Here is a 60,948-nt window from a genome sequence, read left to right as displayed (position 1 = left end):
ATTCACACATGTATTACGATATCCGGATAATACAAATATAGCTTGCATAATAGACAATTATCATGAACAAAGAAATATAATAATCATTTTATTATTGCCTCTAGGGCATATTTCCAACAGTCTCCCACTTGCACTAGAGTCAATTATCTAGTTACATTGTGATGAATCGAACACCCATGGAATTCTGGTGTTGATCATGTTTTGCTCTAGGGAGAGGTTTAGTCAACGAATCTGCTACATTCAGGTCTGTATGTACTTTACAAATCTCTATGTCTCCATTTTCAACACTTTCATGAATGGAGTTGAAGCGACGCTTGATATGCCTGGTCTTCCTGTGAAACCTGGGCTCCTTGGCAAGGGCAATAGCTCCAGTGTTGTCACAGAAGAGAGTCATCGGGCCTGACGCATTGGGTATGGCTCCTAGGTCGGTAATGAACTCCTTCACCCAGACTGCTTCGTGTGCTGCCTCCGAGGCTGCCATGTACTCCGCTTCACATGTAGATCCCGCCACAACGCTTTGCTTGCAACTGCACCAGCTTACTGCCTTACCATTCAAAATATACACGTATCCGGTTTGTGACTTAGAGTCATCCAGATCTGTGTCGAAGCTAGCGTCGACGTAACCCTTTACGACGAGCTCTTCGTCACCTCCATAAACGAGAAACATGTCCTTAGTCCTTTTCAGGTACTTCAGGATATTCTTGACCGTTGTCCAGTGTTCCTTGCCGGGATTACTTTGGTATCTTCCTACCAAACTTACGGCAAGGTTTACATCAGGTCTGGTACACAGCATGGCATACATAATAGAACATGTGGCTGAGGCATAGGGGATGACACTCATCTCTTCTATATCTTCTGCCGTGGTCGGACATTGAGCTGAGCTCAATTTCACACCTTGCAACACAGGCAAGAACCCCTTCTTAGACTGATCCATATTGAACTTCTTCAATATCTTATCAAGGTATGTGCTTTGTGAAAGACCTATGAGGCATCTTGATCTGTCTCTATAGATCTTGATGCCTAATATATAAGCAGCTTCTCCAAGGTCCTTCATTGAAAAACTCTTATTCAAGTAGGCCTTAATGCTGTCCAAAAGCTCTATATCATTTCCCATCAAAAGTATGTCATCTACATATAATATGAGAAATGCTACAGAGCTCCCACTACTTTCTTGTAAACGCAGGCTTCTCCATAAGTCTGCATAAACCCAAACGCTTTGATCATCTCATCAAAGCGAATGTTCCAACTCCGAGATACTTGCACCAGCTCATAAATCGAGTGTTGGAGCTTGCACACCTTGTCAGCATTCTTAGGATCGACAAAACCTTCCGGCTGCATCATATACAGTTCTTCCTTAAGATAACCATTAAGGAATGCCGTTTTGACATCCATTTGCCATATCTCATAATCATAGTATGCGGCAATTGCTAACATGATTTGGACGGACTTCAGCTTTGCTACGGGAGAGAATGTCTCATTGTAGTCAACCCCTTGAACTTGTCGATAACCCTTAGCGACAAGCCTAGCTTTATAGATGGTCACATTACCATCCGCGTCTGTCTTCTTCTTAAAGATCCATTTATTTTCTATGGCTCACCGATCATCGGGCAAGTTAGTCAAAGTCCATACTTCGTTTTCATACATGGATCCTATCTCGGATTTCATGGCTTCCAGCCATTTGTCGGAATCCGGGCCCGCCATCGCTTCTTCATAGTTCGAAGGTTCACCGTTGTCTAACAACATGATTTCCAAGACAGGGTTGTCGTACTACTCTGGTGCGGAACGTGTCCTTGTGGACCTTCGAAGTTCAGTAGGAGCTTGATCAGAAGTATCTTGATCATCATCATTAACTTCCTCTCTAATTGGTGCAGGCACCACAGGAACATTTTCCTAAGTTGCGCCACTTTCCGGTTCAAGAGGTAATACTTCATCAAGTTCTACTTTCCTCCCACTTACTTCTTTCAAGAGAAACTCCTTCTCTAGAAAGGATCCATTCTTGGCAACAAAGATCTTGCCTTCGGATCTGAGGTAGAAGGTATACCCAATAGTTTCTTTAGGGTATCCTATGAAGACGCATTTTTCCGACTTGGGTTCGAGCTTTTCAGGTTGAAGTTTCTTGACATAAGCATCACATCCCCAAACTTTTAGAAACGACAGCTTAGGTTTCTTCCCAAACCATAATTCATACGGTGTCGTCTCAACGGATTTCGACGGAGCCCTATTGAAAGTGAATGCGGCAGTCTCTAAAGCATAGCCCCAAAATGATAGCGGTAAATCGGTAAGAGACATCATAGATCACACCATATCTAATAGAGTGCGATTACGACGTTCGGACACACCATTACGCTGAGGTATTCCAGGCGGCGTGAGTTGTGAAACTATTCCACATTTTCTTAAGTGTGTGCCAAATTCGTGACTCAAGTATTCTCCACCACGATGTGATCGCAGGAACTTGATTTTCCTGTCACGTTGATTCTCAACCTCACTCTGAAATTCCTTGAACCTTTCAAAGGTCTCAGACTTGTGTTTCATTAAGTAGACATACCCATATCTACTCAAGTCATCAGTGAGGGTGAGAACATAACAATAGCCACCGCGAGCCTCAACACTCATTGGACCGCACACATCAGTATGTATGATTTCCAATAAGTTGGTTGCTCGCTCCATTGTTCCTGAGAATGGAGTCTTGGTCATTTTACCCATGAGGCATGGTTCGCACGTGTCAAATGATTCGTAATCAAGAGACTCTAAAAGTCCATCTGCATGGAGCTTCTTCATGCGTTTGACACCTATGTGACTAAGCCGGCAATGCCACAAGTATGTGGGACTATCTTTATCAACCTTACATCTTTTGGCATTCACACTATGAATATGTGTAGCATTACGCTCGAGATTCATTAAGAATAAACCATTCACCATTGGAGCATGACCATAAAACATATCTCTCATATAAATAGAACAACCATTATTCTCGGATTTAAATGAGTAGCCATCTCGTATTAAACGAGATCCTGATACAATGTTCATGCTCAAACTTGGCACTAAATAACAATTATTGAGGTTCAAAACTAATCTCGTAGGTAAATGTAGAGGTAGTGTGCCGACGGCGATCACATCGACCTTGGAAGACGCGCATTGTCACCTCGTCCTTTGCCAGTCTCCGTTTATTCCGCAGCTCCTGCTTTGAGTTACAAATGTGAGCAACTGCACCGGTATCAAATACCCAGGAGCTACTACGAGTACTGGTAAGGTACACATCAATTACATGTATATCACATATACCTTTCGTTTTGCCGGACTTCTTGTCCGCTAAGTATTTGGGGCAGTTCCGCTTCCAGTGACCACTTTCCTTGCAGTAAAAGCACTCAGTCTCGGGTTTGGGTCCATTCTTTGGCTTCTTCCCGGCAGCTTGCTTACTGGGCGCGGCAACTCCCTTGCCGTCCTTCTTGAAGTTCTTTTTACCCTTGCCTTTCTTGAACTTGGTGGTTTTATTGACTATCAACACTTGATGTTCCTTTTTTACTTCTACCTCTGCTGATTTCAGCATTGAAAATACCTCAGGAATGGTCTTTTCCATCCCCTGCATATTGAAGTTCATCACAAAACTCTTGTAGCTCGGTGGAAGCGACTGAAGGATTCTGTCAATGACCGCGTCATCTGGGAGATTAACTCCCAGCTGAGTTAAGCGGTTATGTAATCCAGACATAGTGAGTATGTGCTCACTGACAGAACTATTTTCCTCCATCTTACAGCTGAAGGACTTGTCGGAGACTTCATATCTCTCGACCCGGGCATGAGCTTGGAAAACCATTTTCAGCTCTTCGAACATCTCATATGCTCCGTGTCGCTCAAAACGCTTTTGGAGCCCCGGTTCTAAGCTGTAAAGCATGCCGCACTGAACGAGGGAGTAATCATCAGCACGTGTCTGCCAAGCGTTCATAACGTCTTGGTTCTGTGGGACGGGTGTGTCGCCTAGCGGAGCTTCTAGGATATAATCTTTCTTGGCAGCTATGAGGATGATCCTCAGGTTTTGGACCCAGTCCGTATAGTTGCTTCCATCGTCTTTCAGCTTGGTTTTCTCTAGGAACGCGTTGAAGTTGAGGACAACGTTGGCCATTTGATCTACAAGACATATTGTCAAGATTTTTAGACTAAGTTCATGATAATTAAGTTCATCTAATCAAATTATATAATGAACTCCCACTTAGATAGACATCCCTCCAGTCATCTAAGTATAACATGATCCGAGTTAACTAGGCCGTGTCCGATCATCACTGAGACGGACTAGTCAACATCGGTGAACATCTTCATGTTGATCGTATCTTCTATACGACTCATGCTCGACCTTTCGGTCTTCGTGTTCCGAGGCCATGTTTGTACATGCTAGGCTCGTCAAGTCAACCTAAGTGTTTGCATGTGTAAATCTGTCTTACACCCGTTGTATATGAACGTTGGAATCTATCACACCCGATCATCACGTGGTGCTTCAAAACAACGAACTGTCGCAACGGTGCACAGTTAGGGGGAACACTTTCTTGAAATTATTATGAGGGATCATCTTATTTACTACCGTCGTTCTAAGTAAACAAGATGCAAAAACATGATAAACATCACATGCAATCAAATAATAATAGTGACATGATATGGCCAATATCACATAGCTCCTTTGATCTCCATCTTGGGGCTCCATGATCATCTTGTCACCGGCATGACACCATGATCTCCATCATCATGATCTCCATCATCGTGTCTCCATGAAGTTGCTCGCCAACTATTACTTCTACTACTATGGCTAACACGTTTAGCAATAAAGTAAAGTAATTTACATGGCATTTCTCAATGACACGCAGGTCATACAAAAATAAAGACAACTCCTATGGCTCCTGCCAGTTGTCATACTCATCAACATGCAAGTCGTGATTCCTATTACAATAGCATGAACATCTCATACATCACATATATATCATTCATCATTCATCACAACTTTGGCAATATCACATCACAAAGCACTTGCTGCAAAAATAAGTTAGACGTCCTCTAATTGTTGTTGCAAGTTTTACGTGGCTGCAATAGGGTTCTAGCAAGAACTTTTTCTTACCTACGTAAAAGCCACAACGTGATTTGTCAACTTCTATTTATCCTTCATAAGGACCCTTTTCATCGAATCCGCTCCAACTAAAGTGGAAGAGACAGACACCCGCTAGCCACCTTATGCAACTAGTGCCTGTCAGTCGGTGGAACCAGTCTCACGTAAGCGTACGTGTAAGGTCGGTCCGGGCCGCTTCATCCCACAATACCGCTGAAGCAAAATAAGACTAGTAGCGGCAAGAAAGTTGACAACATCTACGCCCATAACAAATTGTGTTCTACTCGTGCAAAGAGAACTACGCATAGACCTAGCTCATGATGCCACTGTTGGGGAATGTTGCAGAAAACAAAAATTTTCCTACGGTTTCACCAAGATCCATCTATGAGTTCATCTAGCAACGAGTGATCGGATGCATCTACATACCTTTGTAGATCGCGAGCGGAAGCGTTCAAAGAACGGGGATGAGGGAGTCGTACTCGACGTGATCCAAATCACCGGAGATCCTAGCGCCGAACGGACGGCACCTTCGCGTTCAACACACGTACGGTCAGCGTGACGTCTCCTCCTTATTGATCCAGCAAGGGGAAAGGAGAGGTTGATGAAGATCCAGCAACACGACGGCGTGGTGGTGGATGCAGCAGTACTCCGGCAGGGCTTCGCCAAGCTCTATGGAGGAGGAAGAGGTGTTGGAGAGGGAGAGGGAGGCACCAAAGGCATGGGTACGGCTGCCCTCCCTCCCCCCCTCTATATATAGGGTCCCCAGGGGGGGGGCCCTGGAGATCCAATCTCACAAGGGGCGGCGGCCAAGGGGGGTGGAGTGCCCCCCAAGGCAAGTGGGGCGCCCCCCACCCTAGGGTTCCCAACCCTAGGCGCAGGGGGAAGGCCCAAGGGGGGGCGCACCAGCCCACTAGGGGCTGGTTCCCCTCCCACTTCAGCCCATGGGGCCCTCCGGGATAGGTGGCCCCACCCGGTGGACCCCCGGGACCCTTTCGGTGGTCCCGGTACAATACCGGTGACCCCGAAACTTGTCCCGATGGCCAAAATAGCACTTCCTATATATAATTCTTTACCTCCGGACCATTCCAGAACTCCTCGTGACGTCTGGGATCTCATCCGGGACTCCGAACAACTTTCGGGTTACTGCATATACATATCTCTACAACCCTAGCATCACCGAACCTTAAGTGTGTAGACCCTACGGGTTCGGGAGACATGTAGACATAACCGAGATGGCTCTCCGGTCAATAACCAACAGCGGGATCTGGATACCCATGTTGGCTCCCACATGCTCCTCGATGATCTCATCGAATGAACCACGATGTCGAGGATCCACGCAACCCCGTATACAATTCCCTTTGTCAATCGGTACGTTACTTGCCCGAGATTCGATCGTCGGTATCCCAATACCTCGTTCAATCTCGTTACCGGTAAGTCACTTTACTCGTACCGTAATGCATGATCCCGTGACCAGACACTTGGTCACTTTGAGCTCATTATGATGATGCATTACTGAGTGGGCCCAGAGATACCTCTCCGTCATACGGAGTGACAAATCCCAGTCTTGATTCGTGTCAACCCAACAGACACTTTCGGAGATACCCATAGTATACCTTTATAGTCACCCAGTTACGTTGTGACGTTTGGTACACCCAAAGCACTCCTACGGTATCCGGGAGTTACACGATCTCATGGTCTAAGGAAAAGATACTTGACATTGGAAAAACTCTAGCAAACGAACTATATGATCTTGTGCTATGTTTAGGATTGGGTCTTGTCCATCACATCATTCTCCTAATGATGTGATCCCGTTATCAATGACATCCCCATGTCCATAGCCAGGAAACCATGACTATTTGTTGATCAACGAGCTAGTCAACTAGAGGTTCGCTAGGGACACATTGTGGTCTATGTATTCACACATGTATTACGATTTCCGGATAATACAATTATAGCATGAATAATAGACAATTATCATGAACAAAGAAATATAATAATCATTTTATTATTGCCTCTAGGGCATATTTCCAACACTCCATAGCGTGTTTCAGGTTACCCCGGGGTCTTTGCGAGAATATTACGTCCATAATCCGCCAGTTCTGGTGGGGAAGCAAAGCAGGGAAGCGCAAGCCCAGCTGGGTTGCATGGGATATCATGGTGCGGCCGAAATATCTTGGGGGGCTCGGGTTCAGGGATATGGAAATTTTTAATCTTGCCTTACTAGCAAGACAGGCGTGGAGGCTGCTAAGCGATCCAACATCATTAAGTGCACGTATCTTAAAGGCTGCATATTACCCAGATGGCACGATCCTTGAGGCTGAATTAGGGAGCCGACCATCGCAGATTTGGCGCGCAGTTTTGGATGGGCGAGATGTCATGCGGCAGGGCATAATAAGGAGAATTGGCAATGGCACTTCAACGAAGATATGGAGACATAACTGGCTCCCTCGCAAAGGTATGCTCAGGCCGATTACCTCTTTGGTGATGAACCCTCCTATAATGGTTTCTGAGCTAATCAATACAGCAACAGCATCGTGGAACGAGGAGTTCATCCGCCAGGTGTTCTTACCAATAGATGCGGAGGTTATCCTTTCCATCCCGCTATGCACAAGATCTATTGATGATTTTTGGGCATGGAGTGCGGAGACGAGGGGGCCGTTTTCAATAAAGTCGGCGTACAGAATGATTTTGCATACAAAAATCACGAGAGAAAACTGGTTATATGAGAGAAAACTGGTTATATGAGGTGAGGAGCAACAAGCAAGTGAATGGACGAAGCTCTGGAAGATAGAGGTTCCATCCAAAATCAAGATGTTCTTGTGGCGTTTTGCGAGATGCTCCACACCCACGGCGGATCTCCTTCAGCATCGAAATATGGCCACATCTGGGCATGTAAATTGTGCGGGGCTGCCGACTCTTGGAGACACGCACTCTTAAACTGTTCTATGGCCAGAAGTGTTTGTGCCTTGGCGGAGGAGGATATGGTGGAAAAAATGATCCAGTGTGATAGTGACAACGCCAAAGACTGGTTTTTCAAGATGATAGACACGCTGTCTTATGAACAGCTAATTCAAATGTCAATCACTCTTTGGGCCGTGTGGGGAGCAAGGAGGAAAGCAGTTTATGAAGATATCTTCCGGAGTCCCATGTCGACTCATCTTTTTATCCAGTCTTATTGGAATGACCTTCAAATCACAAGGAAACCGAATCTGCATCACATTCCATTGAGACAGCCCCGGCCGAGACAGTGGATACCGCCACAAGAGAACACAATGAAGCTCAACGTTGATGCTGCGGTGGCACCACAGAGGGGAATAGGAGCAGTGGGTGCAGTTTGTAGAGATAGGGGCGGCAATTTCCAGGGTGCCTCGGTGATAGTTTTCAGAGGTATAATCGACCCAACTATGCTGGAGGCGCTAGCGGTGAGGGAAGCGTTGGCACTGGCGGAAGATTTGAACGTTTCTGCTATACAGGTGGCCTCAGACTATTGGTGGCGATAGATGATATCAAGAAAAATAGTGGAACAGAATATGGAGCAATCGTGCTAGAGATTAAGGAGTATGCTAAGTCTTTTGTTCTATGTAATTTTGTTCATGAGTTTAGGAGCTCGAATTTCGAAGCTCACAATCTAGCGAGACATGCACTTCGACGGGGACTTGGCCGTCATGTTTGGTTAGGCCACCCTGAGGACCTCCATTTCGTCCCTGTAATCATGGTGACGTCTTAATAAAGTTTTGCTGATTGCCTAAAAAAAATGTATTCACTGCCTTTACGTTTTGGCTCTCGTCAACCACGCACACATATTTAGTCCGACAGGAGCGGGGCTAGAAGGCCACATTGTCTCCGGGCCAACTCGTCGGCCGAACGACCTTCCCTTGCGCCGCAGCCGCCTCCTCCACGTCCGTCCTACTTGCTTATTTGCCCAGGGTTAAAGGATTGATATTGCCCTGCGGGTTCGTTCTTCTGCCCGATGTCCAATTGGGCTTCGGGTGTTTCTTTAGCATGCCGGAGTAGCTCTGAAGAGTTCATCGTTTTTGTGTTAGTTTCAGAAAAGAAAAAGAAAAATCACCACTGGTCGCTGGCGGAAAGGGAGGGAGGGTCAGGTTGGGCCCTGGCCCAGTCCATATTTTGGTATATGTTCCGAAAACAACAGTATATATCGATCCTGACCCTGACCCTCCCTCCCCCACGACCCCCTCCTCCTCCCGATCCGATCGTTCCCGCCCATCGCCGCCGCCTCCCGATCCGATCGTTCCCGCCCATCGCCGCCGCCTCCCGATCAGTACGTGGCGATGGAGCTGCTAACGCTTGAGTTTGTAATCAACTGAAAACGGTCCAATTTATAATTCTGGCTATGCAGGTTGCGACGATGGGGCTGCTAACGCGTGAGTGTGTGAATGAACTGAGGACAGCCCACGACCGCGTTGCTGGAGGGTTGGATAATCTTGAACGGTTTCTGCAAACAGTACGTCTTACATATATGGAGTACATCTCACAGATAGAGGTCCGGCTTTTGCACCCTATGCTTAGTTTGTTTCTTGTTTCAGATTAACAAGCTCGTGGAACAATCTCGAATGGCTTCAGAGTTGATCACCGCGGCCGAAAACACAGTTAGGGAACACACCAGTCAGAAAGAGCAGCTTCAGCAGAAGATGCAAGACGAAGCTGTCCTGAAGGAGCAGCTGCAGAAGATGATAGAGGAGAAAGCTGCCTTGAAGGAGCAGATGCAGACTCAGATGCAAGAGATTGCGTCGTTGAAGGAGCAGATACATAAGGACCAAGAAAATGCCATCTTGAAGGATCAAGTAAAATCTTTGAAGGAGGAGATGCAGAAGAAGGACCAAGTAAAATCTTTGAAGGAGCAGATGCAGAAGCACCAAGAAAATGCCATCTTGAAGGAAAGTAAAAAAACAACCTTTTTTAAGAGAAAAATGCCATCAAGAAAATGCAAGAAAATGCCATCTTGAATGAGCTGAGGTGTTTAACCAGTAACAATGATGGCCCAATAATGTAATTTGAGCCCATAAAATAATTTTCAAGTATACTTTCAATAGGTGTCATGGTTTCAAAGATGATGGTGAGCTCTTGAACATGGCTTTCAAGAAATTGCCCTCGCTAAGTATATAGGCAATTTAGAAAAAAACAGTTCTTTCAATTTTTAGTGCATACGACCGATGCATCAAAGCATCATTCTCATCCTTATTTCCAAATGACATCCACGGCTGTATGCTTCTGCATGTTTTGGTACTGAATCAAACGTGAAGGCTTGATTCTAAGCATGCAAACGGTTCGATCTATATTTTCAAGATAAATCTCACCCAGACAGAGATGTTCATTCTTTAGTGCTGCCAAGTGAACAGGGGAGAGGTCTAGCGAGACGTTCAAAAAAAAAAAGGTCTAGCGAGAGGATCAGACGACGATGTGAAAAAAAAAACTCCTGGCATTGTTAAATAAGTAACTCACCATACTAAAGAAAACACATTTTCCAGAGAAAGATACGTTTAGTGTGTTTGTTCATTTATTTCGGTCTATCTGTAGTCCATATTAAAATATACAAAACATGTTACATTTGTGGACGAAGGAGCATTCGAGAATTATGAAGCGAAACAATAGACATTAAAATGAAATACGATATGACACAAAACGACCAACAAAAAATACATTACATCGAAAATTACATTGTCCTTCCTTCCACTATACGTCGTCCACCGGAACTTGAGAATAAACTTAACTGACATCAGGAGAAGGAGACACCTGCAAACGCCTCGTTATATTAGGATTTGAAGACCTCAATAATCACTGGCGGCAGAAACAAGATGTAGCAACTGTTGAAGAAATATCAGTTAGGGCACTACCCAATGCAGCGCAGGCTTGCAATACTTCAACATCTGTCTAGAATGTTGGAGAAACCGGGCCGTGCCACAAAACAACTAGAAAGAATATGCAAGCCAGTTGCTCCGACTGAAGAGAGCCAGTATATTTGACAACATCCACTTGCATATGCCTCTCGTAGGCGTCGATCCTATTCCAACGTGGCATCGCAAACACCACCTCGCAGAAGGAAAATAAGAACCTACTAGACCTACAAAAATTGAAAGGGGTGGATTTCCACTCCTCTAATTGTCAATAAACCGTCGAGCGAAAGAGATGAGTGGGGCTGGGACAGCGATATTGAGGAGACCTTGATGACAGTTAGGGTTGAGGAATGAGTGTTGCAAAAGGGAAAAAAAACTTTGTAGGTTTCGTTAGAGAAATTTGCAACGACCATATGCACGCCGACACGACGAGGAAAGAAGAAACCACGAGGCGCGCGCGCACAGAGAGAGAGAGAGATGGTACTGCTAAAAATCCTCTGTAACTAAATATAAGATGAACTACAAAAACCGGAAATCCAATTCGGCTGTTGGGAGCATATGCTCCTGCCTGTTAAAAATGTTTTTTTGCAAATGTCAAATTTTTAAAAAAATAAATGTGTCCGTTGTCACACCAAAATGCTACCTGCAAGTTTTTTGAAGGAAAGCTTAAGTATTTTGATAAATGAAAAAAAATAAAGTTGAACGACAAATGTTACCTTCAAATGTTACACTTATTTTTGTCTTTTTCACCGACGAAGCACCATCATCCCGTTTCGCATGAAAATTGTCAAGCACGCTTGTTACCTAACAAGAACATCTAAAAAATCAGAATTTTAAAATTTTATTTGCTATTTATTTTGAATTTATTGTTCATTAGGAAGCATTTGCACCCCAGAGCCAAAGATGTCTTATATTTAGTTACAAAGATAGTAGACTATTATATATTTAGTTACAAAAGCAGTCGAACACTTTTATATTTCTTTACAGAGGGGGTATTATGTAGGGCCAGTTCTTCGGGCAACTTAAGAAATAAGTCGCCTCCTCCCCAGCTGTGTCTCTTATTCATTGAGGCTTCTAAACTAGTGATGGATAACTAATTTAGAAGTCTCAACGAATTTAGAGGACGGCTTATTTTTTAGGGAAAAGCTTACCTTCAACCGGCGGATCGCGCGGTCCGTCCGTCAGATCGTCAACTGATCAGACGGCCGAGAGCAACCCCACTCCCACCTCTGTGTACACACCGTTTCTGCAACTGAGCAGTTGTTTCGGAAAGGAGAATTTGCAACTTCCTGGCCCTTTTTTGCAGCGGCGGTGACTTGCGGCTGGAGGGCTATGGAGGCGAGGAATCTCGTCGGATCCGACGAGGATGGGGCGCGGGCAGGAGGCAGGGACGTCCGGGAGCCGCGAGGGGTGGCGACACATGCGGCTAGGAAGGCGACGATGGCAAGGATTCCAGCCGGATCTTGTCGGATTCGACGAGGATGAGCCGCGGGTCGGAGGTGGGGACGCCCGGGAGCGGCGGGGGCTCGTCTCGTCGAGGTCCGGTGGGGTTGACGGCGAGCATCATAGCAAGGACCTGCAACGGCAGCGGCTCACGGTGCTCCTTCAGCAGAGCATGTTTTCTGAACAAAGCTGTGTTTCTGAAACAATGCTCTTGTTGCAAAGAGGAACCATACACAGAGATACTTTTGACAACGTCATCAATGTTTGTGAAACAAAGCTCTTTTTGCAATCGTCACTGATGTTCCTGAAACCAAGCTCTTTGTTGCAATAGTCACCGATGTTTCTGAAACAACACTCTTGTTGCGAAATGAGATAGTATGTTGAGCATCTTATATCGGACGGCTCGCGAGACGGTGGATCTTTTAAAAAGATCCGCCGGCCGACGCGTAGCACTTCCCTATTTTTTAAGCTGAAGAGAGACAACTTATTTTTAAAGCCACCCAAAAGAATTAGCCCTTATTGCTCTAAAACGTTCTGCATTTGTTTATAGTGGGAGTACCTAAAAGGGGATAATTTGTAATCTCCACACCGTGTATAGAGACAAATCTCATATAACTTTTCAAGTTTGATTTTTTTTTGAAGGTCATCGGGGAGGGAGAGAACTCCCCCACCTGAATTGTATTCAAATTTCCTATAAGGCTTCGCAGCCTTTTGTGGGATGGGTTCAAGCGAACCGGAATTACAGGGGGGCACAGGAGGAGAAGAGATAAAGCGAAAACAGCACACGCCACAACAAATAGACAAGGGAGAACAAAGAGGGAAAACACGCCCCGACACAACACAGAGCACCACCAGTGAGATCGAACTTCATTGGCCAGCCGAGACCAAGCCAAGGCACTGCACCATCGACGCAATCGGAGGCATCATGCAACCAAGACTACACGACGCCACGACACCACCTGCGTCGGGGGTGCATTCGAACGGTCACGCGAGGATGAGACGACGCCACGGCGCCTGTGTACCGCAGGCAAAGTCGGCATCGCCAAGCAGACAAACCCATGACACTGTACCGTCGACGCACTCGAAGGCAGCACGCAACCAAGACTGCACAACGCCACGACACCACCTGCGTCGGGGGTGCAGTCGAACGATCACGAGGGGCCGAGATGACGCCACGACACCTGTGTGCCACCGGCGAAGTCGCTTGACATCGCCAAGCAGAGACGCACCAAAGAGCGCAGGAGCAAGAACACAAGAAGAACACCGCCAAAGAGGGGCTCCAACCATCGTCGACCGCAAACCGGCCGCACCACCACCACCATCTGTTGGAAATATGCCCTAGAGGCAATAATAAAAGCATTATTATTATATTTCCTTGTTCATGATAATTGTCTTTATTCATGCTATAATTGTGTTATCCGGAAATCGTAATACATGTGTGAATAATAGACACCAACATGTCCCTAGTAAGCCTCTAGTTGACTAGCTCGTTGATCAACAGATAGTCATGGTTTCCTGACTATGGACATTGGATGTCATTGATAACGAGATCACATCATTAGGAGAATGATGTGATGGACAAGACCCAATCCTAAACATAGCATAAGATCGTATAGTTCGTTTGCTAGAGTTTTTCCAATGTCAAGCATCTTTTCCTTAGACCATGAGATCGTGTAACTCCCGGATACCGTAGGAGTGCTTTGGGTGTACCAAACGTCACAACGTAACTGGGTGACTATAAAGGTATACTACGGGAATCTTCGAAAGTGTCTGTTGGGTTGACACGGATCAAGACTGGGATTTGTCACTCCATATGACGGAGAGGTATCACTGGGCCCACTCGGTAATACATCATCATTATGAGCTCAAAGTGACCAAGTGTCTGGTCACGGGATCATGCATTACGGTACGAGTAAAGTGCCTTGTCGGTAACGAGATTGAACAAGGTATTGGGATACCGACGATCGAATCTCGGGCAAGTAGCATACCGATTGATAAAGGGAATTGTATACGGGGTTGCTTGAATCCTCGACATCATGGTTCATCCGATGAGATCATCGAGGAGCATGTGGGAGCCAACATGGCTATCCAGATCCCGCTGTTGGTTATTGACCGGAGAGCGATCTCGGTCATGTCTACATGTCTCCCGAACCCGTAGGGTCTACACACTTAAGGTTCGGTGACACTAGGGTTGTAGGGATATGTATATGCAGTAACCTGAATGTTGTTCGGAGTCCCGGATGAGATCCCGGACGTTAGGAGGAGTTCTGGAATGGTCCGGAGGTAAAGAATTATATATAGGAAGTGCTATTTCGGCCGTCGGGACAAGTTTCGGGGTCACCGGTATTGTACCGGGACCACCGGAAGGGTCCCGGGGGTCCACCGGGTGGGGCCACCTGCCCTGGGGGCCACATGGGCTATAGGGGTGTGCGCCTTGGCCTATATGGGCCAAGGGCACCAGCCCTAAGAGGCCCATGCGCCAGGAGATCAAGAAAGGAAGAGTCCTAAAGGGGGAAGGCACCTCCTAGGTGCCTTAGGGAGGAGGGATTCCTCCCTTGGCCGCCGCCCCCCTAGGAGATTGCATCTCCTAGGGCCGCCGCCCCCCCCCTAGGCTCCCTATATATAGTGAGGGAAGGAGGGCCTCTCACACCACGCCTTTGGTGCCTCCCTCTCCCTCTCCAACACATCCTCCTCCTCCATAGAGCTTGGCGAAGCCCTGCCGGAGTACTGCAGCTCCATCACCACCATGCCGTCGTGCTGCTACTGGAGCCATCTTCCTCAACCTCTTCTCCCCCTTGCTGGATCAAGAAGGAGGAGACGTTACACTGACCGTACGTGTGTTGAACGCGAAGGTGCCGTCCGTTCGGCGCTAGGATCTCCGGTGATTTGGATCACGTCGAGTACGCCTTCCTCATCCCCGTTCTTTGAACGCTTCCGCGTGTGATCTACAAAGGTATGTAGATGCAATCCGATCACTCGTTGCTAGATGAACTCCTAGATGGATCTTGGTGAAACCGTAGGAAATTTTTTGTTTTCTGCAACGTTCCCCAACAGTGGCATCATGAGCTAGGTCTATGCGTAGTTCTCTTGCACAAGTAGAACACAATTTGTTGTGGGCGTTGATGTTGTCAACTTTCTTGCCGCTACTAGTCTTATCTTGCTTCAACGGTATTGTGGGATGAAGCGGCCCGGACCAACCTTACACGTACGCTTACGTGAGACCGGTTCCACCGACTGACATGCACTAGTTGCATAAGGTGGCTGGCGGGTGTCTGTCTCTCCCACTTTAGTTGGAGCGGATTCGATGAAAATGGTCCTTATGAAGGGTAAATAGAAGTTGAAGAATCACGTTGTGGCTTTAACGTAGGTAAGAAAACGTTCTTGCTAGAACCCTATTTCAGCCACGTAAAACTTGCAACAACAATTAGAGGACGTCTAACTTGTTTTTGCAGCAAGTGCTTTGTGATATGATATGGCCAAAGTTGTGATGAATGATGAATGATGAATGATATATATATGTGATGTATGAGATGTTCATGCTATTGTAATAGGAATCACGACTTGCATGTCGATGAGTATGACAACCGGCAGGAGCCATAGGAGTTGTCTTTATTTTTTTGTATGACCTGCGTGTCATTGAGAAACGCCATGTAAATTACTTTACTTTATTGCTAAACCTGTTAGCCATAGTAGTAGAAGTAATAGTTTGCGAGCAACTTCATGGAGACACGATGATGGAGATCATGATGATGGAGATCATGGTGTCATGCTGGTGACAAGATGATCATGGAGCCCCAAGATGGAGATCAAAGGAGCTATGTGATATTGGCCATATCATGTCACTATTATTATTTGATTGCATGTGATGTTTATCATGTTTTTGCATCTTGTTTTCTTAGAACGACGGTAGTAAATAAGATGATCCCTCATAATAATTTCAAGAAAGTGTTCCCCCTAACTGTGCACCATTGCGACAGTTCGTTGTTTCGAAGCACCACGTGATGATCGGGTGTGATAGATTCCAAAGTTCACATACAACGGGTGTAAGACAGATTTACACGTGCAAACACTTAGGTTGACTTGACAAGCCTAGCATGTACAGAAATGGCCTCGGAACACAGAAGACCGAAAGGTCGAGCATGAGTCGTATAGAAGATACGATCAACATGAAGATGTTCACCGATGTTGACTAGTCCGTCTCACGTGATGATCGGACACGGCCTAGTTAACTCGGATCATGTTATACTTAGATTACAGGAGGGATGTCTATGTAAGTGGGAGTTCATTGAATAATTTGATTAGATGAACTTAATTATCATGAACTTAGTCTAAAATCTTTACAGTATGTCTTGTAGATCAAATGGCCAACGTAGTCCTCAACTTCAACGTGTTCCTAGAGAAAACCAAGCTGAAAGACGATGGCAGCAACTACACGGACTGGGTCCGGAACCTGAGGATCATCCTCATAGCTGCCAAGAAAGATTATGTCCTACAAGCACCGCTGGGTGACGCACCTGTTCTCCCTGCAGAACAAGACGTTATGAACACTTGGCAGGTACGTACCGATGACTACTCCCTCGTTCAGTGCGGCATGCTTTACAGCTTAGAGTCGGGGCTCCAAAAGCGTTTTGAGAGACACGGAGCATATGAGATGTTCGAAGAGCTGAAAATGGTTTTCCAAGCTCATGCCCGGGTTGAGAGATATGAAGTCTCCGACAAATTCTTCAGCTGTAAGATGGAGGAAAATAGTTCTGTCAGTGAGCACATACTCACAATGTCTGGGTTACATAACCGCTTGACTCAGCTGGGAGTTAATCTCCCGGATGATGCGGTCATTGACAGAATCCTTCAGTCGCTTCCACCGAGCTACAAGAGCTTTGTGATGAACTTCAATATGCAGGGGATGGAAAAGACCATTCCTGAAGTATTTGCAATGCTGAAATCAGCAGAGGTAGAAATCAAAAAGGAACATCAAGTGTTGATGGTGAATAAAACCACTAAGTTCAAGAAAGGCAAGGGTAAGAAAATCTTCAAGAAGGACGGCAAGGGAGTTGCTGCGCCCGGCAAGCAAGATGCCGGGAAGAAGCCAAAGAATGGACCCAAGCCCGAGACTGAGTGCTTTTATTGCAAGGAAAGTGGTCACTGGAAGCGGAACTGCCCCAAATACTTAGCAGACAAGAAGGCCAGCAAAACGAAAGGTATATGTGATATACATGTAATTGATGTGTACCTTACCAGTACTCGTAGTAGCTCCTGGGTATTTGATACCGGTGCAGTTGCTCACATTTGTAACTCAAAGCAGGAGCTGCGGAATAAGCGGAGACTGGCGAAGGACGAGGTGACGATGCGCGTCGGGAATGGTTCCAAGGTCGATGTGATCGCCGTCGGCACGCTACCTCTACATTTACCTACGGGATTAGTTTTGAACCTCAATAATTGTTATTTAGTGCCAAGTTTGAGCATGAACATTTTATCAGGATCTCGTTTAATTCGAGATGGCTACTCATTTAAATCCGAGAATAATGGTTGTTCTATTTATATGAGAGATATGTTTTATGGTCATGCTCCGATGGTGAATGGTTTATTCTTAATGAATCTCGAGCGTAATGCTACACATGTTCATAGTGTGAGTACCAAAAGATGTAAGATTGATAATGATAGTCCCACATACTTGTGGCACTGCCGCCTTGGTCACATAGGTGTCAAACGCATGAAGAAGCTCCATGCAGATGGACTTTTAGAGTCTCTTGATTACGAATCATTTGACACGTGCAAACCATGCCTCATGGGTAAAATGACCAAGACTCCGTTCTCAGGAACAATGGAGCGAGCAACCAACTTATTGGAAATCATACATACTGATGTGTGCGGTCCAATGAGTGTTGAGGCTCGCGGTGGCTATCGTTATGTTCTCACCCTCACTGATGACTTGAGTAGATATGGGTATGTCTACTTAATGAAACACAAGTCTGAGACCTTTGAAAAGTTCAAGGAATTTCAGAGTGAGGTTGAGAATCAACATGACAGGAAAATTAAGTTCCTGCGATCACATCATGGAGGAGAATACTTGAGTCATGAGTTTGGCACACAGTTAAGAAAATGTGGAATAGTTTCACAGCTCACGCCGCCTGAAACACCTCAGCGTAATGGTGTGTCCGAACGTCGTAATCGCACTCTATTAGATATGGTGCGATCTATGATGTCTCTTGCCGATTTACCGCTATCTTTTTGGGGGTATGCTTTAGAGACTGCCGCATTCACTTTAAATAGGGCTCCGTCGAAATCCGTTGAGACGACACCGTATGAATTATGGTTTGGGAAGAAACCTAAGCTGTCGTTTCTGAAAGTTTGGGGATGCGATGCTTATGTCAAGAAACTTCAACCTGAAAAGCTCGAACCCAAGTCGGAAAAATGCGTCTTCATAGGATACCCTAAAGAAACTATTGGGTATACCTTCTACCTCAGATCCGAAGGCAAGATCTTTGTTGCCAAGAATAGATCCTTTCTAGAGAAGGAGTTTCTCTCGAAAGAAGTAAGTGGGAGGAAAGTAGAACTTGATGAAGTATTACCTCTTGAACCGGAAAATGGCGCAACTCAAGAAAATGTTCCTGAGGTGCCTGCACCGACTAGAGAGGAAGTTAATGACGATGTTCATGAAACTTCAGATCAAGTTGCTACTGAACTTCGTAGGTCCACAAGGACACGTTCCGCACCAGAGTGGTACGGCAACCCTGTCTTGGAAATCATGTTGTTAGACAACGGTGAACCTTCGAACTATGAAGAAGCGATGGCGGGCCCGGATTCCGACATATGGCTAGAAGCCATGAAATCTAAGATAGGATCCATGTATGAAAACGAAGTATGGACTTTGACTGACTTGCCTGTTGAGCGGCGAGCCATAGAAAATAAATGGATCTTTAAGAAGAAGACAGACACGGATGGTAATGTGACCGTCTATAAAGCTCGGCTTGTCGCTAAGGGTTATCGACAAGTTCAAGGGGTTGACTACGATGAGACTTTCTCACCGGTAGCGAAGCTAAAGTCCGTCCGAATCATGTTAGCAATTGCCGCATTCTATGATTATGAGATATGGCAAATGGACGTCAAAACGGCATTCCTTAATGGTTTCCTTAAGGAAGAATTGTATATGATGTAGCCGGAAGGTTTTGTCGATCCTAAGAATGCTAACAAGGTGTGCAAGCTCCAACGCTCGATTTATGGGCTGGTGCAAGCATCTCGGAGTTGGAACATTCGCTTTGATGAGATGATCAAAGCGTTTGAGTTTACGCAGACTTATGGAGAAGCCTGTGTTTACAAGAAAGTGAGTGGGAGCTCTGTAGCATTTCTCATATTATATGTAGATGACATACTTTTGATGGGAAATGATATAGAGCTTTTGGACAGCATTAAGGCCTACTTGAATAAGAGTTTTTCAATGAAGGACCTTGGAGAAGCTGCTTATATATTAGGCATCAAGATCTATAGAGACAGATCAAGACGCCTCATAGGTCTTTCACAAAGCACATACCTTGATAAGATATTGAAGAAGTTCAATATGGATCAGTCTAAGAAGGGGTTCTTGCCTGTGTTGCAAGGTGTGAAATTGAGCTCAGCTCAATGTCCGACCACGGCAGAAGATATAGAAGAGATGAGTGTCATCCGCTATGCCTCGGCCATAGGTTCTATTATGTATGCCATGCTGTGTACCAGACCTGATGTAAACCTTGTCGTAAGTTTGGTAGGTAGGTACCAAAGTAATCCCGGCAAGGAACACTGGACAACGGTCAAGAATATCCTGAAGTACCTGAAAAGGACTAAGGAAATGTTTCTCGTCTATGGAGGTGATGAAGAGCTCGTCGTAAAGGGTTACGTCGACGCTAGCTTCGACACAGATCTGGATGACTCAAAGTCACAAACCGGATACGTGTATATTTTGAATGGTGGGGCAGTAAGCTGGTGCAGTTGCAAGCAGAGCGTCGTGGCGGGATCTACATGTGAAGCGGAGTACATGGCAGCCTCGAAGGCAGCACATGAAGCAATTTGGGTGAAGGAGTTCATCACCGACCTAGGAGTCATACCCAATGCGTAGGGGCCAATCAAACTCTTCTGTGACAACACTGGAGCTATTGCACTTGCCAAGGAGCCCAGGTTTCACAAGAAGACCAGGCACATCAAGCGTCGCTTCAACTCCATTCGTGAAAATGTTCAAGATGGAGACATAGATATTTGTAAAGTACATACGGACCTGAATGTAGCAGATCCATTGACTAAACCTCTCCCTAGAGCAAAACATGATCAACACCAGAATTCCATGGGTGTTCGATTCATCACAATGTAACAAGATTATTGACTCTAGTGCAAGTGGGAGACTGTTGGAAATATGCCCTAGAGGCAATAATAAAAGCATTATTATTATATTTCCTTGTTCATGATAATTATCTTTATTCATGCTATAATTGTGTTATCCGGAAATCGTAATACATGTGTGAATAATAGACACCAACATGTCCCTAGTAAGCATCTAGTTGACTAGCTCGTTGATGAACAGATAGTCATGGTTTCCTGACTATGGACATTGGATGTCATTGATAACGAGATCACATCATTAGGAGAATGATGTGATGGACAAGACCCAATCCTAAGCATAGCATAAGATCGTATAGTTCGTTTGCTAGAGTTTTTCCAATGTCAAGCATCTTTTCCTTAGACCATGAGATCGTGTAACTCCCGGATACCGTAGGAGTGCTTTGGGTGTACCAAACGTCACAACATAACTGGGTGACTATAAAGGTATACTACGGGTATCTCCGAAAGTGTCTGTTGGGTTGACACGGATCAAGACTGGGATTTGTCACTCCGTATGACGGAGAGGTATCACTGGGCCCACTCGGTAATACATCATCATTATGAGCTCAAAGTGACCAAGTGTCTGGTCACGGGATCATGCATTACGGTACGAGTAAAGTGACTTGTCGGTAACGAGATTGAACAAGGTATTGGGATACCGACGATCGAATCTCGGGCAAGTAGCATACCGATTGACAAAGCGAATTGTATACGGAGTTGCTTGAATCCTCGACATCGTGGTTCATCCGATGAGATCATCGAGGAGCATGTGGGAGCCAACATGGGTACCCAGATCCCGCTGTTGGTTATTGACCGGAGAGCGATCTCGGTCATGTCTACATGTCTCCCGAACCCGTAGGGTCTACACACTTAAGGTTCGGTGACGCTAGGGTTGTAGGGATATGTATATGCAGTAACCTGAATGTTGTTCGGAGTCCCGGATGAGATCCCGGACGTTAGGAGGAGTTCCGGAATGGTCCGGAGGTAAAGAATTATATATAGGAAGTGCTATTTCGGCCGTCGGGACAAGTTTCGGGGTCACCGGTATTGTACCGGGACCACCGGAAGGGTCCCGGGGGTCCACCGGGTGGGGCCACCTGCCTCGGGGGCCACATGGGCTGTAGGGGTGTGCGCCTTGGCCTATATGGGCCAAGGGCACCAGCCCCAAGAGGCCCATGCGCCAGGAGATCAAGAAAGGAAGAGTCCTAAAGGGGGAAGGCACCTCCTAGGTGCCTTAGGGAGGAGGGATTCCTCCCTTGGCCGCCGCCCCCCTAGGAGATTGCATCTCCTAGGGCCGGCGCCCCCCCCCCCCCCCCTAGGCTCCCTATATATAGTGGGGGAAGGAGGGCCTCTCACACCACGCCTTTGGTGCCTCCCTCTCCCTCTCCAACACATCCTCCTCCTCCATAGAGCTTGGCGAAGCCCTGCCGGAGTACTGCAGCTCCATCACCACCACGTCGTCGTGCTGCTGCTGGAGCCATCTTCCTCAACCTCTTCTCCCCCTTGCTAGATCAAGAAGGAGGAGACGTTACGCTGACCGTACGTGTGTTGAACGCGGAGGTGCCGTCCGTTCGGCGCTAGGATCTCCGGTGATTTGGATCACGTCGAGTACGCCTTCCTCATCCCCGTTCTTTGAACGCTTCCACGCGTGATCTACAAAGGTATGTAGATGCAATCCGATCACTCGTTGCTAGATGAACTCCTAGATGGATCTTGGTGAAACCGTAGGAAAATTTTTGTTTTCTGTAACATTCCCCAACACCATCAGCCACCCACCACCGCCAACCAACCACATAAGCCGTCGGTTACCACCCACAGTCAATGTCTCCAAGACGACGCCTCCAAGGAGGTAGCGATGTACACGACGCCATCGTCGCCCGATCCAGCAAATCAGATCATGGACTTTCGTCCGGAGACCCCAGACTCGAGGGATTTGGGTGAATTGGACTCCTCAGGAACGCGCCTACAGGGAGGAGAACGACACCAAAAAGCATCGCGCGTCACCGGCATCGACCGAGGTCTCTGCAAGGTTTTCACCTGGAGCCAAACACGAATGCCTCGCCTCAAAATCCGAAGACCGGGTCACCTCTGGCCGCCGCAGCAGGCCCTGGGAGGGGAGAGGAGCACCCCCACTGCGCCACGAGAAGAGGGGCCGCAAGAGCCGCCGCCATGAAGCCTGGGACCCCCTCCACCTCCACCCTCACATGAGCTGGACCAGCCGGAGCCGGCAGCAGGCACCACCGGCGCAGAAGCGCGGGATGGCGGGAGGTAGGCCGTAGGACACGGTCGCTCGCCCAGATCTAGAGCCACGCAAACCCGCCAACTCTGGGCCAGATGTACGTGCGCCCGCACCAACCCAGGGCGAGCCCGGCTCCACCGCACGGGCCGCCCAGCAGCCAACACCGGCAAACCCCGAGCCGCCGCAACTCGAGAGCCAGCCTAGCCGGACAACCGCCGCGCACCACCGCGAGATCCAGCAGCCGCCAGCCGCCACGAGCTCCCCGCGCGGATAAAAAGGGTTGGTCCCGCTGCCGCCAGCTGCCAGCGGGCTTTGCCCAGTGACGTGTGCCGGCGGCGGCGAGGGAGGAGCGGGAGGAGGGGGTGGGCTTCGGCGGCGGGGGTCGGGGATCCGCCCGAGTCGCCTCCAGAGGAGACGACGCGGGGGCGAGTGCGCGCCTCCTAGGACCTGGCGTTGGTTTGGTGCAATGCAATGGAACCCCCCAGTTTGATTTAGTAGTATGTACACTAAAATAGCAGTATTTTGATGAATCAAATAACTATTCATCCTGGCTTCCAAAAAAGAAGAGAGAAAAACTACTCATCCTCCTCATCGCCCCAAAAGAATCAGATCTCTTACACAATAACAAAAAAATGAAGAATGGTTGTAAATATCCACAATTCAATTGCATCTTTACGCGCCAGGAGAAGCGGAAGGCAAATGTTTGCTCAGCTGTCCTCGTCGTCGTACCGACGGCTCCGGAGAACCGAGCTCACCGAGCTGTAGCCGAGCACGTGGTGGAGTAGCCCATGGTCGGGGCCCTGCCGTAGCTGCTCGCCGCTCAAACGGCTCCTCGCAGTTGCACGCGTGTTCTGCTCCTCCGCGTCGTCGGCGCCAAAACCAGCTGGCTGCGGCGCGGAGAATATCTTCCTCGGCCGGTCCGTCGTCGAGCCGCCGCCCCTCGCCGGCAGCGTCACCTCGAGCATTTCGTCGCAGCCGCCGCACTGCAGCCTGGCGAATTTGTCTACAGATAGGCCGGCCGGTAGCAGCAGTATCTCCTCGCACTTGTCGCAGAGGACGAACGGCGTGCCGCCCATCACCGGGCGGCAGATTAGGTGCCTCGCCGACGCACCGCGCCGGCTGCTCGATGCCGATGCCGGTGCCGACACCGGTGCCAATGCCGACGCCGACGCCGACATCCACGAAGACAATGACGAGGAGGTGGTGGGCTTGCCGATGCGCCGGCCGCTGTCGGTGGCCGGCAATGCCTGGGCGAGCTGCGACTCGAGGCGGCGCAGGATGCGGGAGTCGCGCCGCGTGACTTTCTGAGGGGCGCTGTTGCTGCCAGGCGCGCTCTTGGGAGGCACACCAGGAGCGAGCCGGGGCGCGTCGACTCTGAGCGGCTCCTCGACGGCGACGATGAGCTTCCGGAGGTTCTCGAGAGCGTGCAGGAGGTTCTGCTGGAACCCCGGGTCAGCCAGCGGCGATCTCGAGGCCACACCAGCGGCCGGTCCATCCCCCACCATGCCCATCGCCGCCTCGAGTTCCTGCGAGTTGAGCGGCGACGCCCGGCGGCCGTAGGACGAGGCCGACCTCGTCCGCGGCACGTCGAACTCGCCGCCTCCGTCCTTGGGCGCGTCGAGGTCAGCGCTCGCCGGCCGCCTGGTCCTCCGGGACGCCGGCCGGAGCTCGCTCACGCGGCTGTGGAGCGGCGACCCGCTTCGCCGAACCTGATCCGCTTCGTCGTGCCGGCCCAGATCGCCGCTCCTTGGACCGGTCCTGATCGCGCTGTAGGGCCGGTACGCGGACGAGGAGGACGCGACCCCGTTGTCCCGGCTGCCCGGCTCGAGGTTTCCGCCATTGGGCGGATCCGTCTCGTCGGAGTAGGTGGACATGGTGTCGAAGGAGAGGATCTCGAGCTGCGCCAGCGAGTACTCGGTGTCGTCCGTGGGCTCCGGGTTCTTGCCTCGGATGGGCGTGCGGCACTTGCTGCAGTAGTAGATGACGGCCTGCGGGTCCTGGTAGATCATGGCGCGGCAGTAGGGGCACCGCCCGAACCGCCGCTTCACCTGCTCGCTCTCCATGGCCCCCGTCGTCTCCGGCCTCCTCTTCTCACGACACGAGCTGCAGGAAACGAGTTGGGTTAGCAATCATAGCATCTGGCATGTCGAATCAGTGGGCAGCTAGGGTTGGAGAGACCACCATCCCCCATATGCATCGAGATTTCTACATGATCGCGTCCTCTGTTATCCAACCTACCCTAGTCGGCAAGAATTCATGAGCAGGACCAAGAACTGATGGAGGGTTTACCTCGATCGATGCCGGTCAAATTCTCAGTCTCAGATTCCTCGTCTCTTCGTCCACCGCTCGCTGATCATTCGCAGCCCGATCTCCCACGGGCGCAGAGCGAAGAAGATAAAATAGCTCTGCGTATTTTCTTTTCTGCAACGCGGATCCCAAAGCAAGCAAGCAACCAGTAGGAGCAGGACGACCGGGCGAGGAAGCGAAGCAGCAGAAAAGTCTCCCTCCAGCTCCCGTGACAGCGAGCGCGGAAGCAGCCAGCGGGGAGAAGAGATGTGAGGATGACAATTCTCGACGAGGCCAAATAAGAGGAAGGCACCACACCACACGTTTAGGAAGGGGCCGGAGCCGGAGGCGGAGCGCGGATCGCTGCTTCCAAACCCCCGCGTTGACGGGCGCGTTAGAGCAACGAGTGAATTCATTCGGTAGGTGCACTGGCGTTGAAAGCGAAGAATAGGGGACCTGGTCCTGCCTGCGAGCGCTCCCCCATCTCCCTGAAGAATTCAGAAGGCGACTTTCCCACTGCCAAGTGCTACTTGGATCCTGGGAGTGGTACAGACCAGGGCATCTAACCACGTGCATCAAACCACCCATAAATGTCCGGACACTTTAAGCCCTTCAACGCCCGTACGTATGTTTGAATTCTTGCGAACTAGAAGCAAATTTGAACGCTAGAAACAAATCTTGAGAAGGTTTGCGGCGTCTGGATAGCCGCCACGTCAGACTCCGACACCCTTGCCCACACAAAAAACTCACCCGGAGTCCCGCTTTTCTCACCCGGTTCCTTCGTCCTTGTTGTATACCGGTGTGATCAGTCGTCGCTGCTGTACTACCCCTCCGCCACCCAGGCCTTACTGGACCTCCGCCTCTCCACCCGGGTGCAAGCCAACTTGCCTACACCTCCCTTCTACCCTTGGTCCGGCCGCCGCGCAGGTACCTCTGCACTTGCACATTGTCGACCATGTCGCAAACCACACTCGACACTGCCAAATGCCATAGCAAAATTTATTGACCTTTTTGTTGTTTACTTTGAAGCAAACACTATGAATTCGGCCTCGGAATACTTCTACGCCAAGTTCATGGATTCATCATCTTCAGATGAGGATGAACATGAGGATGAAACGACGATGAAGCACACAGTTACCTATGATGCCCAACGTGTGGAGGAGCGTGTTCTCGGTTTCAAGGGATCAATCAAGGGGCATTGAGTGCTGAATCGAAAGTTGGCGCATGAGCATATGATGTTGATGGTTGACTACTTTGTCCCCGATGCGCAATTCGAGTCCTTTTTCTGTTGTTGGTTCTGGATGAGCCGAACTGTGTTCAATCGCCTCTGCAATGGTGTTCAGCATATGATGACTTTTTTTATCCTGAAGAAGCATGTCATTGGAAAAAATTGTATTTTTTGGTTACTAGAAGGTAACGACTGCCTTGAGGATGCTTGCCTAAGGCACGATCGTCGATTCGTGGGATGAATACCTCTGGATGTCCGAAACCGCATGTCCCGAAGCCATGGTGGTTTGCTACTGCGGTGGTCAAGGTGTTTGGAGTAGAGTACTTGTAAGAACCAAGACACCGCACGTCTTATGGTACTATCGGAAGCAAGAAGGTGGCCAGGTATGGCCGAACCCCCGAATTCCATGCACTAGCAAGCAATGGACAAGAAGGAGCGAGAAAGGATGTCGAGAGGGCACTTAGAGTGCTCCAAATCTGTTTTGCAGTTGTCCGGGGACTTACAAACACATGGGATTCAGAGACATTATGGGAGGTGATGACAACTTGTGTGATCATGCACAACATGATTGAATGAGGGTGAGGAGTATGCCATGGTTTGAAATTTGAGCAAATGGGTGATCCTATCAAACTTCCCGAGTAGAATTCAGCGACGTTCGAGAAATTTATCTAAATGCATCAAGATTCATAATCAAGCAACTCACGAGTACTTCAGAATGATTTGATTGAGCATTTGTGGACGATTCAAGGAAGGGACTAAAAAATATGTTCGAACAAGTCGAGTTCAAATTTTAACTATTTTATTGCAAAATTCCAAGTTTGAATTATTGTTGCATTGGAATATTTGCTCAGTGTTACTATGACGAAGGTTATCTTACTTATTTTAAGTGTTTCGAATACAGGATAAAAACACAAAAATTTATTGTATAGTGTTGGATGGCCACCCTCATCTGTTGTTCGTGGATATATCTAGATGTGTCTTTAGACATTTAGGTTGTATGTTTTGATGGATATTAGAGATACCTTTTTTCGAGAGAAATTTTCAGTATATTTATCAATCATGATATTAGAGATATCCTTACAAACGCTTTGTGCAGAACGTCTCTCCCAACTGTTGATACTCTAATTGATTCAAGCTAATTACTACTCCCTCTGTCCCATAATAATAGAGCATTTTATCCCAGTCTGGCAGCACGGCTTCATTCAAAGGTCGGGCAGGCTTATTCTCGTCTCGTCAAGACGGTGATCGCAGCCAGACCGGTTCATCATCTCCTGGTGCTTGACCCCCCGCTTGGGTTTTGGAGGACATTAACAAATGGATGTGATCCTTCTTTTGGGCTGGTAAGGATAAGAGTCATGGAAGGCAATGCCTCGTCGCTTGGGAGACGGTATGTAGGCCGATGAGCTTTGGTAGTCTGGGAGTGAAGAATTTGGCAGTGCAAGCACTAGCACTCCGTGTGCATTGGGAATGGCTTAGGAGAACGGACCCGAACATGCCATGGCAAGGCCTTCATCTGATGGTTGATGAGCAAGCGCGCGCAATCTTTGATAGCCTGGTCAAGATCACCGTTGGAGAGGGATCGAAAGTCCTCTTTTGGAAAGATCGTTGGATCCACGAAGTTGCGGTGAAGGACATTGCCCCGATGCTCCTTCAACTAGTCAGCACAAGAGATAAAAACAGGAGAACGGTGTGTGAAGCGCTCCTCGACAATGCCTGGGCGAACGATGTCCATCGTGAGCTCTCGTTCATGGCTCTGCGATGCATCACGCAAATACACAGCCAACTCCACTTACAAGAGACCTTGCATCAGATACACCCGTTCCCCGACGACCGGCTGCATTTGGCGAAGCTGGGCGCCGCTCAAATGCAAGATCTTCATGTGGTTGGCCTGTCAGTACCGGTTGTGGACTTCCGACCGTCGCGCTCGGCATGGCCTTCAAGATGCCCCATCCCCTTGCTACACTTTCCTTCAGGAGGAGGACAATGCGGACCACATCCTCGCACAGTGTGTCTATGCTCGTGAGGTGTGGCACTCCTGTTTCAGTTCATGGAGCATCACCATACACACGCCAGACGCAAACGTTACGTTCTTGCAATGGTGGCTTGACCAAAGGAGACGATTCACAGGGAGGACCAAGAGAAGCGTGGACTCAATCACGTGGGCACTTTGGAAGCAACGCAATGCACGAGTCTTCAACAATAGGTCGAGACATAGATCACCCCTGCAGCTTAGAGATGAAATTCAAGATGAGATTTGAGGATTGGAAGAAGGCCGGTCTCGGCGGTGTCGGAGCTTTAGATCCTTTTACGAGAGAGTAGTCTACGAACTCTAGGGTTTAGGAGTGGTGTGTGTCCCCCGACGACTTGTTCGCATCTCGTTTGGGCTTTTGTATATAAACTTCTGCCTTCTATAAAAATACGGTTGCCATTGGCGTATTTTAAAAAAAACTTAGCTTGAGCTGTTGAAAGGATGACCAGGATTAGCCCTTTCTGGCGTTATTTTACTATATTACGTGTAAGCCGTGGAGCATTTCGGGGTGTCCACCCGTACTTGTTCGCAGCTATGCATTGACGTCAAAGGGAGGACCAGGACCAGGATCATGATCAGGCTGCCGTCCGCGTTAATTAATTCACTAACCAGCGTCGTGAAAAAGGTCAGGCTCGTGTGAGGGTTGAGGCCGCGTCATGCATGCTCTACGCGCTCCCACGGTTCGGACGCGCTCTCTGCTCTAAACTTCCCTACCTACTTGTGGAAACTGAAAATGTATGCATGGTTCATACGGACAAAGCAATGGCACTTCGTATAGTTTACTTGCACTTTCGGACGCGTTCCCACCTGAATATTCGTCCAAAGAGTAAAGTCTGCTACAATATTGGCTAAGGGACTTTGATGTGTTCTTCTACTATGTCTGGGGTGCTTTATACTTCTGATAAACTTTTGTACTACCTCCGTTTCAGTTTATAAGTCCTACACGTATATCTAGGTTGCCAATTTTATCACCTTAATATAAACTATATAACACAAAAATTATACGGTTTGAAAATAGAGCATCTAAAGTTTATATTGGTATATTTTTTATAATATATGACTTGTATTAAGTTGGTCAAATTAACGACCTAGGGGCACGCGCACGTCCTGTAAACTGAGAGAGAGGTAGTAGTAGATCTAAGTTTTTTTATAAAATAAAAACAAAACATCAAAGCCACACTTTCCTAAGTCAATGACATGTGGGGTCCAACGGGCTAGCTCGATTAAACTTGTCTAACTTGTGGTGGGAAAGTGTGGCAAGTTTAGTATGTCAACTGAACACGCCGCCACTACTGCAGAAATGGCTACCAGTGACGGGCAAGGCTCACAGGGCCGTCCGTCACTGACCTCCTGCCACTGCTAACATGGCATCAGTAGCGATCGCGCGCCCTCCAATGGTAAAGGCCTAGCATTGGTGGGATTTACCTAGCGCTCGCCACTAGTAATCCACTAACACTGTTAATGGCACAAACTACCAATGGCGGGCGTCAATATTCACCCACCACTGGCTGGGAAAAGTACTTGTGGCGGTCCTTATTTCCTGCCCACCATTGGTATGAAAAAATATGGACCTCCCGGCGCCGCAGCGGTGGCACTCCATGGTGCGGCCTTGCCCACCTCAGGAAATTGGCACACACGCACGCAACATCTAGGGTGGCAATGCCGCCACACGCTAGATCCACCGTCCCGTGTCGCCTCCGTGCGCCCGTCTGCACTCCATCCACTGCTCGCCGCTCCACTTCCACGACATCGATGCTCCCGTTTTCAAGCAGGTTGCACGTGACCTCGACACTGCTATCGGAGCATCATCTCCCACGTGGAATGGCTTCACCATTGAGCTTGCATACATGGACATGAGCACCATTGCATCTGCACGGATAAAGGCGAATAGAGTTAGCTGATGCAGCATCGGAACGAGACAATCGATGGTGCGGTCTGGTGGGGAAGAGAGAGGAGAGTGAGGCGGCACTGGAGCGTGCTTGGTGCCAGGGGAGATGGCCGGAGCCGGCCGGAATCGACCGGTGAAGATGAAGGCAAAAAGGGGATCGGAGCTTCGATCGAGCAAGAGAGAGAGAGAGAGAGAGAGGTGGATGTAGCCGGTGACCTGTGTGGCTCCTCTCCTCTCCACCATTCAAAAGAAGCGCGGATGGGAGCCACGTCATCAACCGGTGGGAGGGTTGTTTCTACCAATCAGAAGGAAGCATTTTGTCCACACCAGATCGCGAAAGTACTTGTGTACCCGCCACTTGTAACTATATTAGCAATGGCCGGCAAGCCAGTGCACCCGCCACTGCTATCTTTTTGCCTGTTTTTCTACTCTATGGCTTTTCCACGGTTACCACATTTTCGCTATTGCCATTTATTGGGTAAGGCACCACGTGGCAATCGTGGGAAAGTTGCAGAGTGAGTAATTTGGCATTTGGGCGTGAAATATTTTCCACAATCAACACACATCATTACATGTATCATTTCCAAATTTGGTAATTTTTGGGGTCCGTTTGCTATCTTTAAACCATTAAATGCATCTCTAGGCATTTAATGGATATAATCCAAATTTGAACTGCATGTACACTAAATAATAGCAAGGCACGAGCTGAAAAATCTTATTGGTGGTCTTTAGTATATATTTAGTCCTTGTGTAAGAAAAAAATAAGAAGTCTCATACACCATGTGACCGAGATGGTGTATATGTTTAGTATATGTCATACAACATGGTGGTTATTGGCATTTTATTTCGGAAAAATTCAAATGATGCCAGCAAATCATAAAACTTGGCATGGTATCATGATATGACCTATAGAGGCTGTGGTAAAAAATTGAGAATATTTCGTAAAAGTAGTCATGTAGACTACTTACAAACCGGACCATCTCTGAAGAAGAAATTAGGTTTCAAGAGGGAACGAGTCAGGTGCATGTAAATTGAGTGTTGCTTTGTCAGCTGACCTAAAAATTATTTCCGCACTCAATACACGCCATTACATATATCATGTTAAAATTGGGCATTTTCCAGCATCAGTTTGCTATATTTAAGCAACTAAATGCATTTCTAGAAATTTTAAATAGACTGGTTTGCATGCGAACTGATAGCTCCTTTCTCAGTTAGTGTTCAAGCTTTTTCCACACTCAACATACACCATCACATGTGATATGCCAAAATTTAACATTGTTTTCAAGTCTTATCTGCAATATTTAAGCCTTGAAGTGCATGTACCTTCATTAAATACATTAAAAAAAATCTATGTAATGTCCTAAAAATAGCGGATAAACACTCGAAAGGGCCAAACTTTTACATGAAACTGTAAATGATGTACCTTTAATGTAGAATTTTTTTTCGGCCCTTAAGACTAAACCTAAAACACTAAAACCCTTCCATTATAAAAAATGGTAGAAAAAATACCAGTTTCCGGCACAAAAAAAACTCCCGCCACTGGTAGAAAAAAGTTGCAGTGGCGGGCATAAAACTGTGCCTGTCACTGCTACTTGAGTTACTAGTAGCGAGCACGTACTACTGCCTGCAATTGGTATTTTCTGAAAGATTTGCCTCGGGATAGAAAACACCAGTGGCAGACACGTATTGCTGCCCACCACTGGTAACATTTGTCCCAACTCAAATCTGGACACCTGCTACCAGTGTTAGGTGCAATTTGTCGTCCGCCACTAATAATTTTTCAGATTACCAGCGGCAGGCGCTATACTATGCCCGCAACTAATGTAAGTTCACCTATAAGCGAAATTGCATAGGAGCACCTACGGGCTCAACCCCCTGATATCCCACCATTGAATATGCATTGGGATTCACACCACTATATGTATTCATCATTTTTGTTGCATGTATGTTCTGAATTAGAGATGTATAACACTCTATTCTCTACATGCACTGGCCTACTCTACAACACGCTCCTGCTCTAGCCGCCAACATCCAACAACTAAAACTACATTTACTCAAGCAATGGTCACATCATCAGTTAATGCCTTTTCCATTGATTCCATCTATCCCCTTTCATCTTTCTTCAACTCTTTCGTCTCAAAGTTAAAAGCCATTTCACGAAATCAAACATTTCTACGGACAGGGGCACAAGTGAGTCCTTTGGTTTGAACTCCAAGAACAGATTCCAAGTCAAAGTTATCAAAATCCACTTTCTGGCCATTCCTTTGTATGAGTTTCTCTAAACCTTGGTACTTTTGAATATATTTTTTCCGATACTGCCAAGCTACTTAGGGTTATTCATACTTGGAGATTAAACCGAGTTTCAACAGTTCAAAACCACCATTACATTTGTTCCGGAACTGCCGACCTCAAATTCCACTTTGTCCAACCTTCTGTTGGTACTTCTGAGCATACATTTTCAGTGGCACTTCAGAGCTATCTCGAATCAGGATATAAGTTTGGTACATCCGCTTCTTTTCGTCCGGAACTTCTAAGCTACGACTTAGCTCTATTCTGCAGATTTTTTCAGTCTAACAGTTGCTCTGTTTTATGTGGTACTAACAAGAATTTGGTTTTACCGATACTTCTGAGTTGTTCTATCCTCACAAAAAAAATGTGCTACCTTTTTTTGTTTGGAACCATCGCTCATTCTCCCATTGGTACTTTTTGGGTTTCTGAACACTGTAGTGGCCATTCAATTTTTTTTTGAATTGTTCGATAGTTTCGCTAGTTTACTACTGGTGTTTTCGGGCCTTATTTACTTCTTCAATATCAAATTTTGAACTCTATATATATTCTCTTCCATACCCCTTTGCGGCTGAAATCACCACTCACCACCTCCATCTCACTCACAACATTCATCATTGTGAGCCATCACCCACATCCCATTCCACACAGTTCAATCCATCTACCACATAGAGAAAGAGAGATCCAAGGTTCATATGTTAATCGATTTATTTTGTTTGTTCGCTTTAGTGGGTGTTATGAAACCCTGGCTAACTTAACTATTACTCCCTCTGTTCTAAATTACTTGTCTTAGATTTATTCAGATACGGGCATATCTAGCTTAGATGGAGGTAATATTATTCCTTTTTGCCTAACCTCGGCTAAGCAACAGATGATAATAAGCAACATATGGAACAAATACATATGTGTCCATCAAAGTCGATTTGAGCCAGGTTTAACACGTCTGACCACTAAGCTACCAATTTAACATAAAGAAACTGATTCTGACAGCAACACTCGGTGAATAATTAATAAAATGGTTGCATGCATCGTTCAGATGCAGAGGCCGGGGTCATCCTCTTAAAAAACCCTGTGCAATTGGATTCAACAAACACTTGAACTAAGCAATAAAAAAATAGATGATAAATAGCCTCTTGTTCAGAGCAACAAATAAATAGCCTCTTGTTCAGAGCAACAAATAAATAAATCATCATATATTGTCTGACGAATGTTGATATTACGAGAAGTCATCATTAAGAACACATGAATTCCAGCTGAAACGGCAATCATCCATAAATCAGTGAACAAGAGGCCGGGGTCATCCTCTTAAAAAACCCTGTGCAATTGGATTCAACAAACACTTGAACTAAGCAATAAAAAAATAGATGATAAATAGCCTCTTGTTCAGAGCAACAAATAAATAGCCTCTTGTTCAGAGCAACAAATAAATAAATCATCATATATTGTCTGACGAATGTTGATATTACGAGAAGTCATCATTAAGAACACATGAATTCCAGCTGAAACGGCAATCATCCATAAATCAGTGAACAAGAGGCCGGGGTCATCCTCTTAAAAAACCCTGTGCAATTGGATTCAACAAACACTTGAACTAAGCAATAAAAAAATAGATGATAAATAGCCTCTTGTTCAGAGCAACAAATAAATAGCCTCTTGTTCAGAGCAACAAATAAATAAATCATCATATATTGTCTGACGAATGTTGATATTACGAGAAGTCATCATTAAGAACACATGAATTCCAGCTGAAACGGCAATCATCCATAAATCAGTGAACAAGAGGGCGGTAACTTGTTTTTGCTTCTGTTCAAGACGCTGCGTGCTGAGTTACTGAGTAGAGCCGAGAGAGTAGTGGGTTGTGTGTACTTGCTCAAGGCATGTCAAACTTGTAAAGGAAGGAAAAATAGAGGCAAAAATTGCAATTGGCCCATGCAGGTCTCGAACCTGCGACCTTCGCGTTATTAGCACGACGCTCTAACCAGCTGAGCTAATAGGCCAGTTGACGACAAAAAATTCCAATTGGCCTACTTATATCATGTATTTAAGGACATGTAGCGAAACCCAGAATCTTTAGATGCCTTGCCTACTATAAACAAGATTTCAAAATACTGGGATTTTATAAGAGCTGCCTTTAGATGGTGCATAGGAGGAAAAAAAAAGAGGTGTGGGCTCATGTTTGATATTCCTATAGAATGAGAAGTAATAGGAACATCTGAATCTGAATGGTCCAAAAGGCTTAGAAATTCCTACAGTCCAAAGAGGCGCTTAGTAAATCCAGGACTCCCAACGCAGACATGGTTGAGTCGATTTGTAGAATTCGGACAAATCAGGGTCCACTTAAATTTTGACCTTTTTAGAAAATAGAGATCATGCGCATAGATATTGATTAAAAACTTGCACAGGTTTTCACAAAATAAAATACTTCCTTCGTCTCATTATCATATTAATTGACGCTGAAATGGAACGGAGGGAGTATAAACTTTGTGACCTCGGCCAAGAGTGCTACAAAAGTTTTGAAGCTATAACTTTGTGACCTTACCTTTCCCGTCATTTTCATGCGATTCACAAATGGTACTATTGTTTTATGATTTTTTTTTGCTAACTTATATAAAAAGTATGCCCCAGAATCAGGATCTTTCTTAGTATTTTGCTGATGCCTAAGTTCACACTACAGCCAATTCGGAACCAACAATAGAGCAGTAACATGACCAGAGAGGAGACAAAAGCACCCAAAGTGGGCACATAACAAACATTTCCAGCCACGGGCACCATTTAGCGAATGGGAGAACCAACACTAGCATAGTTATCACGAGAAGCATATGTCAATTTCATTATGGACTTTGGCAATGATACGTTGATGTTTTGACTACGACGCGATCCTACATGGATCAGGGAGACACACGCGACCAACAAGTAATCAAAGAAAATAATGGCCCAGAGATAGTTTCTCGGGACAGCAACACAATCTTCTGCATGCAAGCAGTGGATACGAGCATGGGCTTCGGATCATCCCATGGCATACTTCTGCGTCCAGCTGCGGGCTGTCGTCTCGTACTTGGACCGATCCGTCTTGTACATGTGGGCAATCTCAGGGACGAGAGGGTCGTCCGGGTTAGGGTCGGTAAGCAGTGAGCAGATTGAAAGCAGAACCTGGTGAAAATAACATTACTGGGAGTTAGTAGTGCAGCTACATTCTGCATATGCAATGCACCAAATGGTAACTGTATTCTGTTCAAAAAATAAATAAATGGTAACTGTAGATTACTAGACCTCAAGGAGAGGGCTGTCAGATGTTTTTATCCCAACTGTACAGTTTTTATTAGGATGGTTTGCAATGTTTTGAGCCCCAAAAAAGTAACTGAGCTTAATATCTGCTAACAATATGATAGCATCAACATGAGGCAACACCAAATGACTGCATTTGGACAAACAATTAAGACTCCGGCCAAAAGGTCATGACAAGGCACGCAGCAACGTTCTAGAACCAGATGGCAAAACATTTAAAACTTTTTGTAGCGTCCATCAAATCACATCAAACATTTACTCCCTCCGTAAAGAAATATAAGAGCGTTTAGATCACTATAGTTGAGATTATAAATGGTGTAATGAAGCAATGCAGAGAACTGTAGCTCATCAAGAGTGCTAGACTGCTAGGGCATGTAAATAATTCGTTTACTATGTATATACAGCATATCAGCAAAAGGTGTAAAGGACTGAATTGTTGTGAGAGCACCTTAGAGATTGTCAAAGCAGGACTCCATTGCTCCTTCAGAATGTCGAGGCATATGCTTCCATTGCTATTGATGTTCGGATGGAAGACCTTTGTCTTGAACGATACCTGAAAGAAGAGATACTTGAGAACACAAAGGACGAAAAGGGAAGATTAAAAACAACAACAGGTAGACCCACAAAGTTGAACCTATCATAGAATGTGGTGTTAAAAAAAGATAAGATTCAGCAACAGAATTTTTCTTTTAAAATTAAGAGGTGATATAATAACGATTTCTGCAAACAAATGAGGCATAACAAGATACAGTTGATCCTTAATATCAAAATGCAGGGATGAACATAAATCACAGGATCGAACACTGAAACATCAATGGAACATGAAGAGAGGAGACATACTGACAGTTTGACAAGATCCATCTTTCAATAAAGATGACAAAGATGCAAGGAAATTTGTTTGGCTCAATATTGTTCAGCACTAACCTTCGGAGGCTTGAAGGGGTAGTCCGGGGGGAAATGGATATTCACTAAGAAAACACCTCCAGCATAGGGACTATCAGGAGGACCCATAATGGTTGCCTGCCAATGGAACATATCCTCGCCAGAAGGACCTAAATAAATAGAAACCTATAATAAATTAACACAATCATTTGTGCAAGCAAGGGAATAGTAAGCACTAAGCAGCAGCACGACATAATCCTGATTATAGAAGAACTGATGGTCAATTGTAGTGGTTGTTGATGGCTGCTCATCACTTACTAAGTTGAAATATACTTTAAAGCACAGGAAGACTATATGCTACTAGATACCTTAAATAAAAAAATCAATTTAGCTAGTCAACCGCAAAAAGGACACTGACAAGACAGAAGCTGATATATTGATACATTCTCTTTGGGCAAGAACAGCGAATGAAACTGTGTATTATAATCCAATTTCCTGGATAAGTGACTCAGCAAAATGAAATCCATTCAATGAAATAATACATTTTATCAATGGGTCGATGCCATAAATAGTTCCAGTGAAGTTATGGTCACGCTCAGAAATAATTGACAGCAAGGATATTTGTAGACATTGTGCATAATAAATAGCCTGCTAAAGGCTAACCTTGATGGACATAGCCCTGTAATTTCACCAGAGATGGAAGGTGAATTACTGGTGAATTACGATACACAAAGTTGAAAGCTCACATGACCACAGCACATATCAGTGCTAAGATGCAGACAACGTGGCTAACAGTCATAACTGAATCATAGATCTGGCTCGTACCTGCACTGCATGATGTCGGAGGATCTTTCTGCAAGTCCTTGAGTTCCTTCAGGATACGTTTTGAAGCCATGATAAGCTCCTGCTTTGAATTTTATTTACATGTTTATTAGACTGAAGAATAAGTCATTAACTCTAGAGTTTAAACATGTTTTTGTTCACCACATACTGCAATAAGTTGGCAGCATAAAAATAAACAAAAGGTAAAACAATACAGGTTTATTGCCTCGAAGTATTTAGCCTGACACTGAAGTAACTTCACTACTGACACGTATATATTGCTCCAAAGTAACCTAGAACATAAAGCTTCGATCAAGTAATGATTGGGTGGTAACCTTAACATATTCGTTCAATTACACCAACACAACAAGTTATTTCAAAGCTGGCAAAATTAAACAAACTAGCATAAAACTCATCCTGGGACAAATAATTAAAAAAATAATGTGGTTGTCAAATTAGCATTAACAGATAACGACCTTTAGACAACAGGCTGCCAAACTACATTAACAGGCAAGGCATATCCCACCAGATGAATCCCACAGGTTCACAAATCCATCTGGACATACAACAGATCACTGGCTACGCTAGACACGACGCTCTCCACGCACAGGAAAAAAAGTTGTGACGAGTTGCACTTTTCTGAATCGATGGAGCCTTGAGAAAATCTCAGTCGATTGAGACCTAGCAAGACCGTTTAGCCTGCATCACTGCACACACGATAAAAGGGACAACAAAAATACCTCGCCTCGACAGCCCGCAACTAGACGATCCTAACGAATCACATCATGCAACAGATCGAGCCTGACGATCCAACGGATTGAGCAGGCACACATCCAATCGACAGGCCGATGGACGAATCGCCACCGGCGCACAACAAATCTACGCGCATCACAGGCCATACTACAAGAGAGGCCCCGCCAGGCACCAGGCCACGGATCTACCAAAACAAAATATCAATCCAGTCACGGCCAACGGAATTGGGGGAAAATTACGCGAAGGCCGGGACGGAGACAGATCGGGGTCGGACCCCGGGCTTACCGGCGCCGATCTGCCGGAATCGAGGGAGGGGCGGCGAGGGGGAAAGGCGGGAGGGGATCGGGGGCGGAGGTGCTACCTTTTCTTCGCGGCGGCCACGAGAGGTCGGGATGGAGAGAGAGGCCCTCGCTCCTTTTCCGCTCGGGGTCTTTGCTCCCTCTGTTTTTGTTGGGTGCGCGCACCCGATGCACGGCGTTATATTTTCCTTTCCTGAAATAATTACGGGAAGGAAATCTAGCAGGGGACGAGGCGTTCGGAATACGGTTCTCCTGTGTGAAGGCGATGTCGACACAGTGAGGGCAGAACGGGGAATTTCGGTGGTCCAAGTTACGAACGGGTCAAATTATTCAACTGTATGGAACCTTACCGGTGCATCACATAAATATAGTTAGATTCTTCCGCCTCTTTCTTTTTTTCTCCAGTGGTATCACAATTTATGTACTACCACTTCCGTCTCGAATTATTTGTCTGACATTTGTCTAGATACAAATCTATCTGATAATAAAACGTGTTTAGACACATCCACCGATGTATCTAGACAAAACTAAAACAAATTATTTGGGATGGGGCGAATACACTGTGCTACTTACTTTCTTCGTCAGAACTGACTTGTCGCTGAAATTCCATGTTCTGCGACAAGTAATTCCGAACGGAGAAGTACTTACAAAAGTTTTTGTCGCGCAAGAGGCTTCGTCCAAATTTACGCACGTTCTTTTTCCTCTATTCATTATGATTTTCTTCCTCATGATTTATATTTTGTGGGTAATATTATCCGTCCATCGGATGAAAAAACGCGGATCTGGAAGCATTGAAAACTGCCACGTCAAGCGTGCGCACCTGCCGTTGGGAGCGAGCCTCGCACAAACGATTCCATCTCATAGAAGCTTATCCATCCATCTTCCTCGCCACTCCACAGCCCCCCACTACTTTCACGCCCTTCCCATCTCCATCCAACCCAACCATGAACGGCGCACGCGGGATCGTGCAGCTACCGACGACGAGACCAGGATGTCGTGGTTCCGGGAACAGGGCGGCGCACCCTGCAGCCACCAGTTCGTGTCGCACGGCGTGTGGGGAAGCACTATCGGGCCGCGTCAGCCACGCGACCAGGAACACTAGGGGCCACGACGACCGTGCATGAAGGGGAATCTCGTCGTTGTGGACGTTCTGATACGGGACGTCTCGGGAACGATCTTTCACGGTGCCAAAGAACTCACAAGGAGCAGCAACTATCTCTCTCAAATGGCAAGGAGCAAAAGGAAAACTCTCAAATATATTACAACGGATAACTAGCTTGGTTTACAAGGATGCAATTCAAACCATGAAACTTGTGAACCTATGAAGAATCACAAGAGAGAACCACAAGGATCCTATATGAATTGAGGACAGGCCCTCCAATCCACACACACGAGATAACACTCAACGATACTAGTGCTCACAGCACAAACACAACCTCACCGGCTGTCTACGAACATAATCTCAGAAATCTCATCCCCCTTCACATGGAACAACTGGGGAGTACTTATACTAGAAGCACCTACTAGTTAGGCGTGAAAACAACTCAAAATGAAAGGTAAATTCATGAGCCCCAAGCTGTAGCAGGAGCAAACTTGTTGAGCCTCTCGCTGTAATTAATTCCTGGACAACTTGCATGGAAACTTGCACAACTTTTAACTCAAGACCTCAAATGATGCACCATTTTTTTGAATGAAAGCTGACTTAAAAGACCATCTTTTCCAGCCTCTAAAACGTGCTAGACCCTTCTAGAATTAATTAGGTTTAGATGGGAAGTTGCAGCTGGAAATCTTATGTGTCATTTCTCCCAAAATAGGCACTGAAAACTTCCCCACTAAGATAATGGTTTTGCCCATGTTCTTCTTTGGCTGCTCTAATGGTTTAACATTTGTGTTAGCATGAACCTCAAACTTTGATGACATGTTCATGATCTGGTCCACATCACGTCTGTTGTGTCGACGCGCGTGGACGAGCACCGATGCCATGTCGGCCACGCGAGTAGGAACACCAGGGGCCGTAGTGTCTACACATGGAGAGGCACCTCCCTATCGCAGCCACCCGGTTGGTCGACACACGTGGACGAGCCCCTGGTGTTGTTGCTCGTGTTGCCAATGAGCCCAAAATAAAAAAATGAGAGAAAAGAGAGAAGAGGCAATGCTACTATCCTTTTTTCAGACTTGTGCTTCAAAGTAGCACCAAGATCTTCATGATAGAGAGTTTCCTATTTTGTCACTTATACTGGTGAAAATTTTTTATTATAAAACTTGGCTTGTATATTCCAATGATGGGCTTCCTCAAATTTCCCTAGGTCTTCGTGAGCAAGCAAGTTGGATGCACACCCACTATTTTTCTTTTGAGCTTTCATACACTTATAGCTCTAGTGCATCCGTTGCATGGCAATTCATACTCACTCACACTAATATCTATTGATGGGCATCTCCATAGCCAGTTGATACGCCTAGTTGATGTGAGACCATCTTCTTATTTTTATCTTCTCCACAACCACCATATTCTATTCCACCTATAGTGATATATCCATGTCAGACGCTCATATATTGCGTGAAAGTTGAAAAGGTTTGAGAACATCAAAAGTATGAAACAATTGCTTGGCTTGTCATCAGGGTTGTGCATGATTTAATACTTTGTGTGATGAAGATGGAGCATAGCCAGACTATATGATTTTCTAGGGATAACTTTCTTTGGCCATGTTATTTTGAGAAGACATGATTGCTTTGTTAGTATGCTTGAAATATTATTGTTTTTATGTCAATGTTAAACTTTTGTTTTCAATCTTATGGATCTGAATATTCATGCCACAATAAAGAAAAATTACATGGATAAATATGTTTGGTAGCATTCAACATCAAAAATTCTATAGGTAAATACGTCTCCAACGTATCTATAATTTCTGATTGTTTCATACTATTATATTATCTGTTTTGGATGTTTTATATGCATTAATATGCTATTTATATTATTTTGGGACTAACCTATTAACCTAGAGCCTAGTGCCAGTTTCTGTTTCTTCCTTGTTTTTGAGTTTTACAGAAAAGGAATATCAAACGGAGTCCAAACGGAATAAAACTTTTGCGATGATTTTTCTTGGACTAGAAGACACCTACGAGACTTGGAGAGGAGGTCAGAAGACCTACGAGGAGACGGCAAGCCGTAGGGGTGCGCCCCAGGGGGGCACCCCCTGGCTTGTGGTCCCCCTGGAGGCCCTCTAACCCTAATCTTCAGACTATAAATTCAGAAATATTCCCAAACCACCAGAGGCATCCACGAAAAAACTTTTCCATCTCCGCAAGCCTCTGTTCTTGTGAGATCCCATCTTGGGGCCTTTTCCGGCGATCTGCCGGATGGGGATTCGATCACGGAGGGCATCTACATCAACCCTATTGCCCCTCCGATGATGCATGGGTAGTTTACCTCAGACCTATGGGTCCATATCTAGTAGCTAGCTGGCTTCTTCTCTCTCTTTGACCTTCAATACAAAGTTCTCCTTGATGTTCTTGGAGATCTATCTGATGACCATACAGGAGTTACAGAATGAACAGAGACTAGTTAAGGGCGAGGTGACGATGTGTGTTGGAAGTGATTCTAAGGTTGATAAGATCACCATAACACATTCCCTCTACCTTCGAGATTAGTGTTGGACCTAAATAAATGTTATTTGGTGTTTGCGTTGAGCATGAATAGGATTGGATCATATTTATTGCAATACGGTTATTCATCTAAGTCAGAGAATAATTGTTGTTCTGTTTACATGAATAAAACCTTCTATGGTCATACACCCAATATAAATGGTTTATTGAATCTTGATCGTAGTGATACACATATTCATAATATTGATGCCAAAAGATGCAAAGTTGATAATGATAGTGCAACATATTTGTGGCACTACCGTTTAGGTCATATTAGTATAAAGCACATGAAGAAACTCCATGCAGATGGCTTTTGGAATCACTTGAATATGGATCATTTGATACTTGCGAACCATGCCTCATGGGCAAGATGACTAAAACTCCATTCTTCAGAACAATGGAGCGAGCCAATGGCTTATTGGAAATAATACATACCGATGTATGCGATCCAATGAGTGTTGAGGCACGCGGCGGGTATTGTTATTTTCTGACATTCACAGATGATTTGAGCAGATATGGGTATATCTACTTGATGAAACACAAGTATGAAACATTTGAAAAGTTCAAAGAATTTTAGACTGAAGTGGAGAATCATCGTAACAAGAAAATAAAGTTTCTACGATCTGATCACGGAGGCGAATATTTGAGTTACGAGTTTGGACTTCATTTAAAACAATGTGGAATAGTTTCACAACTCACGCCACCTGGAATACCATAGCATAAAGGTGTGTCCGAATGTTGTAACCGTACTTTATTAGATATGGTGCGATCTATGATGTCTCTTACTGATTTACCACTATCGTTTTGGGGTTATGCATTAGAGACAGCTGCATTCACGTTAAATAGGGCACCATCTAAATCCGTTGAGACGACACTGTATGAACTATGGTTTGGCAAGAAACCTAAGCTGTCATTTCTTAAAGTTCGGGGTTGCGATGCTTATGTGAAAAAGCTTCAGCCTGATAAGCTCGAACCCAAATCGAGAAGTGCATTTTCATAGGATACCCAAAAGAAACTATTGGGTACACCTTCTATCACAGATCCTAAGGCAAGATATTTGTTGCTAAGAATGGATCCTTTCTAGAGAAGGAGTTTCCCTCGAAAGAAGTGAGTGGGAGGAAAGTAGAACTTGATGAGGTAATTGTACCTTCACTCGAATTGGAAAGTAGCTCATCACAGAAGACCGTTCCCATGATGCCTACACCAACTATAGAGGAAGCTAATGATAATGATCATGAAACTTCATATCAAATTACTACCGAACCTCGTAGGTCAACCAGAGCATGTTCCGCACCAAAGTGGTACGGTAATCCGGTTCTGGAAGTCATGTTACTAGACCATGACGAACCTATGAACTATGGGAAGCGATGATGAGCCCAGATTCCGCAAAATGGCTTGAGGCCATGAAATCTGAGATAGGATCCATGTATGAGAACAAAGTATGGAATTTGGTGGACCTGCCCGATGATCGGCAAACCATTGAGAATAAATGGATCTTCAAGAGGAAGACAGACACTGAGGGTAGTGTTACTGTCTACAAAGCTCGACTTGTCGCAAAAAGGTTTTCGACAAGTTCAAGGTGTTGACTACGATGAGATTTTCTCACTCGTAGCGATGCTTAAGTCGGCCCGAATCATGTTAGCAATTGCCACATTTTATGATTATGAAATTTGGCAAATGGGTGTCAAAACTGCATTCCTTGATGGATATCTTAAAGAAGAGCTTATCACACCCGATCATCACGTTGGCAAATGGATGTCAAAACTGCATTCCTTGATGAAATTTGGCAAATGGATGTTTAACCCGAGTATTCTGGTTGTGTAAAACTGGCTTGCACCCGCTGTATGTGAACGTAGAGCTTATCACACCAGATCATCACGTGGTGTCTCGGCAAGACGAACTGTAGCAACGGTGCATACTTAGGGAGAACACTTGTTTGAAATTTAGTGAGAGATCATCTCATAATGCTACGCCGCACTAAGCAAAATAAGATGCATAAAGGGTAAACCTCACATGCAATCAAATAAGTGATATGATATGGCCATCATCATCTTGTGCCTTTGATCTCCATCTCCAAAGCACCGTCATGATCACCATCATCACCGGCTTGACACCTTGATCTCCATCGCAGCATCGTTGTCATCTCGCCAACTATTGCTTTTACGACTATCGCTACCGCTTAGTGATAAAGTAAAGCAATTGCATGGCGATTGCATTTCATACAATAAAGCGACAACCATATGGCTCCTACCAGTTGCTGATAATAGTGCTACAAAACATGATCATCTCATACAACAATTTATATAATCACGTCTTGACCATATCACATCACAACATGGCCTGCAAAAACAAGTTAGACGTCCTCTACTTTGTTGTTGCAAGTTTTACGTGGCTGCTACGGGCTTAGCAAGAACCGTTCTTACCTATGCATCAAAAAACACAATGCGGTATAGTGATTGCTTTTTGATCTTCAGAAAGAACCCTGTTCATTGAATCCGATTCAACTAAAGCTGGAGAAACTGACACCCACTAGCCACCTGTGTGTGAAGCACGTCGGTAGAACCAGTCTCGCGTAAGCGTACGCGTAATGTCGGTCTGAGCCGCTTCATCCAACAGTACCGCTGAATCAAGAATCAACTAGTGACGGCAAGCAATATGTATATACCCACACCCACAACTCCTTTGTGTTCTACTCGTGCATATAACATCTACGCATAGACCTGGCTCGGATGCCACTGTTGGGGAACACAGTAATTTCAAAAAAAAATCTACGCACACGCAAGATCCATCTAGGTGATGCATAGTAACGAGAGGGGAAGAGTATGTCTATGTACCCTCGTAGACCGAAAGCAGAAGCATTATGACAACGCGGTTGATGTAGTCGTACATCTTCACGATCCGACCGATCTTAGTACCGAACGTACGGCACTTCGTGTTCAACACACGTTCAGCTCAATGACGTCCCTCGTACTCTTGATACAGTTGAGTACGAGGGAGAGTTTCGTCAGCACGACGGTGTGGGGACGGTGATGATGAAGTTATCGGCGCAGGGCTTCACCTAAGCACTACGATGATATGACCGAGGTGGGATATGGTGGAGGGGGGCACCATACACGGCTAAGACAACTGTCAACTTGTGTGTTCTAGGGTGCCCCCTTGCCCTCGTATATAAAGGAGCAAGGGGGACGCCGGTCGGCCCTATAGTGGCGCGCCCCAAGTAGGATTCCTACCAGGAATCCTATTCCTATTAGGTTTCCAACAAGGGAAGAGAGAGGGGAAGGAAGGAGAGGGCGAGAGGGAGAAGGAAAGGGGGGCGCCGCCCCCTTCCCTAGTCCAATTCGAACCCAAAGGGGAGGGGGCGCGCGGCCTTCCCTAGCCGCCCCCTCTCTCTCTCCACTAAGGCCCATGAGGCCCGTTAGTTCCCCCGGGGGTTTCGGTAACCCTCGGGCACTCCGGTTTTATCCGAAACTTCTCCGGAACATTTCCAGTGTCCGAATATAGTCGTCCAATATATCAATATTTATGCCTCGACCATTTCGAGACTCCTCGTCATGTCCGTAATCACATCCGGGACTTCAAACTATCTTTGGTACATCAAAACACATAAACTCATAATACCGATCATCATCGAACGGTAAGCGTGCGGACCCTACGGGTTCGAGAACTATGTAGACATGACTGAGACACTTCTCCGGTCAATAACCAATAGCGGAACCTGGATGCTCATATTGGCTCCTAAATATTCTACAAAGATCTTTATCGGTCAAACCGCATAACAACATACGTTGTTCCCTTTGTCATCGGTATGTTACTTGCCCGAGATTCGTTCGTCGGTATCTCAATACCTAGTTCAATCTCATTGCTGGCAAGTATCTTTACCCGTTCCATAATGCATCATCCCGTAACTAACTCATTAGTCACATTGCTTGCAAGGCTTATAGTGATGTGCATTACCAAGAGGGCCCAGAGATACCTCTCCGACAATAGGAGTGACAAATCCTAATCTCGGTCTATGACAACTCAACAAACACCATCGGAGACACCTGTAGAGCATCTTTATAGTCACACAGTTATGTTGTGACGTTTGATAGCACACTAAGTGTTCCTTCGGTATTCGGGAGTTGCATAATCTCATAGTCATAGGAACATGTATAAGTTATGAAGAAAGCAATAGCAATAAACTAAACAATCATAGTGCTAAGCTGACGGATGGGTCAAGTCAATCACATCATTCTCTAATGATGTGATCCCGTTCATCAAATGATAGCTCTTTGTCCATGGCTAGGAAACTTAACCATCTTTGATTAACGAGCTAGTCAAGTAGAGGCATACTAGTGACACTCTGTTTGTCTATGCATTCACACATGTACTAAGTTTCCGGTTAATACAATTCTAGCATGAATAATAAACATTTATCATGATATAAGGAAATATAAATAACAACTTTATTATTGCCTCTAGGGCATATTTCCTTCATTGATAAGGTGATCAAAGCATATGGTCTTATACATACTTATGGTGAAGTCTGTATTTACAAGAAAGTGAGTGGGAGCTCTATAGCATTTATGATATTATATGTGGATGACATATTGTTGATTGGAAATGATATAGAATTTCTGGATAGCATAAAAGGATACTTAAATAAGAATTTTTCAATGAAAGACCTCGGTGAATCTACTTATATATTGGGCATCAAGATCTATAGGGATAGATCGAGACGCTTAATAGGACTTTCACAAAGCACATACCTTGACAAGATTTTGAAGAAGTTCAAAATGGATCAGTCAAACAAGGAGTTCGTGCCTATATTGTAAGGTGTGAAATTGAGTAAGACTCAAAGCCCGACCACGACATAAGATAGAGAGAGAATGAAAGTCATTCCCTATGCCTCAACCACAGGTTCTATAAAGTATGCCATGCTGTGTACCAGACCTATTGTGTACTTTGCCATGATTTTGGCAAGGGGGTACAATAGTGATCCAGGAGTAGATCACTGATAGCGGTCAAAACTATCCTTAGAGGACTAAGGAAATATTTCTCAGTTATGGAGGTGATAAAGAGTTCGTCGTAAAGAGTTACGTTGATGCAAGCTTTGACACTGATCTGGATGACTCTAAGTCTCGATCTGGATACATATTGAATGTGGGAGCAATCAGCTAGAGTAGCTCCATGCAGAGCATTGTAAACATAAAAATTTGCAAAATACATACGACTCTGAATGTGGCAAACCCATTGACTAAACTTCTCTCACAAGCAAAACATGATCACACCTTAGTACTCTTTGGGTGTTAGTCACATAGCGATGTGAACTAGATTATTGACTCTAGTAAACCCTTTGGGTGTTAGTCACATGGCGATGTGAACTAATCACATAAAGATGTGAACTATTGGTGTTAAATCACATGACGATGTGAACTAGATTATTGACTCTAGTGCAAGTGGGAGACTGAAGGAAATATGCCCTAGAGGCAATAATAAAGTTGTTATTTATATTTTCTTATATCATAATAAATGTTTATTATTCATGCTAGAATTGTATAAACCGAAAACTTGATACATGTGTGGATACATAGCCAAAACACAGTGTCCCTAGTAAGCCTCTACTAGACTAGCTCGTTAATCAAAGATGATAAGTTTCCTAACCATAGACATGTGTTGTCATTTGATGAACGGGATCACATCATTAGGAGAATGATGTGATGGATAAGACCCATCCGTTAACTTAGCATAATGATCGTTAAGTTTTATTGCTCTTGCTTTCTTCATGACTTATACATATTCCTTTGACTATGAGATTATGCAACTCCCGAATACCTGAGGAATACCTTGTGTGCTTTCAAACGTCACAACGTAATTGGGTGATTATAAAGATGCTCTACAGGTATCTCCGAAGGTGTTTGTTGGGTTGGCATAGATCGAGATTAGGATTTGTCACTCCGAGTAACGGAGAGGTATCTCTGGGCCCTTTCGGTGATGTGAAGGAAATATGACCTAGAGGCAATAATAAAGTTGTTATTTATATTTCCTTATATCATGTTAAATGTTTATTATTCATGCTAGAATTGTATTAACCGGAAACTTAGTACATGTGTGAATACATAGCCAAACCGAATGTCACTAGTATGCCTCTACTTGACTAGCTCGTTGAATCAATGATGGTTATGTTTCCTAACCATAGACATGAGTTGTCATTTGATTAACAGGATCACATCATTAGAGAATGATGTGATTGACTTGACACATCCATTAGCTTAGCACGATGATCGTTTAGTTTGTTGCTATTGCTTTCTCCATAACTTATACATGTTCCTATGACTATGAGATCATGCAACTCCCGAATACCGGAGGAACACTTTGTGCGCTACCAAACGTCACAACGTAACTGGGTGATTATAAAGGTGCTCTACAAGTGTCTCCGATGGTGTTTGTTGAGTTGGCATAGATCGAGATTAGGATTTGTCACTCCGATTGTCGGAGAGGTATCTCTGGGCCCTCTTGGTGCACATCAATATAATCCTTGCAAGCCATGTGACTAATGAGTTAGTTGCAGGATGATGCATTACGGAACGAATAAAGAGACTTGCCGGTAACGAGATTGAACTAGGTATTGAGATACCGACGATTGAATCTCAGGCAAGTAACATACCGATGACAAAGGGAACAACGTATATCGTTATGCGGTTTGACTGATAAAGATCTTCATAGAATATGTGGGAGCCAATATGAACATCCAGGTTCTGCTATTGGTTATTGACCGGAGACGTGTCTCGGTCATGTCTACATAGTTCTCGAACCCGTAGGGTCCGCACGCTTAACGTTCGGTGACGATCAGTATTATGAGTTTATATGTTTTCATGTACCGAAGGTTGTTCGGAGTCCCGGATATGATCACGAACATGAGGAGGAGTCTCGAAATGGTTGAGACATAAAGATCGATATATTGGATGACTATGTTTGGACATCGGAATGGTTCCGAGTAAGTTCGGGCATTAACCGGTACCGGAACCCCCCCGGGGAGTATATGGGCCCTAATGGGCTTTAGGGGAGAGAGGGAGGGGCTGCCTAGGGCAGGCCACGCTCCCCCAAGGCCTAGTCCGAATTGGACTAGGGGGGGAGGGGCGGCGCCCCCTCCTTCCTTCTCTTCTCTCTTCCCTTTTCTTCTCTCCTACTCCTACTACATGGAAGGGGGCGAATCCTACTCCCGGTGGGAGTAGGACTCCCCAGGGCGCGCCATAGTAGAGGGCTGGCCCTCCCCCTCCTCCACTCCTTTATATACGGGGGAGGGGGGCACCCCATAAACACAAGTTGATCATTGATCTCTTAGCCGTGTGCGGTGCCCCCCTCCACCATAATCCACCTGGGTCATATCGTAGCGGTGCTTAGGCAAAGCCCTGTTCGGGTAGCATCATCATCATCGTCATCACACCATTGTGCTGACGAAGCTCTCCCTCGACACTCTACTGGATCGTGAGTTAATGGGACATCACCGAGCCAAACGTGTGCAGATGGCGGAGGTAACATACTTTCGGTACTAGGATCGGTCGATCGTGAAGATGTACGACTACATCAACCGCGTTGTCATAACGCTTCCACTTACAGTCTACGAGGGTACGTGGACAACACTCTTCCACTCTCATTGCTATGCATCACCATGATCTTGCGTGTGTGTAGGATTTTTTTGAAATTACTACGTTCCCCAACAGTGGCATCCGAGTCAGGTTTATGTGTAGATGTTATATGCACGAGTAGAACACAAAGGAGTTGTGAGCATGGGTATATACATATTGCTTGCCATCACTAGTTGTTTCTTGATTCAGCGGTATTGTTGGATGAAGTGGCCCAGGCCGACATTACACGTACGCTTACGTGAGACTGGTTCTACCGACGTCCTTCGCACACAGGTGGCTAGTGGGTGTCAGTTTCTCCAACTTTAGTTGAATCGGATCCAATGAACAGGGTTCTTTCTGAAGATAAAAAAGAAATCACTATACCACATTGTGGTTTTTGATGCATAGGTAAGAACAGTTCTTGCTCAGCCCGTAGCAGCCACGTAAAACTTGCAACAACAAAGTAGAGGACGTCTAACTTGTTTTTGCAGGCCATGTTGTGATGTGATATGGTCAAGACATGATGCTAAATTTGATTGTATGAGATGGTCATGTTTTGTAACACAGTTATCGGCAACTGGCAGGAGCCATATGGTTGTCGCTTTATTGCATGAAATGCAATCGCCATGTAATCACTAAGTGGTAGCGATAGTCGTAGAAGCAATAGTTGGCGAGACGACAACGATGCTTCGATGGAGATCAAGGTGTCAAGCCGGTGACAATGGTGATCATGACGGTGTTTTGGAGATGGAGATCAAAGGCACAAGATGATTATGGCCATATCATATCACTTATATTGATTGCATGTGATGTTTATCCTTTATGCATCTTATTTTGCTTAGTTCGACGGTAGCATTATAAGATGATCTCTCACTAAATTTCAAGGTATAAGTGTTCTCCCTCGGTATGCACCGTTGCTACAGTCCGTCGTGCCGAGACACCACGTGATGATCGGGTGTGATAAGCTCTACGTTCACATACAACGGGTGCAAGCCAGTTCTGCACACGTGGAATACTCGGGTTAAACTTGACGAGCCTAGCATATGCAGATATGGCCTCGGAACACTGAGACCGTGATGTCTACTACACAACCTTCTTCTTGTAGACGTTGTTGGGCTTCCAAGTGCAGAGGTTTGTAGGACAGTAACAAATTTCCCTCAAGTGGATGACCTAAGGTTTATCAATCCGTGGGAGGCGTAGGATGAAGATGGTCTCTCTCAAACAACCCTGCAACCAAATAACAAAGAGTCTCTTGTGTCCCCAACACACCCAATACAATGGTAAATTGTATAGGTGCACTAGTTTGGCGAAGAGATGGTGATACAAGTGCCATATGGATGGTAGATATAGGTTTTTGTAATATGAAAATATAAAAACAGCAAGGTAACTAATGATAAAAGTGAGCGTAAACGGTATCGCAATGCTAGGAAACAAGGCCTAGGGTTCATACTTTCACTGGTGCAAGTTCTCTCAACAATAATAACATAATTGGATCATATAACAATCACTCAACATGCAACAAAGAGTCACTCCAAAGTCACTAATAGCGGAGAACAAACGAAGAGATTATTGTAGGGTACGAAACCACCTCAAAGTTATCCTTTCTGATCGATCTATTCAAGAGTCCGTAGTAAAATAACACGAAGCTATTCTTTCCATTCAATCTATGATAGAGTTCGTACAAGAATAACACCTTAGGACACAAATCAACCAAAACCCTAATGTCACCTAGATACTCCAATGTCACCTCAAGTATCCGTGGGTATGATCATACAATATGCACCACACAATCTCAGATTCATCTATTCAACCAACACAAAGAACTTCAAAGAGTGCCCCAAAGTTTCTATCGGGGAGTCAAGACGAAAACATGTGCCAATCCCTATGCATAAGTTCACGAGGTCATGGAACTCGCAACTTGATCACCAAAACATACATCAAGTGGATCACGTGATATCCCATTGTCACCACAGATAAGCACATGCAAGACATACATCAAGTGTTCTCAAATCCTTAAAGACTCAATCCGATAAGATAACTTCAAAGGGAAAACTCAATTCATCACAAGAGAGTAGAGGGGGGAAAACATCATAAGATCCAACTATAATAACAAAGCTCGCGATACATTAAGATCGTGCCAAATCAAGAACACGAGACAGAGAGATCAAACACATAGCTACTGGTACATACCCTCAGCCCCGAGGGTGAACTATGCCTCGTCGTCATGGAGAGCGCCGGGATGATGAAGATGACCACCGGAGAGGGATTACCCCCTCTGGCAGGGTGCCGAAACGGGTCTAGATTGGTTTTCGGTGGCTACAGAGGCTTGCAGCGGCGGAACTCCTGGTCTAGGTTATGTTCTGGAAGTTTGGGTATATATAATAGGTGTTGGAGTCGGGAACAAGTCAGGGGGGTCCCCGAGGCGGCCACGAGATAGGGGGGAGCGCCCAACAGGGTAGGGTGCGCCCCCACCCTCATGGTGGCCTCGGGACTCCTCTGGTCCATCTCCGGTACTCCATGGGCTTCTTCTGGTCCAAAAACAATCTCCGTGAATTTTCAGGCCAATTGGACTCCGTTTGGGTTTCCTTTTCTGCGATACTCAAAAACAAGGGAAAAACTGAAACTGGCACTGGGCTCTAGGTTAATAGGTTAGTCCCAAAAATCATATAAAATATCATATAAATGCATATAAAACATCCTAGATGGATAATATAATAGCATGGAACAATAAAAAATTATAGATACGTTGGAGACGTATCAAGCATCCCCAAGCTTAATTCCTGCTCATCCTCGAGTAGGTAAATGATAAAAACAGAATTTTTGATGTGGAATGCTACCTAACATAATTGTCAATGTAATTTTCTTTATTGTGGCATGAATGTCCAGATCTAAAAGATTCAAGACAAAAGTTTAATATTGACATAAAAATAATAATACTTCAAGAATACTAACCAAGCAATTATGTCTTATCAAAATAACATGGTCAAAGAAAGCTATCCCTACAAAATCATATAGTCTGGCTATGCTCTATCTTCATCACACAAAATATTTAAATCATGCACAACCCCGATGACAAGCCAAGCAATTGTTTCATACTTTTGATGATCTCAAACTTTTTCAATCTTCACGCAATACATGAGTGTGAGCCATGGATATAGCACTATAGGTGGAATAGAATGGTGGTTGTGGAGAAGACAAAATGGAGAAGATAGTCTCACATCAACTAGGCGTATCAACGGGCTATGGAGATGTCCATCAATAGATATCAATGTGAGTGAGTAGGGATTGCCATTCAACGGATGCACTAGAGCTATAAGTGTATGAAAGCTCAAAAAGAAACTAAGGGGGTGTGCATCCAACTCGCTTGCTCATGAAGACCTAGGGCATTTTGAGGAAGCCCATCATTGGAATATACAATCCAAGTTCTATAATGAAAGATTCCCACTAGTATATGAAAGTGACAACATAGGAGACTCTCTATCATGAAGATCATGGTGCTACTTTGAAGCACAAGTGTGGTAAAAGGATAGTAGTATTGCCCCTTCTCTCTTTTTTCTCTCATTTTTTTTTTGTTTTTTGGGCCTTTTTTATGGCCTCTTTTTTCTCTCTTTTTTCGTCCGAAGTCTCATCCCGACTTGTGGGGGGATCATAGTCTCCATCATCATTTCCTCACATGGGACAATGCTCTAATAATCATGACCATCACACTTTTATTTACTTACAACTCAAGAATTACAACTCGATACTTAGAACAAAATATGACTATGTGTATGCCTCCGGCGGTGTACCGTGATGTGCAACGAATCAAGAGTGACATGTATGAAAGAATTATGCATGGTGGCTTTGCCACAAATACAATGTCAACTACATGATCATGCAAGGCAATATGACAATGATGAAGCGTGTCATAATAAACGGAAGGGTGGAACGTTGCATGGAAATATATCTCGGAATGGCTATGGAAATTCCATAATAGGTAGGCATGGTGGCTGTTTTGAGGAAGGTATATGGTGGGTTTTTGGTACCGGCGAAAGCTGCGCGATACTAGAGAGGCTAGCAATGGTGGAAGGGTGAGAGTGCGTATAATCCATGGACTCAACATTAGTCATAAAGAACTCACATACTTATTGCAAAAATCTATTAGTTATCGAAACAAAGTACTACGCGCATGCTCCTAGGGGGATAGATTGGTAGAAAAAGACCATCGCTCATCCCCGACTGCCACTCATAAGGAAGACAATCAAAAAATATATCATGCTCCGACTTCATCACATAACGGTTCACCATACGTGCATGCTACGGGAATCACAAACTTTAACACAAGTATCTCTCAAATTCACAACTACTCAACTAGCATGACTCTAATATCACCATCTTCATATCTCAAAACAATCATCAAGTATCAAACTTCTCATAGTATTCAATGCACTTTATATGATAGTTTTTATTATACCCATCTTGGATGCCCATCATATTAGGACTAGTTTCATAACCCAAGCAAACTACCATGCTATTCTAAAGACTCTCAAAATAATATAAGTGAAGCACGAGAGTTCATCTATTTCTTCAAAATAAAACCACTGCCGTGCTCTAAAAGGATAAAAGTGAAGCACTAGAGCAAATGACGAACTACTCCGAAAGATATAAGTGAAGCACAATGAGTAGTTGAATAATTATGTAACTATGTGAAGACTCTCTAACATTTAAGAATTTCAGATATTGGTACTTTATTCAAACATCACGCAAAGCAAAAGAAAATAAAATGATGCTCCAAGCAAAACACATATCATGTGGTGAATAAAAATATAGCTCCAAGTAAAGTTACCGATGAATGAAGACGAAAGAGGGGATGCCATCCGGGGCATCCCCAAGCTTAGGCTCTTCGTTTTCATTGAATATTACCTTGGGGTGCCTTGGGAATCCCAAAGCTTAGGCTCTTGCCACTCCTTATTCCATAGTCCATCGAATCTTTACCCAAAACTTGAAAACTTCACAACACAAAACTTAACAGAAAACTCGTAAGCTCCATTAGTATAAGAAAATAAATCACCACTTAGGTACTGTTGTGAACTCATTCTAAATTCATATTTGTGTAATATCTACTGTATTCCGACCTCTCTGTGGTTCATACCCTCCGATACTACTCATAGATTCATCAAAATAAGCAAACAACACAATGAAAACAGAATCTGTCAAAAACAGAATAGTCTGTAGCAATCTGGAGGTTTCGAATACTTTTGTCACTCAAAAAATTCTGAAATAAATTGGTGGACCTGAGCAATTTATCTATTAATCATCTGTAAAAAGATAAACCTAAACGCACTCTCCAGTAAAAAATGGCAGCTAATCTTTGTTGGAAATATGCCCTAGAGGCAATAATAAAATGATTGTTATATTTCCTTGTTCATGATAATTGTCTATTATTCATGCTACAATTGTATTATCCGGAAATCGTAATACATGTGTGAATACATAGACCACAATGTGTCCCTAGTGAGCCTCTAGTTGACTAGCTCGTTGATCAACAGATAGTCATGGTTTCCTGGCTATAGACATGGGGATGTCATTGATAACGGGATCACATCATTAGGAGAATGATGTGATGGACAAGACCCAATCCTAAGCTTAGCTCAAAGACTGTAGTTCGTTTGCTGTAGCTTTTCTGAGTGTCAAGTATCATTTCCTTAGACCATGAGATTGTGCAACTCCCGGATACCGTAGGAGTGCCTTGGGTGTGCCAAACGTCACAAGGTAACTGGGTGACTATAAAGGTACATTACAGGTATCTCCGAAAGTGTCTGTTGGGTTGGCACGAATCGAGACTGGGATTTGTCACTCCGTATGACGGAGAGGTATCTCTGGGCCCACTCGGTAATGCATCATCACAATGAGCTCAAAGTGATCAAGTGGTTGATCACGGGATCATGCATTACGGTACGAGTAAAGTGACTTGCCGGTAACGAGACTGAACGAGGTATTGGGATACCGACGATCGAGTCTCGGGCAAGTAACGTACCGATTGACAAAGGGAATTGTATACGGATTGATTGAATCCTCGACATCGTGGTTCATCCGATGAGATCATCGTGGAGCATGTGGGAGCCAACATGGGTATCCAGATCCCGCTGTTGGTTATTGACCGGAGAGGCTTCTCGGTCATGTCTACATGTCTCCCGAACCCGTAGGGTCTACACACTTAAGGTTCGGTGACGCTAGGGTTGTAGAGATATGAGTATGCAGTAACCGAAAGTTGTTCGGAGTCCCGGATGAGATCCCGGACGTCACGAGGAGTTCCGGAATGGTCCGGAGGTGAAGAATTATATATAGGAAGTGCAGTTTCGGCCATCGGGAGAGTTTCGGGGGTCACCGGTATTGTACTGGGACCACCGGAAGGGTCCCGGGGGTCCACCGGGTGGGGCCACCCATCCCGAAGGGCCCCATGGGCTGAAGTGGGGAGGGGAACCAGCCCCTGGTGGGCTGGTGCGCCCCCCCCCTTGGCCCCCCCATGCGCCTAGGGTTGGGAACCCTAGGGGAGGGGGCGCCTCCACTTGCCTTGGGGGGTACTCCACCCCCTTGGCCGCCGCCCCCCTAGGAGATCCCATCTCCTAGGGCTGGCGCACCCCCCTAGGGGGCCTATATAAAGGGGGAGGGAGGGCAGCTACACCTCAAGTCTTGGCGCCTCCATCTCCCCTACTACACCTCTCCCTCTCGCAGAAGCTCGGCGAAGCCCTGCTGCGATCATTGCTGCATCCACCACCACGCCGTCGTGCTGCTGGATCTTCATCAACCTCTCCTTCCCCCTTGCTGGATCAACAAGGAGGAGACGTCATCCGCTCCGTACGTGTGTTGAACGCGGAGGTGCCGTCCGTTCGACACTTGGTCATCGGTGATTTGGATCACGGCGAGTACGACTCCATCATCCCCGTTCTCTTGAACGCTTCCGCTCGCGATCTACAAGGGTATGTAGATGCACTCTCCTCTCGTTGCTAGTTGACTCCATAGATTGATCTTGGTGAAACATAGGAACTTTTTTTGTTTTCTGCAACGTTCCCCAACAGTGGCATCATGAGCTAGGTCTATGCGTAGTTACTATGCACGAGTAGAACACAAAGTAGTTGTGGGCGTCGATATTGTCAATTTGCTTGCCGTTACTAGTCTTATCTTGATTCGGCGGCATCGTGGGATGAAGCGGCCTGGACCAACCTTACACGTACGCTTACGTGAGACCGGTTCCACTGACTCACATGCACTAGTTGCTTAAGGTGGCTGGCGGGTGTCTGTCTCTCCCACTTTAGTCGAATCGGATTCGATGAACAGGGTCCTTATGAAGGGTAAATAGAAATTGGCAATTCACGTTGTGGTTTTGGCGTAGGTAAGAAAACGTTCTTGCTAGAACCCTATTGCAGCCACGTAAAACTTGCAACAACAATTAGAGGACGTCTAACTTGTTTTTGCAGCAAGTGTCATGTGATGTGATATGGCCAAAGTTGTGAATGAATGATATATATGTGATGTATGAGATCATGTTCTTGTAATAGGAATCACGACTTGCATGTCGATGAGTATGACAACCGGCAGGAGCCATAGGAGTTGTCTTTATTTTTGTATGACCTGCGTGTCATTGAGAAACGCCATGTAAATTACTTTACTTTATTGCTAAACGTGTTAGCCATAGTAGTAGAAGTAATAGTTGGCGAGCAACTTCATGGAGACACGATGATGGAGATCATGATGATGGAGATCATGGTGTCATGCCGGTGACAAGATGATCATGGAGCCCCAAGATGGAGATCAAAGGAGCTATATGTTATTGGCCATATCATGTCACTATTATTTGATTGCATGTGATGTTTATCATGTTTTTGCATCTTGTTTACTTAGAACGACGGTAGTAAATAAGATGATCCCTCATAATAATTTCAAGAAAGTGTTTCCCTAACTGTGCGCCATTGCGATAGTTCGTTGTTTCAAAGCACCACGTGATGATCGGGTGTGATAGATTCCAACGTTCACATATAACGGGTGTAAGACAGATTTACACATGCAAACACTTAGGTTGACTTGACGAGCCTAGCATGTACAGACATGGCCTCGGAACACAGAAGACCGAAAGGTCGAGCATGAGTCGTATAGAAGATACGATCAACATGAAGATGTTCACCGATGTTGACTAGTCCGTCTCACGTGATGATCGGACACGGCCTAGTTAACTCGGATCATGTTATACTTAGATGACTGGAGGGATGTCTATCTAAGTGGGAGTTCATTGAATAATTTGATTAGATGAACTTAATTATCATGAACTTAGCCTAAAATCTTTACAATATGTCTTGTAGATCAAATGGCCAACGTTGTCCTCAACTTCAACGCGTTCCTAGAGAAAACCAAGCTGAAAGACGATGGCAGCAACTATACGGACTGGGTACGGAACCTGAGGATCATCCTCATAGCTGCCAAGAAAGATTATGTCCTACGAGCACCGCTAGGTGAAGCACCTGCTTCCCCTGCAGAACAAGACGTTATGAACGCTTGGCAGACACGTGCTGATGATTACTCCCTCGTTCAGTGCAGCATGCTTTACAGCTTAGAACCGGGGCTCCAAAAGCGTTTTGAGCGACACGGAGCATATGAGATGTTCGAAGAGCTGAAAATGGTTTTCCAAGCTCATGCCCGGGTCGAGAGATATGAAGTCTCCGGCAAGTTCTTCAGCTGTAAGATGGAGGAAAATAGTTCTGTCAGTGAGCACATACTCAAAATGTCTGGGTTGCATAACCGCTTGACTCAGCTGGGAGTTAATCTCCCGGATGACGCGGTCATTGACAGAATCCTTCAGTCGCTTCCACCGAGCTACAAGAGCTTTGTGATGAACTTCAATATGCAGGGGATGGAAAAGACCATTCCTGAAGTATTTGCAATGCTGAAATCAGCAGAGGTAGAAGTCAAAAAGGAACATCAAGTGTTGATGGTGAATAAAACCACTAAGTTCAAGAAAGGCAAGGGTAAGAAGAACTTCAAGAAGGACGGCAAGGGAGTTGCCGCGCCCGGTAAGCAAGCTGCCGGGAAGAAGCCAAAGAATGGACCCAAGCCCGAGACTGAGTGTTTTTATTGCAAGGGAAGTGGTCACTGGAAGCGGAACTGCCCCAAATACTTAGCGGACAAGAAGGCCGGCATCACGAAAGGTATATGTGATATACATGTAATTGATGTGTACCTTACCAGTACTCGTAGTAGCTCCTGGGTATTTGATACCGGTGCGGTTGCTCACATTTGTAACTCAAAGCAGGAGCTGCGGAATAAGCGGAGACTGGCGAAGGACGAGGTGACGATGCGCGTCGGGAATGGTTCCAAGGTCGATGTGATCGCCGTCGGCACGCTACCTCTACATTTACCTACGGGATTAGTTTTAAACCTCAATAATTGTTATTTAGTGCCAGCTTTGAGCATGAACATTGTATCAGGATCTCGTTTAATTCGAGATGGCTACTCATTTAAATCCGAGAATAATGGTTGTTCTATTTATATGAGAGATATGTTTTATGGTCATGCTCCGATGGTGAATGGTTTATTCTTAATGAATCTCGAGCGTAATGCTACACATATTCATAGTGTGAATACCAAAAGATGTAAGGTTGATAATGATAGTCCCACATACTTGTGGCACTGCCGCCTTGGTCACATAGGTGTCAAACGCATGAAGAAGCTCCATGCAGATGGACTTTTGGAGTCTCTTGATTACGAATCATTTGACACGTGCGAACCATGCCTCATGGGTAAAATGACCAAGACTCCGTTCTCAGGAACAATGGAGCGAGCAACCAACTTATTGGAAATCATACATACTGATGTGTGCGGTCCAATGAGTGTTGAGGCTCGCGGTGGCTATCGTTATGTTCTCACCCTCACTGATGACTTGAGTAGATATGGGTATGTCTACTTAATGAAACACAAGTCTGAGACCTTTGAAAAGTTCAAGGAATTTCAGAGTGAGGTTGAGAATCAACGTGACAGGAAAATCAAGTTCTTGCGATCAGATCGTGGGGGAGAATACTTGAGTCACGAATTTGGCACACACATAAGAAAATGTGGAATAGTTTCACAACTCACGCCGCCTGGAACACCTCAGCGTAATGGTGTGTCCGAACATCGTAATCGCACTCTATTAGATATGGTGCGATCTATGATGTCTCTTACCGATTTACCGCTATCATTTTGGGGCTATGCTTTAGAGACTGCCGCATTCACTTTAAATAGGGCTCCGTCGAAATCCGTTGAGACGACACCGTATGAATTATGGTTTGGGAAGAAACCTAAGCTATCATTTCTAAAAGTTTGGGGATGCGATGCTTATGTCAAGAAACTTCAACCTGAAAAGCTCGAACCCAAGTCGGAAAAATGCGTCTTCATAGGATACCCTAAAGAAACTATTGGGTATACCTTCTACCTCAGATCCGAAGGCAAGATCTTTGTTGCCAAGAATGGATCCTTTCTAGAGAAAGAGTTTCTCTCGAAGGAAGTAAGTGGGAGGAAAGTAGAACTCGATGAAGTATTACCTCTTGAACCGGAAAGTGGCGCAACACAGGAAAATGTTCCTGAGGTGCCTGCACCGACTAGAGAGGAAGTTAATGATGATGATCATGAAACTTCAGATCAAGTTGCTACTGAACTTCGTAGGTCCACAAGGACACGTTCCGCACCAGAGTGGTACGGCAACCCTGTCTTGGAAATCATGTTGTTAGACAACGGTGAACCTTCGAACTATGAAGAAGCGATGGCGGGCCCGGATTCCGACAAATGACTGGAAGCCATGAAATCCGAGATAGGATCCATGTATGAAAACGAAGTATGGACTTTGACTGACTTGCCCGTTGATCGGCGAGCCATAGAAAATAAATGGATCTTTAAGAAGAAGACAGACGCAGATGGTAATGTGACTGCCTATAAAGCTCGGCTTGTCACTAGGGGTTATCGACAA

At 45.4% G+C, this 60,948-nt stretch overlaps 3 protein-coding genes and 1 non-coding gene across 7 annotated transcripts; 1 reads left to right on the top strand and 3 right to left on the bottom strand.

The window, feature by feature from the left end:
* The first annotated feature begins 9,296 nt into the window (after nucleotides 1–9,296).
* LOC123058719 (factor of DNA methylation 5-like) lies at nucleotides 9,297–10,247 on the top strand. The gene is made up of 3 exons (XM_044481415.1): nucleotides 9,297–9,368; nucleotides 9,447–9,551; nucleotides 9,634–10,247. Exons 2-3 carry the CDS (start codon nucleotides 9,456–9,458, stop codon nucleotides 10,051–10,053), a joined length of 516 nt encoding a protein of 171 aa, XP_044337350.1. The 5' UTR covers nucleotides 9,297–9,368; nucleotides 9,447–9,455; the 3' UTR covers nucleotides 10,054–10,247.
* A 13,224-nt stretch (nucleotides 10,248–23,471) lies between these two features.
* Nucleotides 23,472–25,620, bottom strand: LOC123062431 (uncharacterized). The gene is made up of 2 exons (XM_044485954.1): nucleotides 25,259–25,620; nucleotides 23,472–25,072 (listed from the first exon to the last, which is right to left on the bottom strand). Exon 2 carries the CDS (start codon nucleotides 25,030–25,032, stop codon nucleotides 23,677–23,679), a length of 1,356 nt encoding a protein of 451 aa, XP_044341889.1. The 5' UTR covers nucleotides 25,033–25,072; nucleotides 25,259–25,620; the 3' UTR covers nucleotides 23,472–23,676.
* An 8,989-nt stretch (nucleotides 25,621–34,609) lies between these two features.
* Nucleotides 34,610–34,683, bottom strand: TRNAI-AAU (transfer RNA isoleucine (anticodon AAU)). The gene has a single exon. It is a non-coding gene; the product is annotated as a tRNA-Ile (tRNA).
* An 806-nt stretch (nucleotides 34,684–35,489) lies between these two features.
* LOC123062430 (ubiquitin-conjugating enzyme E2-17 kDa) lies at nucleotides 35,490–40,710 on the bottom strand. Of its 4 annotated transcripts, XM_044485950.1 has the most exons (6): nucleotides 40,553–40,710; nucleotides 39,301–39,340; nucleotides 37,679–37,757; nucleotides 36,896–37,023; nucleotides 36,420–36,524; nucleotides 35,490–35,836 (listed from the first exon to the last, which is right to left on the bottom strand). In XM_044485950.1, exons 1-6 carry the CDS (start codon nucleotides 40,708–40,710, stop codon nucleotides 35,693–35,695), a joined length of 654 nt encoding a protein of 217 aa, XP_044341885.1. In that variant the 3' UTR covers nucleotides 35,490–35,692. The 4 variants fall into 4 exon arrangements, with proteins under 4 accessions (XP_044341885.1, XP_044341886.1, XP_044341888.1 ...); XM_044485951.1 differs by lacking the exons at nucleotides 39,301–39,340; nucleotides 40,553–40,710 and adding an exon at nucleotides 38,790–38,994; XM_044485953.1 differs by lacking the exons at nucleotides 39,301–39,340; nucleotides 40,553–40,710 and adding an exon at nucleotides 38,790–38,905 and having other exon boundaries at nucleotides 37,679–37,760.
* Between the last annotated feature and the right edge of the window lie 20,238 nt (nucleotides 40,711–60,948).

The sequence above is a fragment of the Triticum aestivum genome, chromosome 3A (assembly GCF_018294505.1).
Source record: "Triticum aestivum cultivar Chinese Spring chromosome 3A, IWGSC CS RefSeq v2.1, whole genome shotgun sequence".
NCBI classification, from domain to species: Eukaryota; Viridiplantae; Streptophyta; class Magnoliopsida; order Poales; family Poaceae; genus Triticum; species Triticum aestivum.
The sequence above is the reverse complement of the archived record's forward strand: the minus strand, read 5'-3'. Positions and strand labels throughout refer to the sequence as shown.

What these genes read in the sequence shown, in the direction of transcription:
- LOC123058719 (XM_044481415.1), top strand. Translation starts at nt 9,456, where the DNA reads ATGGGGCTGCTAACGCGTGAGTGTGTGAATGAACTGAGGACAGCCCAC. An exon ending in TTGAACGGTTTCTGCAAACA is followed by an intron (nt 9,552 to 9,633) that starts GTACGTCTTACA and finishes TTCTTGTTTCAG; the next exon opens with ATTAACAAGCTCGTGGAACA.
- LOC123062431 (XM_044485954.1), bottom strand. Translation starts at nt 25,032, where the DNA reads ATGGAGAGCGAGCAGGTGAAGCGGCGGTTCGGGCGGTGCCCCTACTGC.
- LOC123062430 (XM_044485950.1), bottom strand. Translation starts at nt 40,710, where the DNA reads ATGGCATCGGTGCTCGTCCACGCGCGTCGACACAACAGACGTGATGTG. An exon ending in ACCATTATCTTAGTGGGGAA is followed by an intron (nt 39,341 to 40,552) that starts GTTTTCAGTGCC and finishes TACTTGTCGCAG; the next exon opens with AACATGGAATTTCAGCGACA. An exon ending in TCCGACATCATGCAGTGCAG is followed by an intron (nt 37,024 to 37,678) that starts GTACGAGCCAGA and finishes CTATTTATTTAG; the next exon opens with GTCCTTCTGGCGAGGATATG.